Source organism: Dama dama, chromosome 11 (assembly GCF_033118175.1).
Source record: "Dama dama isolate Ldn47 chromosome 11, ASM3311817v1, whole genome shotgun sequence".
Taxonomy (NCBI): Eukaryota; Metazoa; Chordata; class Mammalia; order Artiodactyla; family Cervidae; genus Dama; species Dama dama.
This window is the reverse complement of record NC_083691.1, coordinates 61,452,741-61,524,829: the sequence shown is the minus strand read 5'-3', so window position 1 is coordinate 61,524,829 and position 72,089 is coordinate 61,452,741. Positions and strand designations below refer to the sequence as shown.

At 41.4% G+C, this 72,089-nt stretch overlaps 1 long non-coding RNA gene across 1 annotated transcript; it reads right to left on the bottom strand.

Moving 5' to 3' along the window:
* Window positions 1-43,477: 43,477 nt before the first annotated feature.
* Window positions 43,478-46,599, bottom strand: LOC133065566 (uncharacterized). The gene is made up of 3 exons (XR_009694908.1): window positions 46,510-46,599; window positions 45,191-45,256; window positions 43,478-44,151 (listed from the first exon to the last, which is right to left on the bottom strand). It is a non-coding gene; the product is annotated as an uncharacterized LOC133065566 (long non-coding RNA).
* Window positions 46,600-72,089: the final 25,490 nt, after the last annotated feature.

The window sequence follows — 72,089 nt, the reverse complement described above, 5'->3', positions numbered from 1 at the left end:
TTCCCCATCTCACAGAGCTTGCTCAAACTCATGTCCATTGAGTCAGTGATGTCATCCAGCAGTCTCAACCTCTGTCGTCCCCTTCTCCTGTCTTCAGTCTTTCCCAACATCAGGGATTTTTCAAATGAGTTGGTTCTTTGTATCAGGTGGCCGAAGTATTGGAGCTTCAGCTTCAGCATCAGTGCTTCCAATGAATATTCAGGACTGACTTCCTTCAGGATGGACTGGTTGGATCTCCTTGCAGTCCAAGGGACTCTCAAGAGTCTTCTCCAGCACCACAGTTCAAAAGCATCAATTCTTCTGCACGCAGCCTTCTTTTTGGTCCAGCTCTAATATCCATGGACAGAGGAGCCTGACAGACTGCAAAGAAGTCCATGCATGGGCTTGCAAAGAGCCGGACAGGACTGAATGACCGAGCACCCTCATATTCATACATGATGACTGGAAAAACCATAGCTTTGACTAGATGGACCTTTGTCAGCAAAGTAATGTCTCTGCTTTTTAATATGCTGTCTAGGTTTGTCATAGCTTTATTTCTAAGCAGAAAGCATCTTTTAATTTCATGGTTGCAGTCACCATCTGCAGTAATTTTGGAGCCCAAAAAAATAAAGTCTGTCACTGTTTCCATTGTTTCCCCATCTATTTGCCATGAAGTGATGGGACCGAATGCCATGATCTTCATTTTTTGAATGCTGAGTTCTAAGCCAGGTTTTTCACTCTCCTCTTTCACTTTCATCAAGAGGCTGTTTAGTTCCTTTTCCTTTTCTGCCATAAAGGGTGGTTTCATCTGCATTTCTGAGGTTATTGATATTTCACATGATGTGCTATGCATATAAGTTAAATAAGCAGGGATAATATACAGCTTTGACATACTCCTTTCCCAATTTGGAACCAGTCTGTTGTTCCATGTCCAGTTCTAACTGTTGCTTCTTGACCTGCATACAGGTTTCTCAGGAGACAGGTAAGGTGGTCTGATATTCCCATCTCTTAAAGAATTTTCCACAGTTTGTTCTGATCCACACAGTCAAAGGCTTTAGCATAGTCAGTTAAACAGAAGTAGATGTTCCTCTGGAATTGCTTTTTCTATGATCCAATGGATGTTGGCAATTTGATCTCTGGTTCCTCTGCCTTTTCTAAATCCAGCTTGAACATCTGGAAGTTCTCGGTTCACATGTTGTTGAAGCCTAGCTTGGAGAAGCTATTCAAAATGCTAGTGGTACTTCATCCAGGTGTACAATTATATACTATTTAGTACTTAACTTCAGGAATCATCACATATGCTGTTATTACCAGGGCTAACACTTACTGAGCACTAACCACGTACCAGCACTGTACTAAGCAGCATACCTGCCTTAACTTTTCATTCTCACCAAAACCAAACAAAGTAACTATTCTTATCATTCTCATTTGACAGATGAGAAAACCAAGGCTTAAATGGAATGGGTAGCTTGCCAAAGTTCCTGTAAAGCTCATCCACTCCGGAGCCCATCGTTTGCCTGTCCCCCTGTGTTCACCCTCTTGAAGGGTTCAGAGAAGGTTACATTTTAAACCGATACAAGGCTGGGGAGTTTGAGGTCCTCCCACCAGGCTACTCACCAGGAGACTCATCAGTCAGCAGTGCTGGAGTAAGTCAAGCTTTGCTCCCCATCTTTTATGAAGTATAAAGATGATTAATTGCTTATACAGAAATTGATCTAACCATTATTTTATGAAAAATGCAGGATTTCCATATCTTTAAAAGAACTTCTCCAAGAAATTTGAATTAGAGAACAAAGTAATTGAATTTTTCCGTCTTTCCTGGCATTTTCATCTACTGATTAATGTAGAGTCCTGAGTGTTGAAAAGAATTCTGGAAATCAATAATAATATTAACCCTTATGAAAAGGTTTGCTATGAGAAAGAATTATAACCGAGAGTCTTCTATGGAAAATAGCCAAAGGTAAGAGTTCATGGATGCCAGTGCTATTGGCAGAGGGTAGGGTGGGAGACAAACTTCCATGCTACTGTGATCTGTAACGTTCCCCCAGGATCCAAGCTCTCTCCTGGTCCGAGGGATAGTTATCCAGTAATCTGGCCCTGTAACATGTTGAGATCAGGAGAGAGAGGCAATAAGTAGCATTGGTGACCACAGCCAGGCAACAATATCAGGTCTAAACAGCACCCTCCTTCATCACCCTCCCAGCCAGGCAGACTACCCCCCAGCTCTGTCCTATTAAAAACACCCCTGTCTCTCAGGCTGCAGTTGGCCATGAGGATTAACCCCTCCCACCCCCCACCCCGGCACTCCCCCTCCTTCCAACAGTCCTTTGGGCAGGCATGACTGACAAGAGTACCACAGGCAATGATGTCACAAAGAGAGGGGGCAGTGTGCCCTGTTAGACCATCTTTCACTCCAGCGGACTCGCCTTCACAGACAAATTGATTTGCAAAGGTTCAGGCTGCCAGCCTGGCCTGCTTTGCATACAGAACGCTCCCTGGTGACACAATAAAAAGTGGCCAGGCTAACAGAGGCGCACAGCGGGGTCTGGCCGGTTCAAAGTCCAAACTCCACACCCCCTCACCTCAGTCTGGTTTGAAAGGTCACTGTGTGTCTGGGAAAATAGTTGCAGGATACAATCCTTTATTAAAGGTCACTATTTTTCAACAGCACTTAACACACACTTACACACAAATTGAGACTTGGAGAGGGGGGAAAAAAACGGGGGCTGCATCGTATTGTATATTGTGCTTGCAAGATTTATGTCTTGTGGTCACCAGCAATAAATACACACTGCTTCAGTATTAAGGTTCACATTAATCCACTGATTCTCCCTCCCCTGGAAATCAGCCTCTTCTTTGCCAGGCAGACAGGGGCAACCAAGACTTTTGTTTGTCTCTTTTGTTCCTTCCCCATCTCTTCCTTCCCTTGTTGCAAGATTTTTATTTTAGTTTTTTTTTTTTTCCAATTATTGTGGATGTTCCGATTATCACTGATGTGTACCCACAGAACTTTGCTCCTGGTAGTTTCCTCTCTTGCTCTGTGCAAGATGTGTGCCTAGCATTTGAATCCAAGACCCTGCACACTCATCATGCCCAACATTCAAAGAGTGTCTCTGAGGATCTGTAAGTGTCCCAGAACTGGAGAAGCAAAAGTCAAGTTCTTTTCTGTACAGCTCATGAAAATCCAGGGGAGCCCTGTAGCTAAATCAGTGGCCATAAAGCCATCAAGGAGACTGCCTATCCTGCCTTTTCATTCTGTTGTATATTTTATTTGAGTAAATACTTCCGATACGAGCAAAAATAGCAATTGTATTTTCCTCCAGTAACAGACAGTTCATGTTTGGCTCCCAAAGAATGTTAACAATAGCAATCCCTGCATTCATAACAAAAGAGATTATCAAAGAAGTCAGCCTGAGCTGTTAGATTAATTTAGGCAAGAATTGCAAAAGGAAATATTTAGAGGAAATTCTATGAATTTCAAATAGCCAGCAAAATATATAATGTTGAGGATTCCACTCTGCTCTGTAGCACATTTTTTTTTTTTGCAAAGCTCTTGCTAGTGATAGATTTCTGAGCTATCAAAAGCACATTAATTTTTTCTGATTAAAACAGCTGTGAAAATATACAAGTGTAACTGTGAAAAATCCGGGGCTTATTGTAATACTTTAAGCAAAACAAGGATAAAAGATTTTTAAATACGGACTTGCCAAAAGTAAAATATCTAACACGGGAGAACTAATTCTGCATGTGCTTCTAATATTTTGGCATAAATACTTTAATCCTCTTGTCCATCCCATTGGCACCTCATCTACAGTTGACTTGTTAAGGGTGAGTTCCTTTGTAATGTCGTCAGCACCTCTCCATAGTTATTGACTGTGCTCTCATTAAAACGGCAAGATCACAAAAAACGGCAGAAGTGAGAAGAGGTGGGGAGGAAGCCCACTCCTCACTACAAAGGTATTCGGTAAGGCAAGAAAACCTGAAGGAGAAATGATAAAACAGGACAGAAGTGAAATGGCCTGACAAGAAGGAGAGGGGAGGGAGGTGCAAGGCGGGGAGGGGAGAGGGGAAGAGGAGGGAGGGGGCTACGAGAAGGAGGAGGCTTCTGGAGGTGGGGCTGGAGTTTAGTGACTGTTTTTGTTTCAGTTTACTTATAAAAATACAGGGGACCACAACGACCAAGTTCAAGCTGCTTACCAAGCTCACCAGTTATGCTGTGATACAGGCTGAGTGATGCGTACACACACACACACTCTCACAGTCACACGTGACTTATCTTCTCATTTTTTCAAAATAAAGTCTTTTTGGAGAGAGATGTCAACTTCTCCTGCTTGCACCCCTGGTTTGGGCTTGGCTGGTAGTGGTTTCACTGTGGAGCTGGACTCCACATTCCCTGGTCAGCTGCCTTGAAAGAGGTGACCTCGTGAATAAAGTCATTGTGTGATTCAACAGCATGGGAGGGACAATCTTAACCACAACAAGATGCCTTTTGAGAACCGCCCAAAATTCAGCCCCACAATTCTGAAGACTGAGAAGAGAAGAGAAAAGAAGAAACAAAAAGGAGAGAGGAAAGAAGCCCTCTTCTCTGGGCCCCTCTCCCCCCGCCGCCCCCTCAGCTTCAGGCGGGAAACAGGGTCGTGCTGTGTGCGGCACTGACCCTCTGCCAGCTCCATCCAGACAGGAGTGTGGGGATTGGGGCTTCAGGTTGGACCATGAGGTTGCCAACTGCCCCCCCATTACCATGGAGAGCCCAGACCCAGCATCCCCTTGGCTCCGACAATGACACAAAAGCCACCACCTCTCAAAGGAGGATCTGTAAATATGAGTGCCTGGGATTTCAACCTATAAAGCTCCAGCACATTCAAAGGCCGCACACTAATGCATAAAGTGTCTGGATTCAGCCGAGGTTCGGCATCTGTCTCCACAAACGAGGCTCTAGGACAGCACAGGATGAAGTGTCAGATTCTGAGGGGTTTGGGAACTGCTGAACTGGGGTGGTACCTCTCTCTCGTCCTCTTGACTTGCTCTCCCTCCAGCCTCCATCCCACCCCTCCTCAACCAGGTGATTAATTCCAAGCTCCAAGACAGTCTCTGAAGGGATGCACGTTCGTTCGTTTGTTCGCTGCAGTGACACCCAGTGCTAGAGGAGAGAGGAACAGGCAGCGGCTTCTCTGCTGCCAGCTGTGGCCAGAAGCCTGCAAGCGTCTCCTGACCAGGCTGAGCGTGTCCTGTTCCTGGGGCTTCTGGGCAATCTGACCCACCCAGGATGGGATGCCGAGGGTCACCATCTTGGATGTGATGATGCCCTGCATCCCAGGAGGGTTCCTGGTACTTTTTGCTCAGTACAATGTTGCCCTCGAGCCCTGGCCTCTTCTCTACATCCTGATTCAGCCTCCTATCCGGGACCACTCCAGCCACACTCGTGTCTGTATCCCAACCTCCCCTCCCTATCCTGGGTAAACTATGGTCAGGTCCCCACGAAGACAGCCCATCCAAGTACCTTCCAGTGAAATAGCACCTCTCACTGTAAGAAATGGACTTTGCCATGCACTATAGCCCCTGATTGTCCTTCCGAGTAGACAGAGTCTGGCTCACACGAAGGCCCCCCCACAGCACAATGGTCATTCAGACTGAAAAGCTACCATCATTTTTCTCCAAGGCTCATGGATTTGGGACATTTTCCTTTTTTCATACTTTTACAAGACCCAGATATTTTCTCACCCTTGTATTACTAAGCCCTATGATGATTATGGGTGAGTGTGTGCCTGAGTGTGTGTGTTTGTGCAAGTCACACTGAGGGAAACCATGATGCAGTCATCCTTTGGTCACAGGGCAGAGGGGAGAGGGGGAGCAGGTGTCTCACTTGCTCATAGATTTTGAAGACAGGCATCTGGAATGTTTTGGGGCAGTGTGTCAAGACTGTCAACTCCATGCAGGCAAGGACTTTATTTTGTATCCTGCTTTAGCCCAGTACCTAGAACAGCTGGTTGTCACTATATGCTCAATAAACACTTATTGAAAAGTTTTATATGCTGAAGAATGCAAGCACTTATCTCTGTGGCTTCTGTCATTTATTTTTCACAGACTAAAAACTCGCTGGAGTAGATCAACCTGAAACTTTGTGTCTATCAAGCCTTTCTTTTGTGGTCCCTCAAGGGGAATAAAACAAGGCAAACGCATGCATGTATTTGTGCATGTACGTGTGTGTGTGTGTGTGTGTGTGTGTGTGTGTGTGTGTTCGCACACACATACATCTGTTGGGGGCGGTAACAGCTCTAGGTGGTTTTTTTCCCTTTGTTATGTCTGGTCCAATCCCTCCGCTTCTTTGCTGCCCAGGTCATGCACCTGAGCACTATTATAATAGCAATTACAACAATTTGGACAACCTTATAAGTATAGTTCTGAAAGCAGCTGTCACAGAAATTAGCAAGTTTTGCCAACAGCTCAGCTCTGAGATGACGGGAGCCGAGGCCGGGATGGGAGGAGTTAACCCAGATGAGTGGGGTGTTATGCAAAGTCCCAAATCCCTAAACTCCTGCAAAGATCTTTGATGGCCGTGATCAATAGATTCTCAGACCACAATGACATAACCTTGCAGTGGCTCTGCAAGGGTACCGTGGCTAAAAAGGCGTGAGGAGGTGGAAAGGTGGGAGGAGTGGGGAGCAAGCAGGAACAGAAGGGAATAAAGATCTCATATGCCTTCCCCTGCGCCCCCAGCACCTCCTTCCCACACCCACCCCCTCTTCAACAGGCATCACACAGCAAGTGACTGGTAATGGTTCTTTGGCCTTGTACAGCTTTTAAAATCCTTCAGCTGAAGCATCTCAGCTCCAATCGCCAGCAAAGCTTGAGCACCCTTGAGACCCTGGTGCAGATAATCACCATCCACTCAGTGACAAGAAGCTGAGCGCCGCTTCGGTACCAAGGAGACCGAATGTGGCAGGGCACCGAGGTGCCATCTTAGACGCATCGAAGCAGCCGCCGTGGCGGCAGCAGTCGCAGCACATGGGGAGAGGTGTGTGTGTGTGTGTGTGTGTGTGCAAGTTGTTGTCTCTTCCCCCTTCTCTTCCTCATCTTCCTCTTTCCTCTCGGCCTCCTCAGAGCATCCTTTCTCAAGAGGGATGCTGTTAACACAGAGGCCCTTAGCCGCCTTCCCGTTACCCAGGGCCTGCTGGACCAAATTGAATCCTGTAGTCAATACTGTTGGAAAGGAAAATAACATTAATTTGTGTAAAAGTGTAATCAAAAGGTGGTTGGGTGATTTTTCTTGCTTTCAGAGAAATGCAGATTTGAGTTTATGATTATATAAGAGAAAGCCAGGCAGTCAGCAGCTTCCTACTTTACTCCCAACACTTCCCAAGTGCTCTCTCTGCCGGGTGACAGCATCATAGTTAATGGTTTGGCATTATGTATACAATACTCTGTGGATGGTGCGGCTGGCTGGGATGGTCCTACAGACCAGGATGCTTATGGGTATTTATGCACCAGCTGAAGGGATGAAGAAAGAATATCTAGAAACAAAAGAAGAGCCCTCCTTAATACACACAGAACTCAAACACCCAGCAGCTCGGAACAGCCAGTGAATTTTCCAGATCTCAAATGCCCCTGCGTTTATATTCCCTTTTCCACCTTAGGTCCTTGGCTCACATTTTCCTTTCACAGAGCTCCCTGGCAAACTGAAGATGGCCTAAACAAGGAATACCACATCCCTTGCACGTCTTAAAAATAGCTCTCCAAACAGCCCGGAATATTTTCATTCCATTGTCAGCTTTCCATCTCACACCTTAACAAGGGGCAGTCCTCCGAGAGGGGCAGCTCAGGGCAGTTGTCCTTTACAGGTATGACTTGAAGGCCAAGTAACCAGGCCTCAAGCCCCTGCCCAGAAGCAGATCAATTTTCCTAGTAAGAAGCCGTACAAAGGAGATGCAGGCACTGAAGGTCCGTGGAAGGGAAGACACTGTTCCATTCCCGATGCCATGAGGGCAGAGGTAGGCAGTGCATATGCAGCGCTGCAATCCCCCAGGGACGCATGAACATTTAGGCACTGACCACTGCACTGGAAGAGGTCACGGTAATGAAGCCCGGGGCCTGGGAGAGTGGAAAAGGAAACCATCTTTGCCCTGAAAGTATGGAAAGTTTGCCAGGAACCAAAACAGTGGATTTTAGGATCCCAGGGAGCCTGTCGAAAAGAAAGCTACATCTTTGATCGTTATTTAAGGGGACACCAAGGAGGTAGGAGCCTGCATGTGAAACCCCAGGAACATCAGGGACAGACATTGGGCCTCTGTTTCCCCCAGTCAACCCGCCTCAACACCCAAACAAGGAAGAGCTGTCCCTAAGTGCTGACCAAAATTTGAATTTGCTTAGTTGATTCATTCATTCAATAGAATGTATCATTCGTCTGCTATATTCCAGGCACTGTGCTACGTCACTTTTGGAGATACAACAGTGAATAAAACTGACAAAGATATCTGTCCCCGTGGAACTTACATTCTATCCCTTCAAAAAAGGCTTTCAAAAGACAATGAGAGATGCAAAGAGTCTGGGGAAAGATAACTAAGAAAGAAGTGGCTAAGGTCTGTGTTTTCCATGGGATTTTGAGTGAGGGAGGGGAAAGGCACGCAGGACAAAGTTGAAAGGGAAGAAGGAAGTGAGGGGGCTGGGAGGAGGGAGGAATGTGCAGAAGCTAAAGGCACAGAGGCAGAATTCACCTACTTTGCAATTTTGCTGAAGATTAGTGCTGGTAATGAAGAGATGATCATGCAAATACCCATAGGGTTAAATGCCAAGATTCTGTGTTACTATTATATTTATAAGGAACAAGAAACTGGTAAAAATCTCTGCTCAGCTGCCAGTAAGCCTGAGTTCCAGTACCAGGTCTCAATACAAAACTCCAGGGCCCTCCCATATTTGGACCCATAGAGAAACTCCCCCTGGTCTCTATCTAGGCAACTGGCCTCCTCCTTCTTCCCCAGTGAAAGTGAGTCACTCAGCCGTGTCCGACTCTTTGCAACCCCATGGATTATACAGTCTACAGAATTCTCCAGGCCAGAATACCTGAGTGGGTAGCCTTTCCCTTCTCCATGGGATCTTCCCAAACCAGGGATCAAACCCAGGCCTCCCACATTGCAGGAGGATTCTTTACCAGCTGAGCCACAAGGGAAGCCCAAGAATACTGGAGTAGGTAGCCTATCCCTTCTCCAGCAGATCTTCCCAACCCAGAAATTGAACCAGGGTCTCCTGCATTGCAGGCAGATTCTTTACCAACTGAACTATCAGGGAAGCCCTTCTTCCCCAGGGCTTCCCACATATCTGTGTAATGCCAGGAGCACAAACAGGTCAACCAGTGCCCTGTTTACTGGAGAACATACAGCAATTTGTTAAAAAAAAAAAAAGAAAAGAAAAAAGAAAAAATAACTTGCCCTAAAATTCTGGTGTGCTATTCAAATTTATTGAAAACTTTGACCTCCATCCTCAATCACTGTAGAAGCCAAAAAAGCCATGAGTTTCACTCAAGCCACATGTCATGCTTTCCCCCTGGCATTCAGAATCAGAGTCCTTGAGTCACAAAAGAGCCACCTTTTTGCATCTGAATCATCCCAGAGCTTGTGTCCCGCAGCCTCCCTGCCATCATGCTATTTCTAGCCCTGACAGAGTCACCATCTCTTTCCTCTGCCCTAATTCCTTTGACCCTCTACCTGCATCATGGCATAAACTTTGGCACTGCCTCCACTATAGGAAGCCTCACTCTTTTCCTCAGTAGCCAGAATTATTGCCAATTTTCTTCTCTCATAAAAAGTGGGGGGGAAAACAAGAGTTCAAGGTACTTCATAGGAATTCAGAAATTAAATAGCATCCCCCAAATAAATGGCACACACACTCACACTCACACTCACACACACAAACATCCCAAAACTACTGGCCTGAAAATTTGGCTATCCCACAGATGCCCCTTTCGATGTAACTACATAAAAAGAGGTCAGGTCTCGGTCTGCAGCCTGAGCTCAGCCTGTTGTCTGCTCGGAGTCACCAAAATAAAAGATCATCCAGAGAGCTGAAAGAACCGTATTCACAGTGTGCACTCCACCTAGGGGTGCCCAAGCAAGGTTGAAAATACAGCTTGGTACATAATGGCTGCGTGGCATGTGAGACTGTGGCTGGCAGAGGGTGCTGAACGGCTTGCTGATGTACTGGGAGCAACTTGGCTCTAGGGAAAACCTAACTGAAAAGAAAGACCCAAATACACAGAGAGAGACAGACAGAAGAGAGACCTAGAAGGAGACCAAATGATGGAGGGAGACAGGATGAGTGACAGGGAGACAAAGAAGCAGGGAAGACAAAGGAGGTGCCCTCCTTTCCTTAATGTTCCTGGAGATTAGAAATGAAACCACAATGAATAAATCACCATCGTGGTTGGTGATGATGGAAACTTTTTTTCCTTGAGGGGAGGGAAAGCAGATGATACCTTCTCTCTATCCAATTTTTAAATAACCTGCTGAGAGCTGGGGAGAAAATGCAGACCAAGGAAAACAACAGCAACAGGCAAAGGAAAAGACAGCAACTGGACTAAGAACCGACTGTGAAAGTTCATGTGGCCGTCAGATTGTTGTAGTTTTATGACTCTGATTTCTCCCTGTCAATAACTTTTTCTCTTCTCTCCCCCAAACTTGTTCCCTTAGGCCCTGCTTTACTGAGCCTCAGACAATAGTGATCTCAGCATAGAGACATATATCCAGCAGTCTCAGACCAAATCAGGAGACCAGGACACAAAGGGCAAAGGTTTGACCCTAAGAGAAATTTCTCATGGGGTCGGATCACACTGCCTGGCCCGAGGGATTTTTTTCCTCTGATACTGTTTTCTCTCTTCAAGTGACTGATTTTCCCAGCCAAATCTTTAACTCCCTTCCAAGAGGAGTGATGTTTGTCTCTTCGGGGTTTGGCTATAGGTGTCTTCCTCCTGCCTTTTCCCATCATTTTTTTTCCTTTTAAAGCTGCCACATCTCCAAGTCTCAGCCTTATGATATGGGCTATACAGCCGGGGCTGGACTGCACCAGCTCCCACCTCCCTGGGACCTCCCACCACTCACCCCTCTCCCTGCCCACCTCCTCAGGAGACTTAACATCTCTCAAAACTGCCGGATGACGCACGGCCAATTGGAAGACATTTGTTACTTGCAAATGTTCAAATTAACACTTACTCTTGTCTCAAAGTCTGTAGGGAAAACCAAGTCTGACTACTAATTACAGCTTTTTGGGGGGCGGGGTGGGGGGGAAAATAAATGGGAGTTGAGGCCTTGGTGCAGAAGAGAAGTGTTTTCATTTGGCTGCAGCATTTTGACGTTTGAGGCCCAAGAGCTGGAGAGGGGATCTTGGGGCAGAAAGCAGCCTTTTCCCTGCTCAGGAGAAGCGCAGTGTCTTCGGCCTTGCCATTGTACTTGAGCCTCAGAGTTCCAGGGCTGCATCAATCATCTCTATCGGCGTTTTGATCGCAGCAGAGGTGGGGAGGAATTTGTCCCATAGTCAGTGAAGGGTCAGTAAAAGGCACAAGGGCACTATCATGGCAGCTCCACACCTGGTCCCTTTCTGTCCTCTGAGCCCAAAATTCTCTGCACTCCCCCAGACCTGGCAGAATTTCGCAGCCTTTCTACTACCACCTATGAAGACTTGCCTGGCTACTCCAGCTCTTGCAATCTCTAGCTCTCTTTGAAGTAGCTTTTTTCACCCTCTCTTGCCTTGTAACTGCCTTGTAGAGCTGGCTAACTTTCAGTTGTAATGTTCAGTCCTAATGATATTTTATAATCTGGGAAATAGTATCTGTAGTCTCAGGAAATTCTCAGCCCTCAAATACTGTTTCCACATCTTTTCCTCTGTTTTCTCCTCTTGGGACTCCTTTTAAACATATGGTGGGGGCTTTTGAGCTGTTATTCAGATTTCTTAACTTTTTTTTCATGTTTCCCATTTGACTGGGTCTTTATTCCACATTTGGGGGCATTTCCTCAGCTCAGATTTCCAGTTTCATAATTCATTTTTTTTTCTTCCTTTTTTTTTTTTTTTTTTTTTTTTGCAGTATGCAATATGCTATTTGGTCTATTGTGTGGGGCTTAAAATACACTGGCAAATCCTTAGATAGCTTTTGCTCCAAGAGGTGGAGTCTAACTTCTCTCTGCTTTAGTTAGGGCTAGTTTTAATGACTCTCATCTACTGAATAGAATATGGTAGAACTGACAATGTATAACTTCTAAGACTTGGTTATAAAAAACGTTGTTGGTTTTCCTCCCTCTATGTTCTCTCTCACTTGCTCTAGGGGAAACCAGCTGCCACATTATGAGGACAATCAAAGCGCACTACAAGAGCCTCACATGGGGAGGAACTGAGGTCATCTGCTAACAGGCCCATGAAGGAGCCTTCTTACCTCCAGCTTCAGTCAGGCCTTTAAATGATGGCAGTTCTTGCTGACATCTTCACTATAACCTCATGAGAGACCTTAAACTAAAACCAGCCAGCTAAGCCATTCCTGAATTCCTGACACAAAGCAATTGTGAGATAGCAAATGTTTATTGTTTTAAGCAACTATATTTTGCCATGATTTTTAACTAATCCACCCATAGACTCGATTATTTAGTTCTAGCAACTATTTCTTCATTCCTAAAGTTTCTAATTTTTCCATAACCACCTGTTCTTATTTCATTGCCTTCTGTTTTTATTTCATCATTTCTATGTTCTCCCTTATCTTCAAAAACATTTAAATTATTCATTTTTAAACTTTTTTTATTGTTCTATAGACTCCTTTCTTTGAATATTGATACCTCTATTTGCTCAGTTTGTTATTTATCATTCATGGTGTTGGACTTCCTGGGCACTATGTAATTTTTATTTGTGAAATTATCTCTTATAAATATTTCTTCCTATCACCACCCATAAAACCCAGGGTAGTCTTAAGGAGAAATTGATAACCAGGTTTAGGCTTTTCAGCTCAAAGTAATCTGCTTACTCACCCTGGCCCTGAGCACACAAGATGGTCCCAAGATGCTGTAATGCCAGGGGGTACTTCTCAGGACCTTAGTCAGAACCCTCAGAGAGGAGAAAGGAGAAAACCCCTCAGAAAGGAAAGCAGGGGTCTTCTGCTGACTGCCTCCTACATTTAATGGGGAGAATCTGATCCTAGGCCTTAGCTCTACATAGGCTGTATAACTCAAGCCTCCAGCATTCAGTAAAATGCGATTCCAATTTGAGCCTAGTGATTAGCCAGTCCCATTCCTAGTCCACACAATCTTAACAGGTAAGGCCTCCATATTTCAGTGAGAACTATGTATTAAATCATTTTATGGAAACCTCTCCATTTATAACTGTGGAAATTTCTACTCTTGATTTAAGCATTGATTGGGTACTTGTTAAAACTTTTTTCCCATCATCTGTAAGTGTTCAAGGTAAAAGGGAGAAGCTTTAGCCTGTGGTCAATATATTCGCCCTGTACCAGAAGTCTTATTTGCTAACCTTCCACATTTATTTATCCTCTCTCCCCTGTCATACCTTAAAACTCTAAAAGGCAGGGCCATGATTATGCCCATTTTTTTTACTTCTCTTCATTGGAAGAGCAAAATGTTTTCAACATGGGAGCCTCTCTATAAATATTTGATTGACTGACAGATGAGGGGATGATGTAATGGGAAGGTTTGGAAGGAAAAGGAATTAAAACTTCTCCCATGTATCACTAGGATTTCTGACCCTCAGATCTAGAACCCTGCTAAGAAGGTGGTTCTTAGCTTTCCCGGATCATGGACACTTTTAAAGCCTAGTTAGACCCTCTCTGCAGAAAAAAAAAGAAAAAAATATGTGTATATATATATATACACACACACACATATGACACACAAACACAAAATTCTGCATTCTATTTCAGAGATCTAAGGAATTTTAAAAATTAACTCTAAAATATAAAAAATGTTTCTCATGTCCCTTAACAAAATTTCTTTTGGTGTTGCCAGTCATGCTTTTTCTTGCCACTTACCATAAATCTTTTTTTTTTTTTTTTTTTTTAATCATCACAAATCACCCTATGCAGTGCCCTCCCTTGACAGATATGGAAGCTCAGGTCCTGAGAACCTATAGAACTTGCCCAAGCTAATCATGGTCTGACCTCTGGCTAGATGCAGCTCTATGAATAGCTCTTCTCTACTATCTAGATTTCTTCTCCTTAGAACTCTGGAACTAGGTACACTCTTATGTGGTCGCATCACAAAAAAATTATATCTAATCCTGTCAATAATGATACTAGTTTGTTCCCAATATGGAACCCATACTTTACTCTCCTTTACAAATACTCCCTTGTACCTAGCCTTTTGCTGTAGATCACTAAATTCAACTGATACATCTGAAAATGGTACTTAACAATCTCAGCCCCCTTAGCCAATTGAGCTTGTCATGCTCCCATCTGTCATTCAAGGTCAATTCAGCCAACATTTATTGATGCCTGGCATTTACCACAAACTGCTCTCAACACTAAAAATACAAAAATGACCAAGGTCACACTGGGCTCATTGGCTAATGGAATGATGGACATGTGGACACATAACTATAAAAAATGTACATCTGAACTAGGGGCATGTACCAAGTGGATACCATTCTAACAAAAAACTATACTTAATTTGAAAAAGTGGAAATTGTTTAAACTACATCCTCAATTCACCAGAGAACTAACAAGAAAATTATTAACAAAAATGATAATATCCCCCCAATACTTTCAGTTTCTTGATTTTTTTTAATTCACTCATAAATAATTTTAGAAGTGGGAAAAAAAAGTACACAGAAAATTATAAACATAAACATATGACATGCTCTCAAACTCTATAGTCAGAGAGCAAGTGTGAAATTCACTGTCACGTCTGACTCTTTGCAACCCCATGGGCTGCAGCCCACCTGGCTCCTATGTTCATGGGATTTCCCAGGCAAGAATACTGGAGTAGGTAGCCATTCCCTTCTCCAGGGATGGCTCCCTTACGAACCCAGGGATCGAACCAGGTCTCCTGCATTGCAGGCAGATTCTTTACCATCTAAGCCACCAGGGAAGTCCCTCAGAGAGCAAATATATAGCCTTAAATGTTTTCATCAGTAATTTGTAAAAGGATAAAAATACATAAACTAAAATTTTAAATCAAATGACTTAGAAAAATTTTTTAAATTATTAATAGAAATTAATATATTAGAAAAGAGTTCAGTCTTATAAGTTGAAAATATATAAACATTCAAAATTAGGAGAAAAAATATATAATCCACTGACTTGAAAATACTTTTACTCATTTAAGAATTTCATGTGACATAGTATAACAAATAAAAAATAAAATCTTTGTAAAATAGATAATTTTATAAGAAAATGCAGATTACCAAAATTGTATGCAAAAGAAGTAGAAAAGTTAAACAAATACATGCCATGGAAGAAATTGGAAAAGTCTGCCAAGGGATTAAACCCAGATGGCTTTTTGGGCAAATTCTTTCAAACTTTCAAGAAATCAACTATTCTATTGCTATATAAAATGTTCCAGACCATATAATTTTTTAAATCTCCCTTGTTTATTTTGTGAAGTTAGCATAACACCAATATAAAAATCTGACAAAGAAAAAAACAGTACAATAAACAGTCTAACAAAACTTTGGACAATCTCATGTTAGTAGAAGTGAAAAGATCAAAACTCTTTAAGGGTGGGTTAAGTACACTCATTATTCCCACTGTAATTGAAATTTTTTTCTAGACATTTAGCCTATACAGTATGACAGGAAGAAATAAGAAATGCAAACCGTGAAAAGGAGACCAAATTGGCATTATTTGCATAAACTGATAGTCACCAGTCCAGAAAACTCAAGGGTAGTAAGCCACCAAAACAAATTACCCAGTAAACTAGACAATTACAAAATAAATACATATATATATAACAATAACTTCTTAAAATAGCAGCAATAACCACTCAGTAAATATAAGGGGTAAAAAGCTTTATTTTAATATCAACAAAAATACAAAGTATCTTGGAACAAATTTAATAAAAATTGTGCAGGATCTTTATAAAGTTAATGATATGCTTTACAAAAATCCATGAAGAATAGTTGAGTATAGAAGGAGTGTTATATATTGTGTCTGAAAGGTGAGATTTAATAATGGAAAGCTATAAATTCTCCCCAAGTTAATGGACTTTTACTCAAAATCACAGTGAAAATTTGAAGGAAAAAAAAAGTGGTTTTGTATTCCAAAAATTGTTTTGAAGAATCAAGTAAAATGACAAGTTGAACTTCAGCTGCCAAAAGAAGTTATAAATCTAGTAAATAAAATAATATAGGACAGAACAATAAGAACCAAAACAGGCCCAACCAGATAAAAATTTATTCTAGGAAATGTGTGACATTTCAAATGAACAGGAAAGATAAAATGTTTAAGAATGAGTTGTAGGACAACTATTTGAAATAAAATGTAAAATTCAATCCTTACCTTATATGGCATGCCAAAATTCCGAATGGATTTTTAAAACAAAATGTCAAAAAAAATAATGAAAGAACAAAAATGTAGATGATAAAACTTTTCTATGAATAAAATTAAGGAAGGAGGAAGGAGGAGGGAAGGGAGGGAGGAAATATTACAGATTTAACTACATGAAAGCTAATTTAGAAATTAAAATGACATAAACAAGCACTAAAGACAAATATCAACCTCATAAAAACTTTACAACATGAAACAGATAAAGAATTAATATTTATATAATCAGCTCTTGCAAATCTATAGGGAAAATTAAAATATTGCTAAAAATAAGCAAATGAGATGGACAAGCAATTCAGAAAAGGAAAAAACACAGATAATATAGAAGTATTTGAAATAGCTAGCTTCAATAATAACCAAATAAATTCAAGGTAAACAAAGCACCACATTTCATTTAATTTCAAAAATTGAAATACCCAAGGCTGGTGAGGATACAGGGTAATGACTTTCTTAAATATATTTTGTTGGCAAAGTTGTAAGTTAATGCAATTCTGAGGAACAATTTAGTAATATGTGTAAAAAACTACACAAATATTCACCATTTTAACCCAGGATTTCCACCTCTCCAGTTTTACCCAAAGAAAATGAACAAAGCTGCTTACAAAGATATGCATACAAGAATATTCTCTTCAGTATGACTTTAATAGAGCAGAGTTTGAATCCTCCAAAATATATACTCAGGCTCTGATTAAATGACTTACAGCATATCCACATGCAAACTCATTAGTATTTTATCTATATATAATCTAATGACTTAAACAGTTTTAACCTGACGGAACAACGGACTGGTTCCAAATTGGGAAAGGAGTAGGTCAAGGGTGTATATTGTACCTTGCTTATTTAACTTATATGCAGAGTACATCATGTGAAATGCCAGGCAGGATGAAGCACAAGCTGGAATCAAGATTTCCGGGAGAAATATCAGTAACCTCAGATACGCAGATAACACCACCCTTAACAATGAAGAGGAATGTGAAAGAGGAGAGTAAGAAAGCTGGCTTAGAACTCAACATTCAAAAAATGAAGATCATGGCATCTGGTCCCATCACTTCATGACAAATAGATATGGAAACAATGGAAACAGTGAGAGACTTTATTTTCTTGGGCCCCAAAATCATTGCAGATGGTCACTGCAGCCATGAACTTAAAAGATGCTTGCCCCTTGGAAGAAAAGCTATGACCAACCTAGACAGCATATTAAAAAGCAGAGATATTACTTTGCCAACAAAGGTCCATCTAGTCAAAGCTATGGTTTTTCCAGTAGTCATGTATGGATGTGAGAGTTGGACCATAAAGAAAGCTGAGCGCCAAAGAATTGATGCGTTTGAACTGTGGAGTTGGAGAAGACTCTTGAGAGTCCCTTGGACTGCAAGGAGATTCAACCAGTCAATACTAAAGAAAATCAGTCCCGGGTGTTCATTGGAAGCACTGATGCTGAAGCTGAAACTCCAGTTCTTTGGCCACCTGATTCGAAGAACTGACTCATTTGAAAAGATCCTGATGCTGGGAAAGATTGAAGGCAGGAGGAGAAGGGGACAATAGAGGATGAGATGGTTGGATGACATCACCAACTCAATGAACATGAGTTTGAGCAAGCTCCAGGAGTTGGTAATGGAAGGGAAGCCTGGCATGCTGCAGTCCACGGGGTTACAAACAGTCAGACAAGACTGAGCAACTGGACTGAACTGAACTGAACTGAACTGAATCTAATGACTGGAGAAGGAAATGGCAGCCCACTCCAGTATTCTTTCCTGGAGAATCCCATGGACAGAGAAGCCTGGCAACAGGCTATATATAGCTCATATGGTCGCAAAGAATTGGACATGACTGAAGTAGATTAGTACGCATGTAACCTAATGACACAAGAAAATGTCCAAGATACACTGCTAAGGAAAATGTTACAAAACAGTGCAGAATATAGCCCTACTGGTGCCTTAAGTTTTCAATCATGAAATGTGTTATTTAGTGTCTGTCTTGTTCACTTTCACACTGCTAGAATGTTCTCACCTCTGACTGCATGTTAGAATAATCTGGAACACTTTTATAAAATACCCCTGCCTGGGCTCCACCCCCAAAATATTAAAACAGCATTTCTGCAGATGTTAGTTGTTTTGTTCTTTTTTTTTAATTTCTTCAAGTGATTCTAATATGCAGCCAGTGTTAAAACTACTGCTGTGTACAACAGTGATTCTCAACCTGGGCAATTTTGCCCCAAGGGTGTATTTGGCAATATCTGGAGACATTTCTGGTTTGCATCCCAACCTGGATTGAAGGATTCTACTGGTGTCTATTGGTTGGGGTCAGGTTTCATGGGTGGAATTTGTCACTCTGAAATGTTAAAGTTACAACTCCCAGTATCTCAGAATTTAACAGTACTTGGCTTCCCAGGTGGTGCTAGTGGTAAACAATCCACCTGTCAGTTCAGGAAACATAAGAGATGCATGTTCAATCCCTGGGTTGGGAAGATCTCCTGGAGGAGGGCAGAGCAACCTGCTCCAATATTCTTGTGTGGAGAATTCCACGGGCAAAGGATCCTAGCAGGCTACAGTCCACAGGGTTGCAAAGAGTCATACATGACTAAAGCAACCTAGCATGCCACACGAAGGAAAGGTCATCAAAGAGATACTTAGGTTAAAATGAAGCCTTTACCATAGGCCTAAGTCCAGTATGACTGCTGTTCTTATAAGAAGAAAAGAGACACCAGGAACACAAATGCACAGAGAAAAGGCCATGTGAGGACACGAGGAGAAAGCAGCCATCTGCAAGCTAAGGAGAGAGGCCTCAAGTGAAACCAACACCCCCAACACCTTGTTCTTGGACTTCCAGCCTCCAGAATGATAAGAAAGTAAATTTCTACTGCACAATCCCCCTACTCTGGCATTTTATTATGGAGGCCTTAGGGAACAGGGATGCTGGCTAGATTTCATAAAATGCATGGGACATTCTCCACAACAAAGAATTTTCTGACCTCAAAATGTCAATCGTGCCAAGGTTGAGAAACACTGCTCTAGAACCTAGCTTGGCGTCAAGTGTAGATAGATAACCAACAAATATTTTCCTGAGTGAGATATTCAGTAGGTAAAAATCAGCAGGACTTACTCACCAGTTGAATGAAAAGAGAGAGCCACAGGGAAGAGTCAAGGATGGTGACCACAACTTCCCTGGTGGTCCAGTGGTTAAGAATCAGCCTGCCAACGAGAGAGACATGGGTTCGATCCCAGGTCCAGGGAAGACTCTACATGCCTCAGAGCAACTAAGTACACATGTCACAACTACTGAAGCCTGAGCACCTAGAGCCTGTGTTCCACAACAAGAGAGGCCACTGCAATGAGAAACCCAAGCACCACAAGGAAGAGGAGCCCCTTTTCACCACAACTAGAGAAAGCCCAAGTGCAGCAGCAAAGACCCAATGAAGCCAAAGATAAATAAACAATTAAAAAAAAAAAAAAGGAAGAATGGTAACGAGATTTATGTTTGGGCTGACGAGGTGAGTGGGGAAGGCAGAATTCAGCAGGATGGCCAGGGCAGAGTGGGGAATCGGGTGGAAGCAGAGGTGGGCATCCAACAGAGGTATTCAGTGGCCAGTCAGAAATGGACTGCTGGAAATAGAACAAGGCATTGCCAGTATACAGGTAGAGAGGTTCAGGTGCTGCAAGGAAATAAGACTGCCCCCAGGGGAGCATCTAGAATGAGCGAAGTACCAACAAGGGAACCTTGAAGATCAGTAATATTTAAAGGGCAGGCAGAGGAAAAAAGGAGCATGCCCATCAGATAAAGGAAGAAAAAAGAGGCCAATTAAGAACCTTCATCTGAGGGCAGCCCTGAAAGCTATAATAATCTTATGTGTTAACCTGCCTAGGCTGTAGCACCCAATTAATCAACCAAACACTAATCCAGGTGTTACTGTGGACATATTTTATAGATGTGGTTAACATCTCCAATCAATTGACTTTAAGTAAAGGATATCATCCTAGATAGCATGAGCCTCATCCAGTCAGTTGAAAGGCCATAGAGCTAAACTGAGGTTTCCTGAGGAAGTAGAAACTCTGCCTCAAGACTGAAGCACTAGCTCCTACCTGAGTTTCCAGCCAGCCAGCCAGCCGTACAGATTTCAGACTCACCAGGGCCTACAGCTTCATAAGCCAATTCCTTGCTGTTTCTCTGAAGAACCCTGACTGAAGTCAAGAAAAGGTCAGAACTGATGGATCCATCCTGCACCTTTATGCACTGACTTTGGCATATATGAGTGAAAAAAGAGGTCACTCCACACCCATGATGAGAACTCAGTAGAGGAGAAATTGAGGAAAGAGAGAAGATGTCTGGGAGAGAGAGCACAGGAAGATTTCGAAAATACGCGCCTGACTGTGGAAATGAGGAGGGGCCAGGACAAGGGAACACAGGCAGACCAAGTCAGGACAAGGGCGCCCAGCTGTCCCACGCTACCTCCACTATCCTCTGTGGGCACTCACCATACATTCAGAGTCATCTGAAGCAGTTTACACTCATTAACTCTCACCATGAACCTTCTTGAGGGAGTTTCCATCTTTATTTTGCAAACATGGCAACTGGACCTAAGAGGTACTAATGACACTAATCCTGCACTACGATATAGGTGAGCCCAGATCCAAATTCAGTCTCCTCCAACTCCACACTTCTGCTGTTGACCACCAAACTGTCATTTCACAGATTACTTGATAGAAATGTTAGGAGTACAGAAAATGGAGCTCTAATGCTGATTCTGCCCTGACTGGCTGCAAGGCTTCTATAGGTAGGTGGTGGAGGGCTTTGAGTGGGTGGAAGTCATCTGCTATGGTGGAACAGACCAGCCTTTGGCATCAGACACCTGGATCTGGATCTCAGGTCTACCATCTATTGGTTGGGTAGCCTGGGGCAGGTTTCTTACTCTCCCATGATTTGGCCTCATCTTTAAAATAAAGATTAGTGATACCTATCTTTAAAAGATTGTAATTTCTGAGACAGCATCCATAAAGCACAGAGCACATAGTAAGTATTCAAAAATGATAGCTTCATTTCATCCTCAATCATTCTGGTCCATTCTACCCCCGACAGTTGTAGACTGGTCCAGTAAGATGACAAATGCAAACATCCTTGATAATTCAGGACATCATCATTATGGGAGGAAAGGATGAAAACATTGCACTTTATGCAAAACTCAGCCACCAACTGGGGCTTCCCTGGTGGCTCAGATGGTAAAGAATCTGCCTGTGATGCAAAAGACCTGGGTTCGATCTCTGGGTCCAGAAGGTCCCCTGGAGAAAGGAACGACAAGCCACTCCAGTGTTCTTGCCTAGAGAATTCCATGGACAGAGGGGCCTGGCAAGCTATAATCCATGGGGTCGCAAAGAGTTGGACATGACTGGCGTCTAACAACAAGTAAGTCATGTAAACCCACGTATCTCAGTTGCCCCATTTTAAATGTAGGCATCGTGAACATGAGGTTTATGAGGACAAATAAGTGCAGTTTGTAATTATTACAAATTGTATTTCAGGTTGTATGGTTGTTTTGGACTTCTAAACATCCAGATGACATCCCCACTTCCCCCCATTCCCATATCCTATAGTGGAATATCATTCCCCTCACATCAGTTCCTCTCCTCAAAGATACACTAGCTTGAACTTTACAGAATTTCCTTTTGTTCCTTCAACTTCTGACACCATGCACAACTCTGAGAGCCATGCCTGGCTCTCCCTGTCATCTTCTCCCCCAGAGTTGACATACGGCTGAGCCGATATCCTTCCTCTACTTCCTTTCTTGTTACTACATGTCCAGCAGTATTGCACAAACATGCTCAAGGGGAAGGGTCAAGCTCGATTTCAAGCCTGAGGTCTGGGATTACATCAAATCCGTAACGTTTATCTGCCTTTGCCATCAGCCAAATACTTCCCAATTTAGGTCTCACTCACATCAAGACTGAGTTGTCTGGGCTACCACATGCCCTGCTCTCTCCTCCATTTTTCTCACTTAATTCCAAGGGTAACACCTCCCAAACCCACTTAGACCCGTGTAATGGTCACAGACAGCATGGCTATTGGGGGCCAGACAGCATTTCTACCTGAAGCAGCTGCGGGGGCTGCTCGCAGTGAGCAGGCCATCTCTGTCAGGCTGGAGGTGGGGAGAATGGCATAAAGGACTTTTTGTCTCAATTAAGTAAGAAGCCAATCTAAGCCCCGTTTTCAGTGTGCCTCACTCTCCCTCGCCTTGGACACACAGTGAATATCATTCTCACATGACTGAACCCCTCCATTATACCATGCACAGCCCTAACTTAGGGGCAGAGAGATACTGACTTGCCCCAAACACCAGCAGTCTTATGGGATTCCACTTAGGAGATGACCCCTGCCAGCAGATGTCGTGTCTTGCTTTTCTCTCGCCTCTTTGCTCATAAATTCATTTTATTGCCACTACCTACAAGGAATAATTGGGTACATCCCCAGTGCTTAGGGCAGTGCCTGCAACCCAAGAGATACTTTATAAATATTTTTGTAGTGAATGAACACATAAACGATGCACAAATTAAAAGTTCAAGTGGGGGTTAGAAGGGAAAACAGAGTTTGGGGTTTAGTTTTGTTTGGTTTTGTTTTGTATTTAAATGAAAGAGGAGAAGAAAGAACTATAATTTGGGCTCCAAATTAGAAGGCAGCTAAGCCCAGGAAAAAGTAAGTCATTTGTTTGACCATTTGGGGGTCTAATGATGGACCAGCAGGTACCCACTATTGACAGCTCAAGGCATGGCTCTAGAAATCTTCCTGGTTCAAGAAGTTTCATCCACCAGATTAGGGCTTCTCTCCTGTAGCCTCTGTGCCTCACTTCTGCCTTGTTTTGCTCATCCCGCTCCATGTACACAACCTGAAGGAGGTTACTTAACCCTGACAGCTTTCTCTAGGGAGCAATTAGAGCCTTTAAGATCTTACCTATGCTTCACCAGAAGTCTTCTCATTAAATAGTTACTTAAAATGTTCCCGGGGCCTAAGACATTAAGATTTAAAGGAAACAATTGACTGCTTTTTTCCATGCCAAATCAGACCGTTGTTTAACATGGTGAGAGCTACCACTGAGGTTACTGAAGTAGAAAAAGGAGGTCATATGTTGCTGGAGAAAAGAATTTAGCTGGGAAATTAAAAGCAAGACAAGCTCAGGGACCAAATGAGTCAATGCTATGTCCTCAGGAATCAGGCTTTGCAGGAGTCTGAAAGTGAGACCTGAACTGGCCTCTGGAACTTCCAGAGCATCTCTGTACTGTATCTCATCCCACAACACAGTCAGACAGGAGCTACCAGAGAGATGCCTGCCAAGGGAGGGAGGCTTCCTGGAGGAAGAAGTCCTGACCTGCATTGAAGGATGGCAGGTCTGACTGAGAGGGGAAGCAGAAGACAAAAATACAGCACTGTGTACAAGGGGGTGAGAGACAGCAGGGCTGGAAGCTTGTTTTGAAGCAGGAGATGAAGTTCTCCTTTCTGACTAGGCCTGACTCTGGTGAGAGAATCTCACCATTCGTGGGAAAGTGCTTTGGGAAACACCAGAGTGTCTGACTTATGTGGGGAATTCATTACTGAGTCATCTTGGAGTTCTGACTTGTGATCATAGTTCCAGTTTATTAAATATTTATCCAAAATTTCTAAATGGGATTATGTCAGATCAGAAAATGGAGATAGATGTCATCTCCTTCAAACCTGAAATGTACTAACTCAGCACAGAAAGAGGCCTTCTAAATGGGTGGGGATGGACCAGATCATCTGTTTTTTGTCCAGCTCAGGATAAATGGAAAACATCCCTGGATCCCTCTAGACACATATAGATTTCTGTTTACCAGAAGTTTATCAGAGAGAATTCTTCACTTTTCTGAGCCATGAGTTTATGCAGGCATCAGGATAACTCAGTAATTATGTCTCCAAACAAACAAAACTGGGATGATATTTTGCTTTCCCATCATTTCCCACGAAGGCCTTTTTCTCTTTGCAGGGTGGGATACAGTCAGAAAGACTAAGAAGACGTGTTTGCTCTGGAGTCTTTGCCTGCTCATGAGGACACCACACCTCTGCCACGGCTAGTGGATGCTGCCATCCTTGGTGATTACTCCATTTCGAAGGCTACGCTCCTGGGCATCACTCTTTGCAGGGGCCCAACAAGGTCACGTAGGCCTCTTGTTCTAAGTAAGATTCTAAATGTTAAGTCGGATCCTATGCAGACATTACCTGCAAGCAACATTAGCCATATCTTTACCAGTCATGCCTATATTTGAAAATACTCCCACGATATCAGTCCTGCCTCTTCACTGGACTCACAACTTTAACTCCCAGCTTCTTTTGTAACTGAGATGCAGGCCTGTGATCCAGCTCTGTCATCATACACATCCATATACGACTTTGTTCTTGAAATGAGGACGTGAGCAACACGAGAAACCAGACTCTGCCAAGGGAATGCCTTTGCCAGACTTAGTAGAAGCTTCTTAGTGGAAGCTTCTCCCCCAACTCTCAATGATTTTAAGGGATGAGAGGGAACCAAATGTCATTAATAAATACATTTTCTTCTTGAAACAGCCATAGTGGTTTCTGTTGCCTACCGTTAAGAACGCTGACAATAGGAATTTCTGAAGCCAAGGGGACAGGAACTCGGGGCACACAGAACTTTGACAGCTGTCTGTGCTCTGTGCGGGGTGCTCTCCTCTCCTGCTGGTGACAGGGTAGAGGAAAGGGGCCATCCCTTCCTGGGGGATATAAGGGAGATATGGGCAGGGGCTATCCCTGCTTTTCAACACAAGGCAACCTCATAAGCTAAGGCGAATTCTCCTTTAAATCAGTGATGTCTGCAGATGTAAGTTCCTTTGACACCCATCTAGAGCCATGTAACACAGAAAAGCTTCAAAATGTGACCTCAGACCAAGTTAAGCTTCAATAATCTCCCTTATCCCTCCCCTCCCCAGTCCTAGCTTGATCTTTTACTTCGACTCTTTCCAGACTCCCGGTTACCTCCTGTCTCAAACTCCTCTCTCCCACCAACCTCAGTCAAACTTGCAACCAACCCCTTTAAAGTGTAACAACTAAAAGTAGCTAAGAGTATTATCCTTTGCCTGTAGTATTTGCGTGATACAGGAATCAAAGATTTGAACTAAAAGAACAAGATCTCCTGGTGAAATTCCAAGCATCAGCCCAGTTAGTAAAGGAAATCTGTGTTTCACTTGTTTCTATTTTTATTTACTTGTTTGTTTGTTTTTGCAATGAGGACTTCCCAGGGTGATTACAAAGCCATTACAGAGGGAGGAAGGAGTCTAACATTTATTAAAAGGTCCCATGCTGGATGCTTTTTCCAACAGTGCCACATCTACCCCCTGCCTTCAGGACTTCAGCTGCATCAACCACCTTGTGGCTCCTCCAACATGCTAAGCTCTCTCTAGCCTCAGGTCTCTGCACTCACCAGTGCTTCTGCCTGAAGCACTCTTTGCCCAGATATTCACACGGCTCACTCCCTCACTACCTTAAGGTCTCTGCTCATATATCCTTAATTAGAAATACCTTCTCTGACTACATACCCCTAACCCCTTACTCCTGGTATTCTTATTCCCCCTTACTGTTTTATAAGTTCTCCATATCACTGATCACCATATAATACACTTGCTTATTAATTTACAGTCCAGCCCCCTCCACTCCCTCCACCACCAGAATGTAAGTTTAATAAAGGCAAGGATGTTTTTCTTTTGTTCCAGCACCTAGAATAATTACTGGCCTATAGTAAGTGCTCAGTAAAAATTTTTGAATAATTTAAATTTATACAGAATGTGAGAGTTGGACTATAAAGAAAGCTGAGAGCTGAAGAACTGATGCATTTGAACTGTGATGTTAGAGAAGACTCTTGAGAGTCTCTTGGACTGCAAGATCAAGCCACTCAATCCTAAAGGAAATCAGTCCTGAATATTCATTGGAAGGACTGATGCTGAAGCTGAAACTCCAATACTTTGACCACTTGATGCAAAGAACTGACTCATTGGAATAGATCCTGATGCTGGGAAAGATTAAAGGCAGGAGGAAAAGGGGACGACAGAGGATAAGATGGTTGGATGGCATCACCAACTCTATGGACATGAGTTTGAGCAAGCTCCAAGAGTTGGTGGACAGGGAAACCTGGCATTCTGCAGTCCATGGGGTCACAAAGAGTTGGACACGACTGAGTGACTGAACTGAACTGAACTGATACAGAATGATGTAACCATCATTACCATTTTCAGAAAAGTTAGTTATGTTCAGAAAAATTAAATGAGTTACTCAAGGTCCCCAACTAACCCATCATGAAGCCTGCACCCAATCCTAACTCTTCACAGCAACAAAGACCAAGCTTGCTCTCCCCCCAACATTCTAGGCACGTTAATCACAGAAATCATAGATAGGATCAAAGCCCAGGTTCTTAGTGTCTTCCCAGCCCCTTCCTGGAGGCTTATGCCTGTATTGCTCAAGGTAACATGGGTTGCTGCATCTGATAAACCTTCATTTCTAAGTGGACTAACACAATAAATGAATCTGACACCCATGTTCCTGGTAGGAATGTTCTCCAACTGATGAATCAGGGATACAGGCTCTTTCTAACTTGTGAGTCCACCATCTTTGTCACATGGTTAACAAGATTGCCCCAGGAATCATTCCAGCCAGCTTTAAGGAGAAAAAGGCATGAAGATCAAATCGGGGCTTCTGCTCACACTGCATTGGCTCGCACTCAGTCACATGACTAACTCAGCTGCTAAGGAGTCTGGGAAATGCATAGTGTGATTGTGAGCCCAGGAAGAGAAGAAAAGGGTTATGGTGATCAATTACCAGGAGAAGGAAATGGCAACCCACTCCAACATTCTTGCCTGAAGAATCCCGTGGACAGAGGAGCCTGGTGGGCAGCTGTCCATAGGGTCGCATAGAGTCGGACACAACTGAAGCAACTTAGCGTGCATGCATGCATTGGAGAAGGAAATGGCAACCCACCCCCGTATTCTTGCCTGGAGAATCCCAGGGACGGGGGAGCCTGGTGGGCTGCCGTCTATGGGGTCGCACAGAGTCAGACATGACTGAAGTGACTTAACAGCAGCAGCAGCAGATCAATTACTAGCTTTAATAAGATCTAAGTGCATCTTCTATTAACAACTCAGATGTTCATGTGCCCAACTACTGAGTGTGGAAACACCATGCAAAATGGTGAACCACCATAGAGTTCAGCTGTCTTGGGTTCAAATTCCAGGCCCACCACTGAGCACTTGCTTGAACTAAGTGAGGTTACTCTGCTCTCTAAGTCTCAAGTTCCTCAACTATAAAATGGAGACCATAATAGCATCTATTTCATCAGGTTTCATAGAGGAAAAGCTGAGAAAATGCCAGTTGGGTATGTAACACAGTCTTGATACATGGCTATTATTAGGTGGAAGATGTTCAGAAGATGGGTATCCAGCTTCTTTTCCCAGTATTCTTCCCTTTAAGCTCGCCAGTGGTCCAGAGAGCCATTCTAGGTCCCAACGCTTAAATGAGACAAGTGTTGTCGCCACTTGACAAGTGACCTGTGAGTCCTCTCTGTTGCATCCTACTGATGGTTTCTGACAAATCCCCCAGTATCTGTTTGCATAAGTAAGTTTGAAATGCCCTTTCCATTAACAGAGGAGCTCTGCTATTAACTAATTACACTTTGGCTTTTCCTGTGTTTGCTGCCGTGCCAGGGAGAAGAGGCCAAGTGTGAAGTGGCCTTTGGCACAGTACAGAGGCTTCTGCAGATTAGGATGGGTGGGGGCTGGTGTGGGTGTGGGGGCTGCTGTTTTCTTTCCTTTCCTTTCTACAAATCTGGTTGTTGGGAAAGAAGCCTGCTGAAAAGAGGACCCCTGGAGGAGCTGCTCTGAATTCCCCAAAGGAATTGGAGAAGCTTAGATTTTCAGAAAAATATTGATGTTCAAAAAAAATTAGATGAACTGCTCAAGGTCACCGAGCAAATACCAGGTTTGATTTTGGTAGGGTCCTGATGGAAAAAGTGGTGTCTCAGACACTGAGACTGATTCTGATCCCGTGACCAACATCTGCAGGAGTGGTCTGTCCAGTCCCACCTTCTTCTGTGCCTTCCTCCAATTGGTAAAGGAAAGAAAAAAGAAAAAAAAAAAAAACTTGGTTTTGGAATGAGTCACTAATGAGTTTAAATCCAAGCTCTGCCTCTTAGGCAAGTTATATAACCTCTGACTCTCAGCTTCCCTACATGTAAAGTAAAAATATCCATCTCAAGGGGACATCCCAGGATTAACAGAGAGAAAGGTGACTCAAAGTAGCTATCAAGTAAATGCTAGTACGTAGATGCTTCCTACTCTCCCCTCTATCCTGAGATCTCTTGTGGTTGTAGACTTTGATGTCACCCAATGTGAAAATGTTCTTAAGGTGTCACCCCTCTCTGAGGTGTTATCACTTTAGTATGATCCAGTGGATAGCTGAGGGGTGGAGAAGCTTGCCACACCTTGAATGAGATGCAGATATCTCTGATACACTGAAGCGACCCAACAGAAACTCACTTAGTAGGATCTGAAGAGACCTCTGGGAGACAACTCCTACTGAGTGAAGGAGCTAGAAATTATGAACTTGGCCCAGTAGAAAGCCTTTGGCACAGAAAGGGATAAGAGGTTTTGCGCTGGAGTCAATCAAATCTATCCCTCTCCCAGCTACATAGATAGATGTCTAGGTCCTGGACATAGAAAATAAATAAAATAGAACAGTGCTCCACTTCCAGTTAGGGTGCCTAAAATCACAACAGACTGTTGCTACCATGCTAACAATGAGAACAAGACAGCTAAGTGAAAAATCACAATTGCTTAAAAATCATCAGAGAACTGAAGATGCAAAGAAGGGAAAATGAACTAAATTTCAGAAAGCAATGACCCATTCCTGACAAGAAGAGAGCCTTGATACTTTCATCATTGGTGAAGACACAGATGAACAGAAATCTGCCATGGATAGGGGTAAGGAGAAACCTATCAAACTTTTGGTGAACTTACAGCAGTGAATGGGTTGGCATGAAAGATTAGAACCCTGAGGCGGTCCTAAGGTACCATGCACTGCCCCCTAACTTAGGGGCAGAGGTATACTGACTTGCCCCAAACACCAGCAGTCTTATGGGATTCCACTTAAGAGATGCCCTGCGCCAGACCGTGAACCTGCACATACCCATTGCCCCATTCTCATTGTTCTCATCTATACCCAGAGTTTAGTATGCTGAGGGCTGCGTTTAGGGCAAGAGGGATGAGATAGATCCTTCTAAGGTACCCAGGGCCTTCCCAAAGTGCAAGGCTGAAGCCAGAAGTTTGAGAAAAATTCTTCCAGGGCACTTGGGGCCTCTATCAAGTGCATTACAGCCATTCTCCAAAATATGTGCACAAGACATCTGAATGGAGAGATATCTCTCAAGATGCAGAAAGCTGACGGTAAAATTGGAACACAAAGAGAATGCTTTCATAGGTATATTTTATATTTCTAAAAGATAAAGAATTTCCTGAGATCTCACCAGTGCCCAGATTCCAAACCCTGATAAAGAGAGTTCTGATTCTTTCCTCACATTGTTTCAAGGCAGTGGTAAAATGAATCTCACTTCAGCTGCAATCAAGCCCAGACTCAGTTGAACTACTTAAGGATCCCCAACCCCCAGGACATGGGCCGATACTGGTCCACACTGTTAGGAATCAGGCCACATAGCAGGAAGTGAGCAGCAGGCAAGAGAGTGAAGCTTCATCTATATTTACAGATGTTCCCCATTGCTCACATCATCACCTGAGCTCCACTTCCTGTCACATCAGCCACCATATTAGAGTTTCATAGATTCTCACATATCATAATGTAAAAATAATAGAAATAAAGTGGACAATAAATGTGACATGGCTGAATCATCCTGAAACCACCTGCCAGCACACCCTCCAGTTCATGGAAAAATTGTCTTCCTCAAAACCAGTCCCTAGTCCCAAAAAGTTTGGGGACCACTGATTTACTTAATTTCTACTGTTGTTCTATACAAAATATTCCATATATCAAAACATATGAAAGCTGCAAAGAAGCAACAAAATATTACCCATGTTCAAAAGAGGAAATGATCAACTGAATCATATTGAGACGGCCCAGGTAGAGATTTTAAAACAACAGTGATAAATATTTCAAAGAAGCCTTTGGGGAAAAAATATATGCATGAACAGATTAGCAATTTCAGAAGAGAGGAAAAAAACCTATAAAAAGAAGACCCAAAGGAAACAAAAGAAATGAAATATATAATATCAAGAGTAGAGTTTATTTAATGGAATTAACATCAAATTTGATATAACAGAGGAATAGATTAGTGAACTTAAACATAAATCAATAGAAATTGCCCAAACAAAATGAATGAAATAAAAAGAAGAAAGAACTCTGGGATAACAACAAAAGGTATAGAAAACATGTACTTGAATTTCTAGAAGGAAAAGAGAGAGATAAGAGGGTAAATATGTTTTTTATTATTTTTAAAGAAATATCAACCAAGTACTTGCCAAAATAAACCCATAGATACAAGAAGCTCAAAGAACCCAAGTAGGATAAATACAAAGAAAATCACACCTAGCCGTACTTAAACTGCTGAGACTCAAAGAGAAAATTCATAAAAATAGCCAGAGGAAAAATGATACATTACTTACAAGGAACAACAATGAGAATGAAGCCAGAAAACTGGAACAACTTCTTTATAGTGCTATAAGGAAAAAAGGAAAAAACTATCAACTTAATATTTCATATCCTGCAAACACAGAGGCAATATACAAACATTTTCAGAGAGAAACAAAAATGGAGACAGTTTGTCTCCAGCAGACCAGTACTACAAGAAGTGTCCCCTTCAAAATGCTTTATATATACACAATATATGTGTGTATGTGCAGATGTATAGCATATATTTGTTTCTACATGTGTGTACATGTGTAGAGAAAGAGATCTATCCAAACACTTATATAAAGATACATATATATGTATATATTTTGTGTGTATGCATGTGTGTGTGTATATATACATAGAGAGAGACAGACAGAGAGACAGAGAGAGATACTGAGACAAATAGGCAGAGAGTGTATACATATATATATGTAAAAAACTACCGATTTTAAAAAATACAACTGCAATAATGATGATTCATTATGAGGTTTATAGCAAAAATAGAAATAAAACATATGAAAACAGAAGCACGAAGGCAAAAGGCAGGTAAATGGATCATTGTTGTGAGGTCCTTACATTATTCATAATGTATGAATGTATTTGAAGGTAGATTGTGATCACTTAAAGATACATAATTTAATTTCTAAAGTGCATATGTTGTAAAAAAAAAAATTACACAAAAAGTATAGTTAAAAAGTCAATAGAGAAGATAAGTCAGAAAACTAAAAAATACTTGATTCACCCAAAAAGAATACAGAAAGGAAAAAAAAGAAACAAAGAACATATGGTGGAAATACCAAAATGGTAGACTGAAACCCACTCATACATTTAATTACATTAAATAAAAATAGATTGAACACACCAACTGTAAGGCATAAATTGCCAGACTGGATAACAAAGTAAGACTTACCTATATGTTATTTTAAAGTAACATATGTTAAATGTAAAGACACAGATAGAATGAAAGGAAGTATAAAAAAGCTCGTGTGCTATATTAAAATCAGACCAAGTAGATTTAAGACAAAACGTTTTACCACAGACAAAGAGAGCATCTCATAACGATAAATGGGGTCAATTCATGAGGAACATCTAATAATCCTAAGTATGTACATACTCAAAACAGGACTTCAAAATTCACAACACAGAAATTGACAGAACTAAAGAGAAAAAATAGAGAAATACACATTTATAGTTGGAGATTTTAACACCCTTCTCTATTTTTACTGATACAAAAATAGATCAAAAAATCAGTAAGGATATAAGAGTTGGACACCACTTTTAAGCAACTTGACATAATTGACATTTATAAAACACTACTACCCAAACCTACAAATAGTCCATTAATTTCAGGTGCACCTAAAACATTTGCCAAGAAACGCTACAGGCTGGGACATAAAACAAATCTGAAAAGTCTATCAAAGACTCAGAATTGTATCAAAGTATCAAAATACAATTCTGTGATGACAAAAGAATTAAGTTAGATAGGAATTACAATAAGATAACCCAGAAAATATTGAAATGTTTCAAAATTTCAGTTCAGTCACTCAGTCGTGTCCGACTCTTTGCGACCCCATGAATCGCAGCATGCCAGGTCTCCCTATCCATCACCAACTCCCGGAGTTTACTCAAACTCATGCCCATCGAGTCGGTGATACCATCCAGCCATCTCATCTTCTGTCATCCCCTTCTCCTCCTGCCCCCAATCCCTCCCAGCATCAGGGTCTTTTCCAATGAGTCAGCTCTTTGCGTGAGGTGGCCAAAGTATTGGGAGTTTCAGCTTCAGCATCAGTCCTTCCAATGAACACCCAGGACTGATCTCCTTTAGGATGGACTGGTTGGATCTCCTTGCAGTCCAAGGGACTCTCAAGAGTCTTCTCCAACACCACAGTTCAAAATCATTCAAAATTTAAATACCCACTTTTTATTGAAGACTTCCAATGTTATATTAGTTTCAGGTGTACAATATAGTGATTTGATATTTCTATACATCACAAAATGATCACCACAATAAGTCCAATTAGTTTGTTACTATACAAAGTTATTACATTACTCCCTATACATTACAACCCCAAAATCTATTTTATAATGGGGAGTTTTTACCTCCTGATGTCCTTTATCTATTTGACTTATTCCCCACTTTCTCCCCTCTGGCAACCACCAGTTTTTTCTCTTTATCTACGAGTTGTTTTAGTCTCGCTATGTTTGTTCATTTATTTTTTTAGATTTCACAAGTAGGTGAAATCATACAATATTTATCTGTCTCTGTCTTATTTCATGGAACATCCACTAGCTCCATCCATGTTATCATAAATGGTAAGATTTCATTTTTTTTATGGATGAGTAATAGTCAATTGTGTATATGTATGTCTTTACATATTGCATCTTTTTTATCCATTCATCTCTTAGTGGATATTTGGGTCATTTCCATATCTTGGCCATTGAAAATAAAGCTGTGATGCATGTTGGGGTGCATGTGTGTATGTGTTTAGTCACTCAGTCATGTCTGACTCTTTGCAACCCCATGGACTGTAGCCTGCCAGGCTCCTTTGCCTATGGGGCTTCTCCAGGCAAGAATACTGGAGTGGGTTGCCATGCCCTCTTCCAGGGAATCCTCCCAATCCAGGGATCAAACCCAGGTCCCCCGCATTGCAGGCAGATTCTTTGTCATCTGAGCCACCAGGGAAGCCCATGAATACTAGAGTGGATATCCTATCTCTTCTCCAGGAGATCTTCCCGACCCAGGAATTGAACCAGGGTCTGCTGGATTGCAGCTGGATTCTTTATTAGGATGCATAAATCTTTTCAACTTATTATTTTCATTTCATCTGGATAAATATTCAGAAGTGGAATTGCTGGATTGTACATGAGTTCTGCTTTAATTCCTTGAGGAAGATCCATACTGTTTTCCATAGTGTTTGTACCAACTGGTACTCCCATTCACAGTGCATGAGGATTCCTTTTTCTTTGCATCCATGCCAACGATAGTTAATTTCTCGTGTTTTCAATCATAGTGATTCTGACAGGTGTAAGGTGATATTTCATTGTGGTTTTGATTTGCATTTTTCTGATGACCAGGGATATTGAGCATGAATTAACCGTGCCTGTTGGCTATCTGCATGTCTTCTTTGGAAAAAATGTCTACTCAGGTCCTCTGATCACTTTTTTAATCAGATTTTCTATATTGAATTGTATGGATTCTTTATCTATTTTGGATATTAGCCCTTTGTTTGATATATCATTTGCAAACATCTCCCATTCAGTAGGTTATCTTTTCATTTCCTCCTCTGTGCAAAAGTTTTTTTTACTTTGATGTAGTCTCATTTGTTTAATTTTTGGTCTTGTTACCCTGGCCTTAGGAGACAGATCCAAAAATAAAAATATTGCTAAGACCAGTATTGAAGAGCTTACTGCCTGTTTTTCTCTAGGAGTTTAATGGCTTCAGGTCTTACATTTAAGTCTTCAAACCACTTTGAGTTTATTTCTGTACATGTAGTGAGACAGTGGGCTGATATTATGCTGCGTGTAGCTGTCCTAAAGCTACATTTACTGAAAACTATCTTTTCCCCTTTATGTATTCTTGCCTCCTTTGTTGTAAACCAATTGACCACATAAATTTGGGTTTACTTCCAGGTTCTCCATTCTATTCCATGGATCTATGTGTCTGTTTTTGTGCCAGCACCATACTTTTTTGATTACTATAGCTTTATAGTATGGATTGAAATCAGGGAGCAGGATGTCTCCAGCTTTATCTTCTTTCTCAAAATTGCTTTGACTATTTGGGGAGTTTTGTCATTTTATATAATTTTTAGGATTATTTGTTCTAGATCTGAGAAAAATGCTATGGGTATTTTTATACAGATTGCACTGTAGATTCAATGAATCTATAATGCAATCTGTAAATTGCTTTGGATAGTGTGGATATTTTAACTATTAATTCTTCTAACCCAAAAGCATGGTGTATCTTTTCACTTATTTGTGTTGTCTTCAATTTCTTTCATCAATGTCTTATAGTTTTCAGAGTACAAGTCTTTCACCTCCTTAGTTAGATTTATTCCCAGTTTGTAAATTCTTTGTGATACAATTGTAAGTAGAATTGTTTTCTTAATTTCTCTTTCTGATAGTTTAGTGTATAGAAGTGCAACAGATTTCTGTATATTAATTTTATATACTGCAGCTTTACTGAATTTCTCTGTTTGTTCTAATAGTTTTTTGGTGGCTTCTCTAGGTTTTCTGTATGTATTAATGGTATCATATCACCTGCAAATAAGGAGAGTTTTAGTTCTTCTCTTCCAACTTGGATGCCTCTTTTTCGCCTTGTCTGATTCCTGTGACTAGGACTTATCAATATTATGTTAAGCAAAATCTGTAAGAGTGGACATCCTTGTCTTGTTCCTGATCTTAGAGGAAAGTTTTCTGATTTTCAACATTGACTGATGTTAACTATAGGTTGGTCATATATGGCCTTTACATTTATGTTGAGTTATGTTTCTTCAGTACCCATTTTGTTGAAAAATTTTTTATCATAAATAGATGTTGAATTCTGTCAAAAGCTTTTTCTGCATCTATTGAGACAATCATATGATTTTTATTCATTTTGTTAATGTGGTATATCACATTGATTGATTGACAGATACAGAACCATCCTTGCATTTCTACAATAAATCTTGATATATGATCCTTTTAACATATTGTTGAATTAGGGTTGCCAATATTTTGTTGAGGATTTTTGCGTCTATGTTCCTCAGGGCTATTGGTCTGTAATTTTTTTTTCAGTTTTTGACTAATTTTGGTAACAGGATAATACTGGCCTTGTAGAATGAGTTTAGAAGCACTTCCTCCTCTAATTTTTTGGAAAATTTTGAGAAGGCTAGACATTAACTCTTCTTTGTATGTTTGGTAGAAGTCACCCATGAAATCATCTGGTCCTGAACTTTTTCTTGTTGTGAAGTTTTGATTACTGATTCAATTTCATTACTAGGATTGGTCTGTTTGTATTTTCTATTTCTTCTTGACTCAGTCTTAGAAGATTACATGCTTCTAGGAACTTACCCATTTCTTCTAGTTTCTCCAATTTGTAGGCATATACTTGTTCATAATAATCTCTAATGATTCTTTGTGTTTCTGTGATGTCAACTATAACTTCTCCTTTCTTATTTCTAATTTATTTGGGCCCTTTTTTTTTCTTGATGAGTCTGACTAAAGGGTTATTAAGTTTGTTCATCTTTTCATAAAACTAGCTCTAAGCTTCATTGATCTTTTCTATTTTTTTTTTTTTTAGTCTATTTCATTTATTTCTACTCTGATCTTTATTACTTTTTTCCTTCTACTAACTTTGGTTCTCCATTTGTTCTTCCTTCCCTAATCAACTTTCCTAATCAATTTTCCTTCCTTTCCAACTTTTAGGTGTAAAGTTAAGTTGTTTACTTGAGATTGTTTCTTTAGGTCGGCCTATATCACTATGAACTTTATTCTTAGAACTGTGTTTTGCTGCATCTCACAGATTTTTAAAAGTTGTGTTTCCATTTTCTTTTGTTTTAAGGAATTTTTTTTTCTTCTTTGATTTCTTCATTGACCCATTGGTTGTTTTGTAACATGTTGTTTAGTCATCGCATGTTTGTGTCTTTACAGAGTTCTTCTTGTAACTGATTTCCAGTTTCATACTCTTGTGGTCAGAAAAGATGCTTGATATGGTTTTAATTTTCTTAAATTCATTTAGACTTATTTTGTGGCCTAACATGTGATCTGGAGAACGTTATATGTGCACTTGAAAAGAATGTTTATTCTGCAGTTTTTAGATAGAATGTTCTATATATATCTATTAAGTTCATCTAATCTAATGTGTCATTTAAAGCCAATGTTTCCTTATTGATTTTCTGGCTAGATAATCTATCCATTTGTGTACATACTCAGTCATAACCAACTCTTTGTGATCTATGAAATTTAGCCCACCAGGTTCCTCTGTCCATGGGATTTTCCACACAAGAATACTGGAGTGGGCTGCCATTTCCTCCTCCAGGGGAACTTCCTGACCCAGGGATCAAACATGCATCTCCTGTGTCTCCTACATTGCAGGCAGATTCTTTACTGCTGAGCCACTGGGGAGGCCCATTTATGTGAGTGGGGTGTTAAAGTTGCCTACTACTATTGTATTTCTGTCAACTTCTCCCTTCATGTCTGTTAATACTCGCTTTATATATTTAGATGCTTCTATGTTGGGTGCATAAATATTTACAAATGTTATATCTGCTTCTTGCATTGACCTCTTTATCATTACATAATGCCCTTTCTTTTCTCTTGGTACAGTCTTTGTTTTAAAATCTGTCTATGCCTCAATTCCAGAAAAATGAATGACCCAATCAAAAAATGGGTCAAAGATCTAAACAGACATTTCTCCAAAGAAGACATACAGTTGGCTAACAAACACATGAAAAGATACTCAACATCACTCATTATCAGAGAAATGCAAATCAAAACCTCAGTGAGGTACCATTACACACCGGTCAGAATGGCTGCTATCCAAAAGTCTACAAGCAATAAATGCTGGAGAGGGTGTGGAGAAAAGGGAACCCTCTTACACTGTTGGTGGGAATGCAAACTAGTACAGCCACTATGGAGAACAGTGTGGAGATTCCTTAGAAAACTGGAAATAGAACTGCCATATGACCCAGAAATCCCACTCCTGGGCATACACACCGAGGAAACCAGATCTGAAAGAGACACGTGCACCCCAGTGTTCATCGCAGCACTGCTTATAATAGCCAGGACATGGAAGCAACCTAGATGCCCATCAGCAGACGAATGGATAAGGAAGCTGTGGTACATATACACAATGGAATATTACTCAGCCTTTAAAAAGAATTCATTTGAATCAGTCCTAATGAGATGGATGAAACTGGAGCCCATTATACAGAGTGAAGTAAGCCAGAAAGATAAAGACCAATACAGTATACTAATGCATATATATGGAATTTAAAAAGATGGTAATGATAACCCTATATGCAAAACAGAAAAAGAGACACAGGTGTACAGAACAGACTTTTGCACTCTGTGGGAGAAGGCGAGGGTGGGATGTTCAGAGAGAACTGCATTGAAACAAGTATACTATCAAGGGTGAAACAGATCAACAGCCCAGGTTGGATGCATGAGACAAGTGCTCACGGCTGGTGCACTGGGAAGACCCAGAGGGATGGGATGGAGAGGGAGGCAGGAGGGGGGATCGGGATGGGGAACACATGTAAATCCATGGCTGATTTATGTCAATGTATGGCAAAAACCACTACAATATTTTGAAGTAATCAGCTTCCAACTAATAAAAATAAATGGAAAAATAAATTAATAAATAAAATCTGTTTACTCTAATACAAGTACTAGAATAATAAGAAAGTTTCATCCCAGCTTTCTTTTTGTTTCTATTTGCATGGGATAGCTTTTTCCATCCTTCAGTCTATGTGTGTCTTTACATCTGAAGTGAGTCTCCTGCATGCAGCATATATATGGGTCTTTTTTTTTTTTTAATCCATTCAACCACCATATGTCTTTTGAGTGCAGTATTTAGTTTGTTTACATTTAAAGTGATTATTGATAGGTATGTACTTAATGCCATTTAAAAAATTTGCTTTCTGATGTTCTGTAGTTCTTATCTGATCCTTTCTTCTTTTCTTGGTCTCTTCCCTTGTGGTTTGATAATTTTCTTTTGTGTTAGGTGTGGGTTTCTTTCTCTTCACTTTTAGTGTATGTACTCTAGGTTTGTGTTTACCATGAGTTTCATATATATGACATGTATGATATAGATATAGTTATGTTTAATTTTGAATGCACTCTAAAACCACTACATTTTTACTACACATACACACACACTTCAAGTTTTTGATATCACATTTTACTTCTTTTTATTTCATAGATTTCTTAACTATTTATTATAATTATAGCTGATTTTACTAGTTTTTTCTTTTGTTCTTTATACTAACTTTTAAAAGGTTTGATTCACTATTCTGTTTATTTGCCTTTACCAGTGAGATATTTTTCTTTCTTTCTTTCTTTCTTTCTTTCTTTCTTTCTTTCTTTCTTTTTTTCTTATTTTTAGTTGTAGTCTTTTCTGCTTAAAGAAGACCTTTTAACATTTCTTATAATGCCAGTTAAGTGGTAATGAATTCAACTTTTATTTGCCTGGGAAAATGTTTATATCCTCCTCAGTTTGAATCATAACTTGCCAGATAGAGTATTCTTGGTGGTAAGCTTTTTTCCTTTCAGCAATTCAAATATATCCTGCCACTTCCTTTTAACATGCAAAAGTTTTGTTGAAAAATCAGCTAGTAGTATTATGGGAGTTTCCTTGTATGTGACTATTTTTTTTATATTGCCTTTAAAATTCTCTCATTATCTTCAACTTTTAGCATTTTATGATTTTCTTGGTGTGGATCTCTTTGGGTTCATTTTGTTGGGAACGCTCTGTGCTTCTTGGACCTAAATACTATTTCTTTCTCCAAGTTAGGTAAGTTTTTAGTCATTATTTCTTCAAATAAGTTTTCTACCCCCTCTTTCTTTTTTCCCTGTAAGACTTCTATAATGCAAATGCTGGCATACTTGATGATACCCCAGAGGTCCCTTAAACTGTCCTTTTTTTTTTTTTTAATTCTTTCTTCTTTTTGCTTTTCTGATTGGGTGATCTCCACTATTCTGCCTTCCATATCACTGATCCATTCTTCTCTATCATCTAATCTGCTGTTGATTCCCTCTAGTGTATTTTTCATTTTAGTTACTGCATTCTTCAGCTCTGATTGGTTCTTTCTTATATTTCCTAACTTCAACCAAATTCAGTGAGCATCTTTATGATTATTACTTTGACCTCTTTATTAAGGTAAACTATTTATCTTAGTTTCATTGGGTTTATATCTGGGGTTTTATTTTGTTATTTGCTTGGAACATATTTCTCTGTCTTCTCATTTTGTTTAACTTTGTGACTACATGTGCCAAGTGGATTTGGCAGGCCAACTAGAGCTGGAGCAGATAGGGGCCATGGGGTCCTCAGGGTTCATTGCAATAGGGTTGCCCTGGCTGGACAGCTGGAGATGGAGCAGGAATGGGCCAGAGGATCCTAGTGTACACCCCTCTAGTGTTGCTCTGGTAGAAGAGCTAGAGTTAGTGTAGGCCAGGGGCATGCTGAGGTAACTTTGACAGTCTGACTGTATTCCTACGTATGCAATCAATGTGGAGGGGAAATGAAAAAAAAACAAAAAATGCTGCTCTCCAGTACCTGTAAAGAGTTCCAGCAGTTCCCCCATTCATTTGGCAGATGCTCTACAGTTAGTAAATGGGTTTTCTTCATGCAGTATAGATGCCTTTTAAAACCACTGTTTCTCCTCTGTGCTCCAGAGAGGATGAGTCCACATGCAGACTCTCCTCAGTGATAGCCCTCTCTCTGTGGGTTGCCAACACCATGTCTCCACCTCTCTTATATGGTCCCTTAATTGTTTCTTGTGCAGAAGATAATATCAATCAGCCCCCAGTTCTTCTTCAAGAGAAATTGCTCTATATATATGTGAAATTCAGTATGCTGTGGGAGGAAGTGATCTCAGGTTCTTCCCATCCTGCTATCTTGGACAAAATTACCAGTTCTAAATAACCTATAACTCAAAAAAGAAATCATAAGAAAAGTTAGAAAATATCTCTAACTAAATACTGAAGAAAACACAACATAACAAAATTTGTGGGATGCAGATAAAGCTGAGCGTAGAGGAAACTTTAGAAATTTAAATGCTTATAGTAGAAAAAAAAGGAGTAAATCAAAGACTTAAATTTCTACCTTAAGAAGCAAGGAAAAGAGCAAATTAAAACCAAGTCAAGTAGAAGACAGCAAATAATAGCATAAATAAATAGAAAATGGGCAAACAAATTTTAAAAATTAGAAGTTGGATATTTGAGAAATTAATGAAGCTCATAAATTCTTAACAAAACTGGCCAAGAAAAAAAACACAAAATACCAAAGAGTAAAAGAGGAGACATCATTTAAATATTTAAAAAATAATAAGAGGATGCTATGAACAAATGGATGGCAAATTAAATAACAATAACTTACATAAAAATGGAAAATTTATTTGAAAAATAAAACTTACCAGAACTGAAATAAGAAGAAATAGAAAATCTAAATGATCCTGTATTTATTTTTAAAAAATTAAAGTCATAATAACATACCTACTGGCTTCCTTAATGGCTCAGTGGTAAAGATTCTACCTGCCAATGCATGAGGTGTGGGTTTGATCCCTGAGAAGAAAGTGGAAACCCACTCCCTATTCTTGCCTGAGAAACCACATGGACAGAAGGGCATGGTGGTATAGAGTCCATGGGGTTGCAAAAGAATCCATCACAACTTAGCAACTAAACAACAACAACAACATACCTACTAACAAAGAAACCCCCAGACTCAGATGACTTCACCAATTAATTATGTAAACATTTAAGGAAGAATTAGTGCCAATCTTACACAAGTGCTTTCAGAAATTAGAGGAGGAGACACACCCCATCTTGTCACATGAGGCTCATAAAACTCTAATATCAATATCTTACAAAGATAGTACCAAAAAAACACAAACATCCTTCATGAACATAAAATACAAAAATCCTTAAGCAAATATTAGCATAACAAGTTTAGCTGTATAAATACATATAGGAATATAGGAAGAGAAGGGAACTTCATTGATCTAATAAAGGGAATCTCAAGAAACCTACTGTTATGTCATGTTTATATCCATTCTTACCACTTATATTCAGTATTATACTAGAAGTCCTAGCCAGTGCAATAAGGCAAGAAAAAAATGCAACACAAGAATATTGTAAAACCATTGTTATTTGTATATAATATGATTGCATAGGTAGAAAATCCTATGGAACCACAAAGTTGGTGGAACTAATACATGAATTTAGGAAGGTCATAGGATATAAGGCCAATGTACAAAGAGCAATTTAATTCCTATATAGTATTAATGAAAAATTGGAAAATCATTATTAAATTCCATTTATAATAGTAAAAGCATTATATATCAAAAATACATATCAAAAGCACATAATGTCAAAATATTGATAAACAAAACTATTTAAAAATATGCAAGGCACAAAATTTTTGCAGAAAGAAGTTAGAGAGATTAATAAATGGAGAGATACCATGCCCATAAATTGAGAGAGAAAATATTGTTAAACATCCGCTCTGTCTAAATGGAGCTATAGATTCAACACCATCCCAATAAAAATTTTGGTCAACTTTTTTGAAAAATTCACAAGTTATATCTAAAAGTTATATGGCTATAGAAAATCCAAAATATTTGAAAAAGAATAACAAATTTGGAGGATTTATACTATATTATTTCAAGCTTTATCATAAAGTCTTAATTTGATATTAATGCAAAAATAGGCAAAGAGATCAATAGAATATGGTAGAGAATCCACTGAAAGTGAAAGTGAATTCATTCAGTCGTGTCCGACTCTTTGTGACTCCATGGACTATACAGTCCATGGACTTCTTCAGGCCAGAATACTGGAGTGGGCAGCCTTTCCCTTCTCCAGGGGATCTTCCAAACCCAGGGATTGAACCCAGGTCTCCTGCATTGCACGTGGATTCTTTACCAGCCGAGCCACAAGGGAAGCCCAAGAATACTGGTATGGGTAGCCTATCCTTTCACCAGTGGATCTTCCCGACCCAGTAATCAAACTGGGGTCTCCTGCATTGCAGGACAATTCTTTACCAACTGAGCTAAGAGATATACATATATATGTGTGTGTATATATGATCAATTGATTTAAACTTTTATTACAAAGAAAAGGCTTTCTAACATATGGCACTAAGTCAGATTGATACCTGTGTTAAAAATAAAGTGAACAATAACTATCTCAATCTTTATACAATAATTAATTCAAGAAAGATGGATCATAGGCCTAAATGTAAAAAATATAAGTATATAGCTTCTGGAAGAAAACAGAATATCTCTGCAACCTTGAGATAGGCATACATCTTTTAGGATGGCTGCAAAAAGCATTAACCAACAGAAAATAAACTCATGTATTAGAATTAGTCTGGGGAGGAGTTCCCTGATGGTACAGTGGTTAAGACTCCACACTTTCACTGCTGAGGGTGTGGGTTCAATCCCTGGATGGGGAAATAAGATCCCACAAGGTGCATGACATAGGTGAAGAAAAAGAAAAGGAAAGAAAAAAAGAATTAGTCTGGGGAAGATTTTATTTTCAAAAAATGGCTACAGCACTGGAGTGAGCTGTCATTTCCTCCTCCAGGGAATCTTCACCACCCAGGGATCAAGCACCTGTCTTCTGCATAGGCAGGCAGATTCTTTACCACTGAGCCACCTGGGTAGCCCAGAGTAAAGTAGAAGTGATGCCACATGACTTCCGAAACTAGGTCAGAAAAGGAAAACAGCTGCTGTCTAATTCTCTCTCTTTCTGGGGATGCTGCCATCCTTAGGACCCAGCCGCATGGAGAGGTCATAGTATTTATTCCTAATAACAGCCCTATCTAAGATCTAAGCTGACAGTTCAGTTCAGTTCAGTCACTAAGTCATGTCTGACTCTTTGTGACCCCATGGACTGCAGCACGCCAGGCTTCTCTGTTCATCACCAACACCCAGAACTTGTTCAAACTCATGTCCATCGAGTAGGGTGAAGCCATCCAATCATCTCATCCTCTGTACCCTTCTCCTCCTCCCTTCAATCTTTCCCAGCATCAGGGTCTTTTCCAATAAGTCAGTTCTTCACATCAGGTGGCCAAAGTATTGGAGTTTCAACTTCAGCATCAGTCCTTTCAATGAGTATTCAGGACTGATTTCCTTTAGGATTGACTGGTTGGATCTCCTTGCAGTCCAAGGCACACTCAAGAGTCCTCTCCAACACCACAGTTCAAAAGAACCAGTTCTTCGGTGCTCAGCTTTCTTTATGGTCCAACTCTCACATCCATGCATGACTACTGGAATGGCATGCTGCAATACATAGGGTCGCAAAGAGTCAGATACAACTGAGCAACTAAACTGAACTGAACTGAGCTGTCAGCTTAGATCTTAGATGGGGCTGTTAGCATGAATAAATACTATGACTTCTCCATGTGGCTGGGTTCTAAAGGTAAGAGCACCCCCAAAAAGAGAAAGAGAGAGAGAGTCAGATGGCAGCTGTTTTCCTTTTCTGAATGACCACATATATGAGTGATCAAGCCTTCTGATGACTTCAGCCTCAGTCTTTAAGCCACCTCAGCTGACATCTAAGGGGGCAGAGACAAGTTATCTCTACTGAGTTCTACCAAAATTATACATGCATGAACAAAATAAACACCATCATTAAGTTGAAAAAATTGGAGAATAGCTTGGTGGTGGTGGTCAGTTGCTAAGTCATTCCTGACTCTTGAAACCCCATGGACTGCAGCCCACCAGGCTCCTCTGTTCATGAGATTTCCCAGGCAAGAATATTGGCGTGGGCTGCCATTTCCTTCCCCATGAAGAATAGTTTATTATATAGTAATAGTATCTGCAGCATTATGAAAATAAGAATAATTCTGTGCATCAGAAAACACCATCAAGAAAATAAATAGGTTATCCACAAGCTGAGGAAAAGTATTTACAATACACATATCTGGCAGAGGATGTGTATCCATTATACACAAAGAATACCTACAAATCAAGCTTTTAAAAAAATAACAGCGCTATTTTTTTAATAAGCAAAATGCATCACACAAAATAAGATATGGCAAATTAAACATGAAAAGCTGTTCAACATCATCTTTAAGTGCAAATTAAAACCATAATTTCACACCTACTAGCACAATTAAAGTGAAAAGCACTAGCAATGCCAAATATTAGAGACAGCGTGGAGCAGTATTTGGTACATGTATAAAATAGCACAATCACTTTGGAGACCTATTTGACTATTTCTTATATCATTAAACATACATCTCTCCTATGATGTAGCTTTTCACTACTAGGTATTTACACAAAAGAAATAAAAACATGATTCCACAAAAAGACTTACACAAGAATGTGAATTGCAGCTTTGTTCATAATAGTTAAAAACTGGAAATAGCCCAAATATCCATCTCTAGGAGAATAGAAAAATAAATTGTGGCACATCCATACAATAGAATACAGCCTAACAGTATAGAGAATGAACAAAATTTATATACATGCAACACCATGGGTGAATCTTGAAACCATTCTTTTAAGATGAAGAAGCCAGACACAAAGAGTACATATTTATTATTCCATTTATATGAAGTTAAAACTAAAAGTAAGATGATAAAAATTAGAAACTGGTTTCCTCTGAGGTCAAGAAAATTGATTCTAAAGGGATACAAGAGCAATTTCTGAGATGTTCTATATCTTTGTTGATTACATATGCATGTACAATTGTCAATAATCTTTGAAATGAATACTAAAGACCTGTGTACTTTATTGAATATAAATTATAGTCAATCAAAAATTAGAAAGACATGGGTCCCTAAACTCTGTAACACACTAGTGCCTCAAGCAATCTCTAACAATGCCTCTGAAAAAGAGAAAGGCACTCCCCTGTCTAACTCTTCCCCACTCCCAAACTCTTCCACAGATCACTGTCTTCCAATACAGCAGTATATTGGAGCACAGAGGCGCTGAGCAGGCCCTGGGAAGAGTAGCAAGATATAACAACGAGCAGGATCCATCAGCAGGTTCTCATTTGTTTATGTACAATACCTCTTAGAGTGTCCCAGGAGTACTAGTGTTAAGTAGGAAATTTTTCAGGAGGACCCAAGGTCGTGGGTTATACAGGTAGGAATAATGAGCCAATCACATCCACAGGCTGGTGGGTCAGGCTACATCAGAGACCTGAAAATCCTCTTTCACTTCACTTCACTTCCTCTTTCACCGCTTGCCTTAGCATGCTTCGCAAGCCACTTTCTCCCACCTCATTTCCACCCAACTGAGTTCTAAATCTCATTCCTGCAAGGTCTTGCAAATATACTACTGTTATTTTTCAAATATGTATTTCCCAAAGCACATATAGACACTGATTGTGACCATGCGAACTGTAGCCCTCCAGGCTCCTCTGTCCATGGAATTCTCCGAGCAAGAATACTGGAGTGGGTTGCCAGTTCCTCCTCCAGGGAATCTTCTTGACTCAGAGATTGATCCCCAGTCTCCTGCATTGCAGGCAGATTCTTTACCACTGAGTCACCAGGGAAGCCCTTATTCAAATATAAATTCACCTAAAGGTATTACTGAGTTCACTATATCTTCTCAAACAGTAAATGCCAAAAAAAGAACATTGATTGAAGTCAATTATTTTTAACAAATAGCTTTGAACATTTCTTATACCTGAACTGATCCTTAGAGAGACCTGGATTCAAATTCTGGATTGGCAATTTCCTAGTTGTGTGACCTTGGGAAAGTTACTTCATTTCTCTGACTTTCTGTTTCTCATCTGAAGAGACAGGAATAACGATAGGGTCATCAGGGGATCAATAATGATATTGAAGTTTTAACATAGTACATGACACTTAGTAGGTGCTCAGTAAATATTAGCATTATTCAATAGAAACTGTAAGGTATACTTTAAAAAAAAATGTCTAGGACTTAGAGAAACTTTTCTTCCATCCAGGAAGAAGATGCCCAAGAGGGAAATGTTTATCCCACCATTAGCACAACCCAAATTACAGCAAAGTGACAAATGAACAGTGAGGCTGGGCTAATCATGGCTTCTACTCCTTGCCAGTGGCACAGACAATGGAGAAATGACCCAGGAAAACATCTAGTAAACAGGGAGCTTAGAGTGTTGAGCTAAGAATGATCTCTTCTCTCAGGACTGGTGATTGAGTTAAACCCAACAAAGAGGACCTTATGGGTAGGAGAAGAAAAGGCCTTTCTGGTGTGTCTGCCTCTATCCATTCCATTCCTGTCACCTAAGTCAGGCCTTCAGTGTCTTGCCTTGAGACTGTAGAGAAAGCTACCTCATCCATCACCCCACTTCAGCAATCCTTTACCATTCTGTTCTAAGCAGCACCCCCAGAGATGTCTTTCCAATGCACAGCATCAACATGCCCTCTCTTGCTCAAGTCCTTCAGTGCTGCCCTTCAACACTGGACTCACACTCTTCCACCCCACAGGAAAGTATATTGTCTAAATGCTGCTGATCCTTGAAGGTCCAGCTCAATTCCTACTGCTTCCAGGAAGCTTATCCTCATGGATTCTTGGATGAAGTAAAAGTGCTTACTCACTAGAGAATCTCAAAAATAACTCAAGCGCATGCCCATAAATCTTCATTGGCTCCTCACTTTTATTGAATTTTTACAAAACACCTCAGACTGGCACTCAGTACAGTCCACACATAAGCCCAACCCAAATTTCCATCCCACTATTCCACCACCCTTGGGCTAATCTCCGGTCAGTCCCAAGAACTGTTGAACTCATGAATTCATGTTTCTCTACCTGGTATTCCTGTCATCTGACTATCAAAATGGGACCCATCCTTTGTTATTTCAAATGTTATATTAATTCTGATGCTTTCTCTGATTTTTACCCTCCTTCCAAGCTCCTTAGTACCTTGATTATTCCCCCGGGGCTCAAAATCTTGCATTTCAGTTAAAGATGGCGCTTTGGGAGCATAAGACCATTGAGAACAGATACTTCTTTGTGCATTGTGATCCCTGGATCAGCACTGTCCATGTATACCATGAGGCTTAGAAATTGGGCAAGGGACACCGGAAGATCCAGGTCTTGATGGTTGTATAAGACATGCCAGCAATGAATGAGAAGTCAGACAAAATGGCAGCTAGAGTCCCTTCTATTTCTAGTCTTCCAGGAGCCCAAGAAGGCTCTAGGAGATTCCCTGACCTCTGCTTTTTCTGAATTCCTTTGGCCACCAGTCATTCAATGCAGCATATAATTGATTGGTTTTGGTATTATTGTTTATACCTAATTTTTTGCAAAGATAATATATTCTTATGGTTCAAAATAATGTTTTATAATCAAAAAGTACAAAGAATGTCTTAACCTCCACTTTTGTCACATGAATGATCATTAAGCAATTTTATTAGTTTTTTGCATCCTTCCAGATTTTCTTTATGCAAATGTAAATATATGTTCTTCTATTTTATAACACAAAGAGGAGCTTACATTTAGGTGTTTTGACAATTGATTTGGGAGTTAAATTTGCCTTGCCAGCTGCAGCAAAATTGCCGTAGGAGGTGTGTGCCTTAAAGTTCCTCCAAGCCCCACTATGCCCAGCTCAAACCTGAGCACACACAAATGCTTAAATAAGTGCTTCTTGGTTGACTGCCTTCCACAACTTTCTCTGCCCTGGAACTGAGAGCACGTGCCATATCTACAGCTCAAACATATGAAGAGAGCCCCTGCATTCTCACTTCCTCTGACACATTTTTAGAGCATGGTCTGAGCCCCAGGGGGCTCAGTGCAAGTTTCATCCTGTGGTATGCCAAGCCTCTTGCCATCCTGCAATCTGGTGGAAGAGAAAGCACAATGGACTGGGAGTCAGAGACTTGGAGTCAGCTGCAGCTGCATCCCCAAGTGGCTGCACAACTCCGGACAAGCCCTCTGTCCTCTCCAGGTCTCATTCTTCAAAGGGCCTCCAGCACCAGGGCAGTCCTTGGCCAGCGTCTTCCAGCTTTGGCTCTGCAGATGTCTTCTGCTGTGAATGTGAAGGCATGAATACACCCAGGAGTTCATGGGAAGCACCTGGGGCACTTCCCCCTGGACCTTGGTCTGCTGGTTCGGGCCATGATGACACAGCCCTTCCTGCAGTCACAAGACAGTGTGTGAGCATCTCAAGGTGACAGTTTCCTCCCCAGGACCACAGGCAGCTGTCTACCCAAAGCAGAACTTCTGATAAGACAAGAATGGCCTATGTAAGGGCTGCACGGTTGTCCATATACAGGACCCCGAGAAACCTTGGGGCACATCTGGGGAGGTCAGACTACCCATCCATGCAGGTTTCAAGGCCAGCACCCTTCTCACCCATACCCTCTGAGCAGGTGGCACCAGAATGGGGAACTGAGCGGTTCCCAAGAGCCTAGCTGGGGAATTCCTCTTGATTTCTCTCTGCTCCGCTGCCCTCCCCGCCTGCCTCCATCTGCCTTTAGGGACAGGAGCGAGCTGACCTGGAAGGGACCTCCAAGGCCATCTGGTCCACCCTCTCAATCTACAGATTCAGAAACTGAGTCCAGAGAGAAGTCACTCACACAGAGCTCACAGCTGCCTGAAGGGGAACAGTCATCAATGATAAGCCACCCAACCCATCTCAGGAAAGCCAGTCGGGGTTCTCTCCCACCTTCCGGAGGCCTGGTCCACACATCCACAGTGAGGCAGGTGTCACATCAAGGCTCTGCTCTTGGGGTGCAGGGTGGGAAACTGTCTCAGAGGTGCAGCCAGGCGGACACGCCCCACGGCTTCCTGTTCTGGCGGGAACCCCGGTTGGTTGATTCGGTTCTCTGCACCAGTGGCAAAGGCCAGCTACCTGCCTGCCTGCCTCTGAGGGCACAATGTTGGATACAAACTTATCAAAACTGTCATGAGCAGAACAAGAGGGAGCAGAGTGAAGTAACAGTGTTGTCTCAAAGCGGACCACCACTCAGACTAAAACTAAGAGTCAGGCTTCAACTCAGATGGGAAAGCTAGGAGGCCTGTTCCCTCCAGGGCTGGAGACCCTCAGGGCTTCTGGAATTTTCTCCTTTTACTGAGTTACCCCCATTTCTCTCTGCCTGACTAAAATCCTGACTCCTTCAAAAAGCAGCTCAGGGCTTCCACTTCCTTGAAGCCTTTCCTGACTGTAGTCCCCCATCCCACCTCCTCCCCCACCACACACACACACACACACACACACTCAAAGTCTCCATCCTCTGAGTTGAGCACCCATGACTTGTCCTGGGCTGCTCTTTAGAATGTTCATCCATCAGCAATCATCTGACCAAAGGTTCCAAGCATCCTCCAAAGCCCCTAGCCCCACAGAACACACAAAAGGTACACAGTAGTGACTTTCCGGTCAATTGATTCCAGTTCCTCCCACTGAAGGAGAGGGAAAACAACCTGTGTGCCCCACACCAGCACCTCAGGAGGTTCAGCAGAGAGGAGTTGATCGCGGCAAGTTGCTTCCAAGGTGTGAGAATCTAAAATCAACCTATTTTGGTGGGCTCTGTGGTGACTTGTGGACCAGCCACACGTGGCGGACTAGGAACCGTTAAGTCCACTTTCCATCCCCCCTCCAGTCATTACAACGCACGTGCGCGCACACGCGCACACACACACACACACACACACTCACGATGTCTATGTGTTTCCCTTCGCTTGCTACCTCTGAAGTCTCTTTTCACCCAACTCCTCCTGTGGAATGAGTTAAGACTGGTGTGATCATGGGGCTCATAGGGACTGGATTGTAAGTCATGCCCCAGTCTCCGTGCTTTACCCACCACCAAACTGTCTCCCAGGGCTCCCCCCAGCTCCAGGAAAAGCCCGAGAGCAGTTCTCCACACTGGCTCTGACAAGGTTCAGAGCAAGTAAAGCCAGAAACGGAGAAATAGCAGCAGTAAAAGCAAACGCCACCACATCGCTGGACCTCACAGAGGTCCCTGCCAACATTTAGAAAGACCTTACAATTTCTAGACCATTCCAGGCAATAATAATCTGAAGATGACCTTAATGCTTGACTTCGCTTTTCCCATGATTTGCAGCCTACAGCACTCAAAATCCTTTATTTCCAAACAGTGTTTTTGCCCATTAGGCAAAGTTTCAGAGTCAGGCAACAGTGGCCTTCTCCAGCCCACCCCTACCTGGCTCCAGCTTAAGGCTGAGGAAATCTCCTTGGCAAAAGCTAAGGGTCTCACGGTGACATTAATTCAGCCACATTCCACACGTGTAATATTCCTGAGTAGTAGTTAAGCCTGTAAATCCATTATTTATGATGCAGAATTGCATAAGCAATGCAATGCAGGTATGTTAGCATTGCCAGGAGAAACTTAACTTTTCAATGTCCTTGTTTTGAGAGTTAACAAATTTTTACAACTTCAGCAATGCGTCACCAAACATAGCTTATATAGCTACTTCAATACCTGGTTCAAAGTGGCTGGTTATATTCAAATATAGAATTTCCCCTACCTGAATAGACTGAAGAAATTTAAAATGGCTCATGATTTGCATCCAAGTTCTGGGTTTCTTACCATTGCCCTCGTTTCCTTTGTAGCATTGAAATCAGACTTAACTCTGCTGGTGAAACAAAAACACGGGGGCCATTTCCATTGCAGAACAGAAAGTCATAGCCAAGCACCTGTCTTTCTTTGTCAGCTGGGAGTGGGTAAGAAAGAAGAGGGATGATTCCATCCCCACCTCTCAACTTCAAGCCAGACACTGGGGGTTTTCAACCTCTGTGTGTCCAGGGCACCCTCTCATCTTTTCTGGATTGTGATGATCTGCTCTTGAAAACAGCTCTACCACCAGTATGCTTCAGCAATGATGGCAGAGAAGAGATAAAGTGACTGAAGCAAATATACCTGATTACCCCAAGTACTATTCCCTTTCTGAACTGTGGCTAATCTGGAAACATAAAACAACACTTTCCATTGCCATGTTTCATGTAGCTGAGAATTTTAAGTTCAAACCTGTTCCATGTCATTATGAAGATTCATGTGTCAAGGCAAAAGAATAGGACATAGTTTAGCAATTTATTAGCTTTATTTGGGTCTTCAAAAACATTTAGACATGGGGGAAGTAAGCTTCGGTTTTTACTCTAATCCTACTCTCCTCTTGCAGTAGGCTGCCCTGAAGTTTTCCAACACTCTGCTTTAGTCAGAACCACAATCCCACCGACTCATTTGCCTCATCCTTAAATGGCACCACCTCCTCTCCCAGCCTTGTTCTTCTCCATCCCTCATCAGGACTGCTCTCCAACCCAGCCCTTCCAAATCTTCCAAGCTTCCTACAGTCCATCTGAAGCACTGCTGACACCTTCTGTTACTCAAACCTCCCTTCTACTGCACCTCTGTACTGCTTGCCACCTGTACTGGCAGCCGTGTCCTATGTAAAGTCTGCTTGTATCAGCCAGTGACTTATACTATTTATCTCTCTACCCCTGTAGACCTCAAGGATGACCCCAATCTTCTGTGCCTGTGCATACCAAACAGTGCCTAACAGAATGTTAAATTGAAAGTTGACACTCAAGGCACTTCCTTGGTGATCCAGTAGGTGAGAGTCTGCCTTGCAATGCAGGGGACATAGGTTCAATCCCTAGTCAGGGAAATAGAATCCCACATGCCATGGAGCCACAACTGCTGAAGCCCTCGAGCCATGGCTGGAGAGTTTTGTGCCACAAATAAGACCTGATACAGCTAAATAAATAAATAACTTTAAAAAAAAAAAAAAAAAGGACAAAGTTGACACTCAATAAACACACCATTTTGGGGGAGGAAAAGTTTGACAGCTAAAATCAAAATTTTAAATGCATTTGGCCTCTAACCTAGCATTGTCACTTCCAGGCATCTAGTCTGTAGAAATAGTTGCTCATCTAGACAAAGATGGATGTTTAAATGAGTTCATACATGGAAAGAGTTCAGAACACAACCCTGCCCATAGTAAGCATACTATTCAGAATTAATGGCAGCTATTGCTGCTGCTATTGTTAGAATGTTCCCTGCAATATTGCTTATAACAGCAAAAATCTGGAAAGAAAACAAGTGGCCAGCAATAAGAGAATCATTAAATAATTTATGGTACATCAATTAGATTCTATGCAGATTTTAAAGAGAATGAAGTGTCTTTATAGGCACTAACATGGGAAAATGTCCATATTTTTATTGTTTACCTGAAAAAAAAGGCAAATTGTGGAACAACATGTACAATGATTTTATTTTTTAAGTAAGAACTAAATATATAATTGTGTGTGTATGTATTATACACATTCATGGAGGCAATATAAACTCATAATTAAGAGCATAGATTCAGGACTCAGACTGCTTGAGTATCAATACTGGCTTCATCTTCTACTACCTAGGTAAGCTTAAGCAAATTATTTAACTCCTCAGTGCCTCAGTTTCCCTATCTGTCAAATGAGGAAAGTAATAACACCTGCATCATAGGACTAATGCCTGGACTGAATGAGTTCACATGAGTTAAGCACTTGGAGAAGTGTTTGGCACATATTAAAAGTTAGTTGTCATCAGTATTATCATCCACAAAACAGGCAGAGGATAAATACCAAACTGTTAACAGTGGCTTCCTCTGGAGAGAGATACTGGGGGAAAAAATGTGCTGTTTTGCTTTCCTTTTTACCACAAGCAGGTATAACTTACATAATACAAAGATACAACCTACTTTGTTAATAGGTTGCAGGTTTGATTCACAAGGATTACTGCTACCTGAGATGCAGTATGAGATGTCAGGATGCAGGACCACAAGACACGGCTTCCTCATTTCTAAATCCTGATCTACCTCTAACCCACAGCCAGAAAATAAAAAAGAAAAGATGTTATCACCAGCTGCTGCCCCCAACACACACTCTGCAACCTCACGACGTGCTAAAAAATTGAGAACATCTGTTTGGGGGTCGGGGGGGTGGGGGAAGCACCAATTACTATTTTGAACAGGAAGAAAGGGAACAGGAAGTAAATTTGGCAACCACTGTATTTTTATTCATCCATTTTGACTGCCAAGGTAGGATCTAGTGTTGCTTTAATAATCATCTTTCCGTGACAAGAGGTGAATCTAAGTACTGCCAGGACCACTCCCTCCACCTCACAAAACCCTCCTGTCTTCCTAGACACCTTCTCAGCCTGCAGCATGCTCTACCTCCCATCATGTGGAGAAATGCTTTGACCTCCTGCCTCTAGGAAGTTCTCATTCTAGTGGCCCACTTTGTGATATGACATATGCACCGCTCAAGGCCCAGGGACGCTGAGAACAGGAGCTTCTACCTTGGGCTTCATTCGCTGTAGTCCACCACTTCTTAGCACAACCCCCTTGCACCAGCCACACCAAATACAAACTCCTTAACCCGACCTCAAGGCCTCTCCCAGACTAGCCCCACCTGCCTTTTCCAGCCCTGTCTCCAACAATTCCACTACATGATCCCCTTTCTTTCAGGGGATGCATTCAAACTGGCCAAGTCCCTGCCCTCCAACTTGAACTTTTGCTTTCCACTTCTTTCTTTTATGGATGCTGTTCCTCTTATAGTCACCATCTTTGTGTTACTGCCAGTATCTCCTTCCTTACTCTCTGTATTCCCACTTCTCACTATTCCTTTAGAAAACTTAATGCCCCCACATCCTGGTCCCTGATCGGTGCACAGTCATCTTTCTACCCTCTCCACTCTGCACCCTCATTTCATGCTCAGCAAATAACCCAAATCACACAAGCTATTCTCTTAAAGGGTAGAGCCAGTCTCCTTAGTCAGACTGCAAATTCCTGGAAGGCAAGACACCTGTCAGTGTTCTTTTCCGTTCTCATATTGGGCATGGGAAGAGCAGAATAGAGGGAATGCTGGGGATTGGAAGAAGGGAAGGTGTAAATCTTCCCTCTGAAAGCTGAAGTGGAGTTTCATTTAGTAGTGAAATCTCCATTGACAGTTTGCTGAATTCTCATGGCAACCTTTTCTTATTTGTCTTTGTTCATTTAGAAAGGCTAGAAAAGGGGAAGAAATTGTTAAAAATTAAATCCAACACTTTCAGCTCTGATAAGATGAATTTTCTCAAACGCCAATAATTCCACATGGTTTGTCTAAAATTAGAGAGAGAGAGAAGAGACCAGGATTTTTAATGGATTGGCTTCCATAGTAGGTGCTAGATAGTCAAAATTTATTTAAACGACTTTCTTAGGGAATTGGAGCAGCAGGCAATGCATCAGATGCCAGGAGTCCATTTAAATATTATACTAAGGGAAGGGAATTCATTTGGTCAAGCTGCTAAAATGAACAGGCAGGAACAGAAATGCCCTGGAGAAATGCTGGGTATTTCATCTTGAATCTATTTGTAAAATAAACACATTTATTTACCAAGTTTAGTACTTTTTGACTATTTCCTGGAATCAGTATTTGCACAAATCTAGGCTGAGATGGCCAACTGGAATTAAAAAGTGACCAAGACTACAAAATTAATTTGACACTCCTCAATTTTCTTGTTTAGAAACACAAGACAAAATCCTAATCAAATTGGAAGTTTATACAGTATTTCAGTCTACAGCTTGGAAATTGCCACAGTGCACTGGCAAACAGCATCCCTTAGTGCCTGCAGCCCCAATGCGCTTGTGATGATGGTCCAAACTACAGCTGTTTATGAGCTTAAAATGCAAACATAGTAACTCCTTTCTTCTGTAGGAAGAACTTGCATTCCCACTGACACCTACTGCTGTCTTACAGATGGGCCTGGCCCTGAGATTTCAAACATTCTACAGGAAACACACTGACACACATACATACTCTGCCTGGGCCCCACACTACCGAGACACTTTTTAAATTGCTTTTCCAGTAGGATCCCAGGAAAAGGTTCTATTTAACTACCACCTGCACATGGCCAGGATATGACTGGTCTGACAATCTATAGCCTCTCCAGTTCCGCAGGGGTCCTCAGAGTAACTCTGCCCCCTGCCTGGTTAATGACGCCTTATGGGCTTTGGATTGGGCGTTTGGTATCCTGAGTTTCCTGTGGCTAGCAGGGGAGGGACGACCACACAGTACCAGACATAACATCCCACAAGATGAGGTGTGGCACTGCAAACCTACTCTACTGTGCTGGCAACTGGGCTGGAGAGTGAGGATGCTGCTCAAAGGCTCAGCAGCTCACCAGGCAGTTTCATTGCTGCATGCCGCCCTCCTCACCCCTGAGTGACGGAACTCCTGCAGGCAGGACTGGCTCTTCCCCATAGCTCTCAAAGGTTTCAGAAGCCCCTTCTAGTTCTCAAAGGTTTCAGAAGCCCCTTCTTCCCTGGAAAACTCTTTCAGCAATAGCATGCCCTGCTCTCCCCATATTGTCAACAGTTCATAGCTGAAGCCTCAGTGGAATACCCCATCCAATTTCCCATAAAATGGGACATGAAAATAAACACACATATTGTATGTTGGTTTACATTTCCTGCACAGACCCAGTAGGGGCGACGGGAAAGACATTAAGGAAACTATTGCTAAAGCAATGGGCTACATTTTAGCAAGAATACTCTCACTGACCCTAAGAAGAAAGCCATTCAGATGGCTTAAATCCCATATAATTCTTCGAAAACATTCTTGAACATTCCCATTTTAATTTCCAAAATCAATATGACTTGCTAGTGCCCTATGCTCAATGACAACAACTCATATTGATGGAGAGGAAGGTATGAACATTTTTCTATTGAATGGAAAATTTGGTTATTTTTAAGGACATTATTCCAAGAGAGAAAAAGGTCTTAAGTCCACAGCACCTGACAGAATATTGTTTTGTTCCTAGGAGGCAGGTTTCTCTTGACATCTCTGCCCTCATTAAAAAGCATATCACAGTTGTCACCTTTATGTTTTCAGTCATGCGGTTTCAAGCCCCAAAACAGAATGTTGTCATTTATTTTCCTTCTGAAGGAAAGGAACCCTGCTTGAATGCATGCTCAGTGCCCAAAAGCTGAGAGAACATTCCCGTCACACCTCTCTGGTTCTGAGCACCTGGCAAGTCTCAGTTAGTGAGATATCTGAACTAGGGAACAGAAAAGCCTATTTTATTTCTTTCAAGTGAACTCACTAGTAATAATCATTTGCCATTAGCACATTAAAATTGTACATCCGTGGTGCTACTAAAGTGCTAGAAAACAGTTTGTTCTCAGGCAGAGGAACAATCTCACTTGTAGGCTTCTTCCCATAGCCAATCTGCTCAGCAAACCCTTTCTTCATGGATCATGCAAACATCAGTACCAGGTGCCCGGCTAGTGAAGCCCACGCACAATCCAAAGCCACCTTGCGAGAACAATGCATTTGCCACCACAATGGAGCCACTTTACCACACCTAACAACCTGGAAAGTAAATAAAAAATAAAGGAGGCATCATGTAATATCACTCCCTCTCTCGGCATAGCCTTCCTATGGTGAGGGACAGAAGGTTAGTCCCACACTAATCAGAAGAAACCTGATAGCTCCTTCCATTAAACTTCTCTCCACATCCTGCTCTACACTAACTGGCCTTGGGGCCCTAATTCTTCCCCTTTTCCCACTCCCAAACTTCTCCCTGTGATGAGAGAAAGGTGATGAAATGTAGAGTGCCTGGGTCCGGTGCTTTTTCAAATCTCATTTACTCAAACTCTTAATACCCCCATGCCACTGAACCTGGGACCATTACCTTTGTAGGTTGGCCAAGGTGAGCATCTTAGATCAACTCTAGCCTTAAAGATAAAAGTCCTCTTCACTGACCCTTCCTTGAAGACGTGCACTTCTTCTCATCTCAAAAGGTGAGACTAAAAGACTGAGCTCAGAGGGTGGGGCTAAAGTATTAAAGGGATCACCAGACTGCTTTAAGGCTAAGCCCTCAGCCAGAAGGAGCTGTGACCCACGCTGGTGCAGATTTCAGCAAGAACAGAAGTTTACATCAGAGCACAGGGCCAAAGCCCTGAAGAAATCAATAGGATACCTGGCCAAGAGTGCCCACTCAGCCTATGTCCCTCAAGCCTGATCTAAGAGCTGATGTTTAGGACCCGGTTAAATAGCTTTCCAATTCATCACAACCACTGAACAATCAGATAAATGGAAATTTAGAATTTAAGAAGCTGAGATAATCCTCACATAAATGTAATGTCTGCAAATGACTGTGGATTGCCTCTGTGAACATTGAGATATTCTCATAAACCATGAAGAGATTAAATTGGCCAAAGTCTTTTAACATTCCTACACTTGCATATAACACAACTGCTAATACATGCATCAATATCATGAGTGATTGAAGTTGATGTGATATATACAATAAGATTCATGCTCCAAAGATACTGAGATCCACTGTCAGACAATCAATCTTTCTCAGCTCTGATAAGAAACCTAATTATGTGATCGGCTCAAGGGTCATGCAACTTCCCACTCCTCATACCAAGAAGAGTGAAATCACACTTCTGAGGGCCCGGACAAAAGATAGCATTGAGCATGTTCAAGCAAAATTTTGAAGTTTCCTGATTTTATTTCAAACTAATGCAAATTTTCTATTCAAATTTATAATGTAATAATAATATTTTCATTAATTAACATTTGCTCAAAAACCCTTCAGTAAAATAAATGCTCTGGGGAAATTGCCACATTTATCCTACAGCCCCAAGGTTTGATCAGCATACCACCACCTCACCCCCACATACCTCAGCTTGAGAAGAAAAGCAACAAGGGAACCAAAGCAGAATTCTGAATCTTGGAAAGAGAAGTGAAAACAATGCTTAACGAAGTAGGGGGAGATCAATTACGTTTTTTCCATAACCATTTACCATAGCCACTGCTAGAAAACGATTCAAGTATTATGTTGGTTTGTCATGAGGTTTCCGACCGAACTGTGTTCACTTGGCATGTGAAAAGTTTTCTCCCATAGGGACCATCAGAACTTGGCTGAGGAACATGCTCTGAGATCACCTTGAGAACTTCATACACATGAATCCAAACTCCTTAATCCCTTAATACACCTAAATTCTGGTGAAGTCACTAAAGGTGTCAGAGCAAGACACAAAATCCTCGAGAGACTATCATCAGTTTAGCATTTCCATTTCAAGTGGAGACATTAATTCCACATATCAAAGAGAAGTACAGAAAGGCATTCATTATGAAAAGCATAAACCCCAAATGAAGAATACTGTGGGCTGGTCTCAGCTGGGTTTCCCTGAATTTATTACCTTGGAAAGTTCAACTAAGTCCTCCACCCAAGACAGTAGCTGGTGGGAAGCAGCATCTGGGAGCAAATCGCTGGGGTCACGGTGGCCTCCTCAGCGGGTACCAGCTGTGCAAACCCCTCAGCATGAAGGAAGGAAGAAGCAGCATCTGGGGAAGCAGGCTAAGGAAACTGTGTGTGGAGGTAAGACCACTTTAAATTTGAACCTCATTCTTAGATAATGTGATATAAGATGGCATGAGATAAGCAGGAAAAAAGATTGAGACATATAGAAGAAAAAGGAAATACAGAGGTCAGGAGAAGAAATAGGGAATATAGTAGGAGGGATACAAAGCCCAGAAGACAGAGGGCAGAAAACAAAGGAAGAGGCCAGATGGTGGGAATGGAAAAGAGCAGCCACCAACATCCTGTACTGAGGAGGCATGCTTGTGCCATTTGGAGAAATAACTTTCGTTTGTTTTGTCTTTTTCTTATTGTTTCAGAACATCTGTGGCTTAGACGGACAAACTTCTTATTTGCAAGGAGGAAAAAAGATCTTACCTTCAACTCACATTACTTAAATTTGGCTCTGACTTTAAAAGTTAACCAATTTGGGGAAAAAAAATTAGCCTAAGCCTGAAACTTCTGAAGACGAACCTTGAATTTTACCTGTAGTGCAATCTACCTTCTTGCAATAAAACAGTACTTAATATATTTACATCCTCTACCATGATTAAATTTGGGAGAAGAAGTCTATAGAGGCATGATTGTACCTAGAGTAAGTTACAGTCAGTGCCTTCACTGACTAGAATTAGAGACATTGTTTTATCTGTTTCACCCCAAAGTCACACATCAAAATATCCTCTCTCTCAATCTCTCTCTCTCTCTCTCTGTGTCTCTCTTTATGTCTGTCTGTCTCTCCCTCTGTCTCTCTTTTATACACACACACACACACACACACACACACACACACACACGAGCACATACACATTCCACCTTGCTCTCTTCTCACTCCAAATGTATTCCTGTTGATAGAGAATCCCAATGTTTCTTTCCCATGCTCTACCATCTTTTTCCCTTATAATCTTACAGTCATGTTATCTGACATATCAATTCAGTTCTCACTTGTCAGGTCAAGAACAGAGCCAATACATAGGATCAACTTAAAGAGTTACTGGATTGTTAAAATTTCAGTCAAATGAAATTTGACTTTGAGGGGTTTTCTCCCTCCCACTTCCTGGTGAAGAGATGGCAAAATGGCTAAAAGGTAGGTAGATGATGGAGAACAGGTACAAAGGGCTGGAAAATCCTCTGCTCCTGAATAACTGAAAGCAGACTAGAGAGCCTTCTGTTTTATGAACTCTTCACAATGGGAGAGTGGGATCCCTGAAAAGGGCTGGGCACTGGTCAGAGAATTTCAAATTACAAGGAGGAAAAATAACTTGAATGAAGAGTTCAACAAGAGATCTCCACCGATCTAAATTGTAAAGATACCAAAACATGAAAATCTACCTGCCAGTCTTGCTCTCATTCACTTGAGCCAACTACATGCATGTGCTTAGATGCAGAAAATAAAATGGCCCTGCAGTCCCTTGAAAATCTTTCCTCAATCTTGATGTTACTTTACAGCCATCATAAATCACACAACCTGCCAATCTTGCCATGTTTTATAAACTGTGGGGAGAGGTAGAGTATTTCTGGCCCAACGATCTCCCAGTAACAAATGCCAGTTCTAATGCTGCGGTATTTCCTCAATACCACTCGACCTCTTAAACAAGGCTCTACAAATATATTAACTGTCATATTCTCAATTTCTTTTTTACAATGGGAAGTGATATCCTCTTATGACTAGCTCGATGGAGCCAAGGGCAGCAGCCATCTGGGAACTGAAAAAAACACCTGATTGTGGTGGGCAAGGCTTTCCTGCTCACCACTTACTGCCCCTAACATTCCTATGGGTTCCCTGTTCCCTGCAAAATCCCTCAGGGTCACACCCCACTGGCTCATCAGGTTCAGCCTGCCCCTGCAACTCATGGCCATTCAAATGAGTGCCAAAACCAACCCCCATGGGGCCACGCTCTGCATGGCCTTCAGGATAAGTCGAAAAGGCTGAACCCAGGCAAGCCCAGGGCCTGGCTTGCCTTCAGGAAATTCCGGGCTGTCTGCAGCAGCTGTGGTTCGAGTAGTACAACAAATTCACTTACTGAATGACAACAGCTTTATTGGCAAGCCAATTCAATTAAAGCCCCTGCATCCAACAAAGTCTCCGACAGCCCTCTCTGCATAAAGAACATGGAATCATGCCTACATTTCCCTGAGTGCCCTCAGCCCTAGCTGTCCCTCCACATGAGAGGGAGAGGGATGAATGAATTAGACGCGGATGATGGTAATTAATGGCTGGCTGTCAGAGAGTCGTTTTGGAGGCTCAGCCGTTGAAGGTTCCACATTAAAGACCAAATCCCAGCACAAACTGACCAGGACAGGCCAGAACTCTCTTTCTAAATGGTAGGAGTGCCACAGGCACCCGAGGCAAGAAGTGAGGGGGAAGCAGAGGAAGGTAGAGGAGGGTTGGAAGGAAAATAAAGAAGCAAAACATCAGGCTGCTTGCATTGATCAACGCTTCTTACACTATTGATATATAAATAATATGTTCATTTTTCATTTTTACAAAATATGTCCTTTAGGCTACCATTATGGCAAACTTACTTCAGAGCTCTGACATGAGCTTATTAGGAGGGGGAAAGGGAGGGCTGACTGTAAAGCTACAAACAAAATGCATTTTCTTATGAAATATACATAACAGATCATTTTTGCCCTCAGTAACAAAGATAAAATCAGAGTTTTGCAGATCCCTGGCACAGTCTTGACAACCAGTCCTCTGGCACTCGGAGAGAAGGTGGGGGGAAGAATGTCAGAGGGGGCAGGAAGGGAAAGAAAACAATTAACAAATCGGCTCCAACTGGCTCATTTATATGGAGATGGGCAGTTCTCACGCTGCCTGTCGCCAATGCCACCAACAGAGCCAAGTCAGGTTAACTACCTAGCAGGAGATAACTTGGGTCGATTGGGTTTAATTATTCCTGATAGTAACAGGTTACCATATGCACTGTTTGGAGCATAAACAAAAGCCAGATATCGAGGGACTAAAAGGATCCTTCTCCAACAGTTGGAGTTCTATGAAAAGCCAGGTTCCAGGTTTGCTGCATCTGTTTAACTCCTAGTCTTAGAGGTCACAGGGCCTGAGTTGCTACCCATGACATGTGGGAAATTCTGTGACTATCCTGGAATGAGTCTTTTGTCTCATTCCCAGAAGAGAGGAGAGTTCCAGGTGGGAAATTTCATTTAAACAATTTGTTTCTCTGACCACCACAATCCTATAGAATGCTTGCCTAGAACCTGACTTCAAAATCCCAAGTTCAGAGAAAATGTCAACTCCACCAGGAAGCCTCCCCAGATTTTCTCAATAAGAATAAATTACTCTCTCTGCTACACTTTTACAGAACTCTGAATATTCTCCATCATGGTCTTTCATTCAGTCTTCTCTGTGACATAGTTTGTTGTCCCCTTGTCTGCCTTCCCCAAAAGACAAGGGTTTCCTGAGGGCCCAGGGCTTTGTATATAACTGGCACTCAATAAATCTAAGTGAAGTTGAATTAAATGGCCCTTAGGAAATGGATATGATTTGGCGAAGCCTCAGTCATGAAGAATTATGTGGGACCCTGTTATGACCTTACAGGCATCAAGATTTCACTGCTGTTTTCCTCACTACAGCCACCAAATTGGTTGCCCACTTTAATTAGAATAGAGTCCAGATGTCTGACCAGCTCTGCTAGAACCGGAAGAGCTAGCAAGCTGGTAGAGTTTCCCAGCTGGGGGCTCGAGAGACTGGCTTCGTGTGGTTGGGTCACCTTCCCTCGCATACTTCCTTCCCTCTTGCTTGACTCCCCTTCTCCCCCCTCCACCACCCCATCCCGAGGGCAGCTGTCCCTTTTATCAGCAAAAGCCCTTTCCTGACAACACATCTGTCTAGCACAATGTTTCACCCTGTCCAGTGATTCGGTTACCTGAGGCATTTGCATCCTTGATCAGTGCAAGGGCATGAAACATTTGTGTCTGTAAAGAGCCAGGAGAGGCAGAATATCTCCTTTCAGAAGTCTACTATCCACTAAGAATGAAATCTAATATTTAAAGGGCGTGACACCCCGTTCATACTAGATTTCATTAATCAATGTTTTCATGGAAAGGATAAATCCTTTATGCATGCCTTTTTCCTGATTTTTCCCTCATTTAAAAAATGCAATGCTTATTCTTCTTCCCTGCTATTAGCTCACAGAGACCTACTACTGTGAACGCTGGTTCCTTGCCTCCCAAAGTTTACCCTTACACTTTCATACTGAGGGAATGAAGTTCGGTCAGGAAAAGAGAGGTAGAAAGAGAGACAGAAAAATGTTCTAGTTTTAAGCATGTTTCATTAAATAAAAACCTTTGTAACTCTTGAAAAAAATAGAGACTGTCACTGTAATGACAAGCCTGTACTTGGCATGGGAGTGACCAATACATTCAGTGCCTCAGGAATATTAAGCCAGAGATCACAGCCTTCACTTGGACACTCACTAAGGTTTATATTACTGACAATGAACATGACAAAAACTGCATTGCTATGACAACCACAAAATTCACACCTTTAGGAGAAGTTCAGATAAAGAGGAATCACTGGTATCCCTTCTGAAGGATGGTGACCAAAGAATATGCTGATTTTTTTCACCCTTTCACATAGCCTATTATGTATCTGCGTATGGCATTGAAATTGCAATGGCACAATGAAGACCAGCCCCAAAGTACTCAATCATGTCGCTAAGGACAGAAGAGTCTAACAACACCCAGGACCTCTGAATGAATCAGAGATACTTTTCAAATGTCTAAACACTTATGATTATGCTAATACCTTCCTACTGCACGTTCCCCTCTATTTATGGAATGGTGAAGATCCAACAAATTGTTAATAAATGCCCATTTCCCCATTAGCTTCAAATGTAATTTCAACTGTTGAGTAAATCTCTTGGTTCCTGAATGACACTTTTTTTTAAAATGCAATAAATAACCCAAATATGGGAAAACAATATGCACAAAGATGCCCATCACAATATGCTTTATAACATTAGGTAATTGGAAGCAATAAAAATGATAACAATAGGTAGATGGTTAAGTAAATTATGTTACACTACAAGGGACCACTATGAAGCCATTAGGAGGATAAAGACCATACAGCAACATGGAAAAATGCAAGTGACATATGCTAAGTGGGAAAGCGACCGGAAATTGCATTACACTGTGATTACAACTAGATAAAAGCATATGTATAAAAAAAGACCAGAAGGAAATAAACAAAAATAATATTTGTGTTAGGGATTATGGCTGATTATTTTCCCTTATCTTAACTTCTCAAACAATCAGCAATGCTACGCATCTTATATAATTTAAAAAATAAATGGAAAATCAAGCAACTTTTTAAGAACAATTATTTTTTAAAGTAGCTAGAACAGTAAATGCAAAGTAGTCTATGTGTGTGCGTACTGTCGCTTCAGTCATGTCCAACTCTTTGCAACCCTATAGACTATAGCCCATGGGATATACCAGGCTCCTCTACCCATGGGATTCTCCAGGCAAGAATACTAGAGTGGAGTGTCATTTCCTTCTTCAGGGGATCTCCCCAACCCAGGGGTCAAGCCCATGTCTCCTGTGTCTCCAGTGTTGCAGGCAGATTCTTTACTGCTAAGCCACCTGGAAGCCCCATTCTAACTACATGAAACTCAAATTTAAGATGCTTTATGTGGAAACAGTGGCCCTGGGAGGATGAGCATCACCCTACATTGCTGCTCCCACCACTAACACCCATCTCAGGGAGCCTTCACTTCTGCAGACTTTTCTACTGACTCACACTTACAGACCTCTCTCTAGGTATTTTCACTCCACCTAACAGTTCATTTCAGCATGATCATTGGACAGGAGAAAGCAGCAGCAGCTGAAACTGAAGACTGGAATTCAGAAGTCTGCTAAACCATAGATGCCGGGGATTAGTTGGCTGACTGCAAGGAAGCTGCTTAGGGGTAGACCCTGGAATGGCCACATAGGAGAGATAAGAGGCTCAGAAGAATGTGCCTAACAATTTAAAATAAACCTGAATCTCCTTAGCTGTGTTAAATAAGATCCCAGGATACTGAAACAACTTGCAACTTTGGCCTTGGAACCTCTGTGTGTGATCATTGAAGAATTAAAGAATGAGAATAAAAGCATAGGAACTCTGATGGAACCAATTCTATTTCCTTGCTCTGAACAGCACCTCTTATTGTTCTAGTGGATCATGCCCACTTCTTGACCAGAATCCATTTCCAAACCACTGCGTTCTGGACCCCACAGAAAAGAGAAGCCCTAAAATTCATCTCAAGAGCAGCTGATAATACTCTACAGGCATTAGCTAACAGTGATAAATTCTGAATCACATAAAGAGACAATGGATAACTAAGGTTTATCCAGCAAGATGTCCCTCTCACTTGCCAACACTTGTACTTCACATTAAATCATACAGGTCACATGTTTCTCTATCAAAAACCCATCATTTCTGAAGTCTTGGGTGAGTAGGACTTATATTTCCACATAAGCTATAAATACTAACCACTTTTTAAGTGGCCTCCCGTTAGGATTTGACTTCTTGCCATGACACTTTTGACAACTTTATCAACTCCCAAGGTATTAAAATACCCAAATTCAAGCTCATAAGCATCACCTATCTAACACTGATTCATGAGTCTAATCCTAAAACTAGCTCTGTAGGCTGTTATATCTATTGGGTTGGCCAAGAAGTTCATCTGGGTTTTTCTGTAAGATGCTGTATGCAACCTGATTGCATGGCAATATCATATTCAGTTTAAAAGGCAGACTTTATACAATGTAAAATCTAAGAGGGCATAAAACAATTATAATATTTACAGTTATAATAAGTTTTGCATGTATTTTTAAATGTGACTCTTTTGCTGGCCTTCTTCCTCATCCCAGTGCTTCTGGTCTCACTTCTTTAGTCAATACAGTATGTTGTTTCATCCATGTCTGCCAAGGGAAATGGAAAGAAGAACTTAAATCTTTCTTTGGGTGCAATCCCCAGATAGCACCTGAATTAAGAGAGAGAGGCAGAGGAGAGCAAGAGATATCTCCCCAGAAGAGTAATTTATTTTTACTTTGATGAGAGGCAAGACAGTCCTCACACATTTGCTTGGCATAAGCAGAGTTTAAGAACTCTCCAGCAGTTCCTGAAATAAGCACAGAGAACTTCTCATGCCACACCTGTACCACCTGTTGGGTAAATTCCTCCTTAGACTCTCAAGTTTTCACAAGTCTTTGCCTGAAAGAGCTTCTTAAATCTGCAGTTAAATCAAGAAATCAAGTGCCACCACCTCCCTACAGAAACCTCAGCCTGTCCACGGTCAAGGCAAAGAGTTACTGCTGAAAGGAGAAACTGAGTTGGAAGGATACTTGAGGATTCTTTAGTCTAGTGACGGCCACCAGATCACCAGAGGAGCCTGTAGCCCAGCCCAAGACTCTGGTGCAGTGGGACTGAAAGTCGCCCAGGCACCTGCATGCACACACACATCTCTGTCACAGGTGGCCCAACCATGGACCTTTGAGAAACAAGGATGTAGTCCGGTATCCTCTGAGGCTCAGAGAAGTTGCCCAAGACACATAACCTGTTGACAGCAGAGTTGGGAGCAGTATTAAAGTCTGTAGTCTCTTGCCACATCCTGCTGCCCTAGGGAGTAAGAGGAAAACCAGTTACAGCCGTAGGCCGGGCAGGAGCAGGGAGCACTACTCTCGCCAGGGGATGCCAGCATGTGCTGTGGAGTTTGGAGACTGGAGCAGGTACTTGGTGCCAAGGGGTCATAATTCTGCCTTTAAGTTGCCTTTGGCTAACCTTCCCAACAGAAGCCACAGCCACGAAACACTTCTTTAGGCACCTGCATTTGATCTAGTATCTAGACAGAACTGGCCATGTGGGGATGGCCTAGCAGAATCAGAAACTTCAGTCCCACCTTCACCAGGTGTCAGCCACGTAGAATGAGAAGTCACTTACCTGCTCTTTGGCTTCTGTTTGGCCCTCTGAAAAATGAGCCTAATTTTTCTAATTTGTTGTGAGAATCAAATGGGATCGTGAAATGCTCTCCGAAAATTAAAACCTTCTGGATGCATAAGATCCTATCTAGTATACCTGTATTCCTCATGGATCTTGTGCAAAAATGGAAGGAACAGATCCTCTTCTACAACAAGAATTGGATAGGATAGAACTTCCCCAAACTACCAGAATTGCTCATATTTTCTAGGAAACCTAAAGGCTAAAGTCAGTGCACACAGTATCAACTCAGACCTGTGGCAGGCAGAACAGAAATGACGTCTTTACAAGGCACTTGGGATGCATTCAGACTTGGACCCCAAGGCTTTGTTGACTTCGTATAGCCAGGACTCACAGCCACAGGACTTGGTTTCGTCTGGTCCTCTTAGCCCTGATCAGAGTGAACAGTACCAGTAATTCTGGGGTCCTTCAGTGGGGGGTTTATCTGATTCTCTTAGCCCTGATCAAAGTCAACAGTCCCAGTATTCTGGGGTCCTTCATTGGCTCTCCCCACCAGCTATCTAAACACGTGGTCCTGAGGCACTTTCTATACCTCCTAAACCAACACTCACATTCCATGCAAGATTCCAACTTATCAATTTTCTGTCTGCATTTGCATGTTTAAAATAAGGGAAATGTTTTAGACCTCTGTTTTGTTTTGTTTTTTAAATTCCAGATGGAATCTGTTTGTAGAAACCCAGAACTCCCTTCAGGGGCCATCAAGAGGTGGAGGAAGATGAGGGGGTGGGGTTCCTGGCAAGGCTTTGGGGCCCCAACTTCCTCTTCAAGTAGAGCAGCTGTACTTCTACCTAATCAGGCTCCCACAGAAGGCTTAGTTTTGTTCTTTTTTTTTTTTTAAGTCATGAAAATCAGTCATCTTATCCAGTCCCTGGGTTTAAAGGGGAGGAAGTCACATTAAAGAAAGGTTAACTGATATTCCAACTTCCTCCCTTACCCACTTGCCCAGGCAGGAGAATGATGGGAAATTCTGCTTCCAACAAAACGGCTTCCTGCCAGGGTCTTCAGTCTCAGCGTAGGCGCCTACCTGTGGCAGCAGCTGCGTGGCTTCTCCTGTCTGTCCCCACACCTGGAAGCTCTCAGCAGTGGCCACCTCCAGTTCCACCTCATCAGTGCCTCCCTAGGCCCTCTCCTGGGGCACTTCAGTTCACAGCTGGGATGGCAAGCCCAGGGTTCCTCATCCCCTCTGCTTGCTCATCTGGCTCTCTGGTTCTGGATATCATCACCTATACAGAGTCCGATCCTCTCAAGTGCTCTTCCAAAAGACAGTTCTCAAAAAAAAAAAAAATTTCACAAAATTTATTAACAACTCTGTGAAGTAACTCCAGGGAAGCAAGTCCACATGAGGAATCCTGGTTGTCACACTTGGTTGCCCAATTCAGGCCTAAGCCTGTCAACTCTCCTAGTTCAAGATGTGTTCTATGGTCTCCAAAGCTGTTCTTCCCAAGGGCTGTAAGGGGAAACTTTATATTGTTATATCTATGTTACATTTATTGAGAACGGGAATAATATCATGACTATGTAGGAAAATGCACTTATTCCTATAATAGAAGAGGTAGTCTGAAGTGTGTGTGTGTGTGTGTGTGTGTGTGTGCGTAGATGGGGAAGGCAGGAAGGTATAGGTTGAGAAAGAAAAAAATGTAGCAAATATAGAAAGAGAAGTAAAGCAAATGTAGAAAAATGTCAGTTGGTGAATCTTGGTGAATGGTATATAGAAATGTTTATTGTACTAGTCTTTCAACTTTTCCTTAGGTTTGAAATTTTCCCAAATAAATGCTTGGGGTTAGGAGAAGGAGTCTTATACAAAGGAAAATTTACCTCAAAGTGGATGACGCTTAAGCATCAGGGTCCTCCTCTGTGGGGCCCTTCCAAGATCCTGAGAGGTTAATGACAATCATCAATGTAAAGAGTAGGCAAGATGAGCTACTACACTGGAAAACCTGAAACATCTGGAAATCTGGCAGCTCATATGCAAAGGAACCTAGATAGAGATTGTCCCAAGTTTGTCAACAACCTATAAATTTATGACATTAGCAATTATAAGCCACATAGTTGACATTTTCTTAATTATCAATAATAAAAGACAAATTTCTATCAAAAATGATAGAGAAAGACTATATTATCTTTCTATTCTCTCTGTAAAAAATATTACAAAATTGTTGTCATAGATAGAGGTACACAAAGAAGATGGGAAGAAAGGTATCATAGAAGTATGTCAAGTAACTAATGAAAAATATTATGTTAGTTTTCTAGATTTTGTCATGTGTGTAACATTTGTCAGCACTGTTTTGTGAATGAGATCTTTTTTTCAAATATCATATGAAATCACTTATATTTGGAATCTTAAAAAGTGATACAAATGAACTTATTTACAAAACAAAAATAGACTCATGGACACAGAAAGCAAACATATGGTTACCAAAGGAAAAAGGGACAAAGGGAGGGAGGTCTTTAAATACCACTATATTATGCAGTATTACAATAGTTTTTAGGTTGGATTTGAGGCTTTGCCAAGAGATGGTCATTTTAGTTGCAAGAATTGTTTGTCAATATTTAGAATCTTTACTTCTTTTTCTTGTTTTTTTGGGGGGGTATTTTATTCAGTAAATAAACGTTTATGGAGGGAGTAATATGTGTGGGGCCACCTTCAATGATTATGTGATTTGATTTATTTTTCCTTCTGTATGTGAATTCACTTTTAGAGCTTCTCTCCTTTCAAATTATATGCTTTATTTCCCAAACATGTTGATCACACAAATATATACATACACATATATACACACACAGAAAAATACACAAAGACTTTTTTCAAAGCAACATCTTTTTGGGTTAGGTTCCTCAGAACACATTTAGATAACATTGCCTCAGAGCAAAAGTTACCCCTTTTTACCCATGTCTGTCTATCATGGTAGCTGCACTATAGCATTTGATTTCCAGGAAGACTTTTATTTGAAGAGCTTATTTAAAGCAAATGAAGCATATTTTTCATTCATCTTATATTTACATACAATCTGCTTTATACAGCCACATTCATTAACCTAGCCAATTAAGGCCCAAACAGCATTGTGAGGGCATGGGGGCAGACAGGTAATAAGGAAGCATTTGCCCCAGGCCTCCCTTTACAAACTTTCACTCATCCCTCCAGCCTCTGTCTGGCTACTTCAATGTTCCAAATGAGTAAATTGAAGAAAGGGGCTGGAGGTAACTTTTCTTAAAACAATAAGCATAGGGTCTGGGTTTCCATTTTAGGATTACTGTTGAATTGGTAAATTATTTTAACAGGCTCACTTTCTGTGGCCTCCTTCTTTTTTGACATCTGTGTCCAGCGCTACCTGGGGGAGACACAGAAGACTAGGGCTCCCGTATGGATAGAGGGGAGTGAGCAGGAGGAAGGGTCACCCTTCTTCGCTCTCCCCAAACTGGAAATAATTCATCCTTGTCCCAGTGGAAAAGGATCAGTCTTTGAAACCTTGCATTATATAGATAAGGCCAAAGAAGTATTCCTAAATGTCAAAGGAAACTCTCAATAAGAAGGACAGCTTTCCATGCATCCCTCCTCCTAACCACTCAGCAGACAAGGGACCAGACACAACCTCCTGGCCCATGAAGGAACCAGAGGGACAGAGTCCCACTATAGCTCTCACTCTGCATTAAATTCTCCTGCTTTGACGTGGAATTCCAGGGGCAGGAAGGGGAGCCCTTCTGGTAAAAACTCTAGAGCTAATGTTCTAAGACAAAACTCAGCTACAACAATAACATAATAATAATAATGGTAAAAATAATCATCATTTATTAAGCATTTTCCCAGCCACATTAGACACTTTCTGTGAATTATCCCTTATAACAAACTAGCAAACACTTCTTAAAATACTAGGGTAAGAGAATTCCATCATTGTAGTAAAGGGTTCAGAGCATTGTTCTGCTTTGACTCATGTCAGCAAGTAGGTAAAGGAAGCTGACCCCTGTGATTTGGAGCCATCCCCACCCTTTACCCCCCACCCCACCATGGCCCCTCCACTAAACATTCAGAGGACCAGTGACATGAGGTCTCAATAGACTGAGAGAGAGGAGGGAAGGAAGGAGGGACCCAGACAAGACAGAGATGGCGAACATATGGTCTCTATGATGGTCACATTCAGATACTAAAGTCAACTAATAAGTAAGAAATATAATAATTATACAAGTGATACATTATGTATTTTCATTTTAATATTTAGACAATATTGAAGTTTATCCAGGTAAAATAGAAATTTATTCGTCACTTCCTCTCCTACTGTTGGCAGCTCAGTGGGTGTCCTTCAAGACTTTCCATGTAAATAACATTGGCCTAGACAGGCTCAGAAGTCCTGCCTCTAAGATCACGAGAGGAAAAATGACTAGGGGACATCTCTGGAAAAGATAAAAAGGATCAGAGACCAGTGTCACCACTTCATCCCTAACCGTAGCCCCAAGGATCAGATTTCCTGGAAACAGACACCTTGACAGAGATTTGGGTGCAGAGCAAATTGGGGACCACTCTTGGGAACAATACCTGTTAGAGAGAGGAGAAAACAGAAACGGACAGGTGGGAGAGTTGACCTGTGCATTGCATCTGTCACCTTTGTGACAGTCGCAGAGGAACGAGGGAGTTGAGACCCCCTTCTGATTTGTCCCAAGTTAAAGCAAGGGAGCCAGGCTTTCCTGTCTTCCAGTAACTAATACTTGGATGCAGAGAGCCCTTAAGAGGAGTGAGACTGGGCAAGGCAGCAGGAGTCAACACTACCTGGGTTTTGAAGCGGGAAGCTAGGAAGCCCACCACAGCATATACTATAAGACCCTCAGATGTTCTAAAACATTCTCTTCTAGAAAGGCTGAGGAGTAAATAGGAGGGACTAAAGCTTGCTAGGGATTCCTTGGTGGCTCAGACAGTAAAGCATCTGACCACAACGCTGGAGACCCAG